This window comes from Ischnura elegans, chromosome 1, assembly GCF_921293095.1.
Source record: "Ischnura elegans chromosome 1, ioIscEleg1.1, whole genome shotgun sequence".
NCBI classification, from domain to species: domain Eukaryota; kingdom Metazoa; phylum Arthropoda; class Insecta; order Odonata; family Coenagrionidae; genus Ischnura; species Ischnura elegans.
This window is the reverse complement of record NC_060246.1, coordinates 39,724,043-39,796,131: the sequence shown is the minus strand read 5'-3', so window position 1 is coordinate 39,796,131 and position 72,089 is coordinate 39,724,043. Positions and strand designations below refer to the sequence as shown.

General features: G+C 37.5%; 2 protein-coding genes across 3 annotated transcripts in view; one reads left to right on the top strand and one right to left on the bottom strand.

Moving 5' to 3' along the window:
* The first annotated feature begins 13,590 nt into the window (after nt 1-13,590).
* On the top strand, nt 13,591-64,964 carry LOC124159252 (carbonic anhydrase 7-like). 2 transcript variants are annotated; one of them, XM_046534946.1, is made up of 8 exons: nt 13,591-13,722; nt 29,552-29,605; nt 50,509-50,673; nt 54,321-54,465; nt 60,881-60,986; nt 62,427-62,651; nt 64,481-64,632; nt 64,746-64,964. In XM_046534946.1, the coding sequence occupies exons 1-8, from the start codon at nt 13,647-13,649 to the stop codon at nt 64,765-64,767; spliced, it is 945 nt and encodes a 314-aa protein (XP_046390902.1). In that variant the 5' UTR covers nt 13,591-13,646; the 3' UTR covers nt 64,768-64,964. The 2 variants fall into 2 exon arrangements, with proteins under 2 accessions (XP_046390902.1, XP_046390892.1); XM_046534936.1 differs by having other exon boundaries at nt 64,481-64,964.
* Nucleotides 64,965-70,983: 6,019 nt separating this feature from the next.
* Nucleotides 70,984-72,089, bottom strand: part of LOC124159245 (coiled-coil domain-containing protein 12) — a 5,475-nt gene continuing 4,369 nt past the window's right edge. Inside the window, exon 3 of the mRNA XM_046534924.1 lies at nt 70,984-71,504. Coding sequence (XP_046390880.1) covers nt 71,271-71,504 — 234 coding nt within the window. The 3' untranslated portion in view covers nt 70,984-71,270. The remainder of the gene's footprint in view (nt 71,505-72,089) is intronic.

Below are 72,089 nucleotides of genomic sequence, written 5' to 3'. Positions count from 1 at the left end.
CCGGAAGAAAGTGCTCCAAATCTCTGCCAGCTTGGCGATGTTTTCTCCGAATCTGTCTTTAATGACATTTACCGTCTCGTCACAAGGAAAAATTTGTGAAGAGCGATAAGTTTACAACGGAGGTGGAGGAAGACGGAAAACTTCCATTCTTGGAAGTTCTCGTGGAAAATAAGACGGATTGAACATTAGGGCAAACAGTGTATCGAAAACCAACAGCAAAAATTCGGTACCTGCACGCTTTATCTCACCATCACCCAGCCCAAATAAATGGAGTGGTAAACCTTGATTCACCGCTCCTACACGGTAAGTGACCAGAAGTACTTTGCCGAAGAGAGACGGAAGCTAGAGGCCATTCTACAGGGAAATGGATTCGACGACAGAGTTATCTCTCGCACATTTAATAAAGTTATCAAAAAGAACGAAATCAAAAACAACACCGCGGACTCATCCACAAATGACCTCAGCGACCAGAAGAAAGTCTTCCTGCCATACATCAAGGGGACGACTGACGTAATAGGAAATATCCTACGAAAATTCCAGGTAAGGACAATCTTCTCGCCTCACATACAGATAAAGCATCTCCTAAACACCGTCAAGGATAGAACTCCACTACAAGTGGACGGGGTCTACCAAATTCCTTGCCAGACCTGCGGGAAGAACTACATCGGCGAAACAGGCAGATCAGTCAAAACACGCCTAGAAGAGCACGCGAGAGCGATTCGACTGGAGCAATCAGCAAAGTCCGCGGTAGCCGAACACGCAGCGCTTGGCCTCACCATCGACCTCAAGGAATCCAAAATCCTTGCCAAAGTTAAAGGTTTAAAACAGAGACTCGTCAGAGAAGCCAATGAAATATCCAAAGAAGAAAAGAATAATTTCAACAGAGACACCGGCATTAAAATTAGCCGTACTTGGCAACCCGTAGTGAGAAAAAACAAGCAGCAACCCACTCCTACAATCTCCCGCTCCCTTCCCCCCACCACCTGTCACAGATACCTATATAAAAGATTTTAAATTCCCAACTCTTCATAATCCCTTGAAAAAGCGACCATTGAATTGACGCGGCGACATAGCCCAAAAGTTTTTACTCATAAATTCATGAAAAGTTTACACGTCACTCATATTTCGAAACTCAAAGTAGTTAAAATGATTTTTGTGCTTCATTGGCTCGTTTATATTCATAATATACCTATTATAAATCTATCAGTCGGTAGTCCTGTATTCCATACTTTATATCACCCTAATTCCAAAATCGACTTTTTCCAAGTTTCAAACGAGGGCAGATATTGAGAAAGCAAGGGACGCTTCCGGTTGGTAAAATGCCCGTTGTCTTCTCGAATATTCTTCTTAAAAAAGCGGCGGCAACAAAGCATTTGCTTTTTTGTGCCTGCGAGCGGGCCAAGAGGAATTTTCCCCAGAATTGGCCTGTTTGGTGTGCGTGGTCTCCCCCTTAATAGAAAAAAATACCAAGTCCTAGATTTTAACGAGAGTTCGATAGTTATTGAAACACAAATCTGTTTTTCAACTTTGTGATTGGCGGTATAATCACTCTGTAGGTGAACAAATTACGACTGACACCATATAAAGAATTTTTCATCACTGAAAAATAAAAATTAAATGAAAAATATCATTCCCCGATGAACGTGCGCGTTTGGGGAGGCGTAACATTGGAAAAAATGGAGATCAAAAAACATTCTTAAACGTAATCTAATTCTATGAATCACCGAGTCTTACTATAATTAAGACTTCTCTTTCACTTTTATGTCAATTATAATGATTAACAAAAGGTATAAGATATAAGTAGAAGAATTATTAGTAGAAGAAAAGTATAATTGGAAGATATTGGTACTACTGAAACAAGTTTAATACAATAGGGTACGCAAAAAAAGGCAGTACCCAAGAGGAACAGTTTCTATTCTGAGCAGTTGGTAATCGATTGATTGTTTTAAGGAGACAGCTCTTGGAAGGAAATGATCTCTTGTTCATGGGAGACGACGACGATTATCTAATAAAGTTACTAAATCTTCATTATCCTTAAAAATGAATAAATCCTCAGTGCCTATGATTTGAAATGGATTGCATTCAATTTTATGTTTCAGGGTGGGTCATTGCGATACTGGAGAGAATTATTTTATGATATTTATACTGCGAGCATTATTATTATCAGGAATGAAGATGATCTTATGTTGAGGTTGATTCGCCATTATCGTTTTTAGTTGGCGGTGAGCAAATCTGAGTACCCTTATTAGAGCCAGTTACCGCGTTGAAAAATTGTAGTTTCTATATTTAAAAAAATCTAATCATTTTTCGCGACAGATTAATCAAAGAGGTCATCATGCTCTTTAATATGCGTCCACAGAATTCACCTCTGATGCGTATACAGGTGAGTCAATTATTGCAGGATAATATTATAAAATATTTCTTGCCATAAAAAGGTGAGTAGGTGCCTTGCCTTGTGTACTGCCTTGTGGCTTCGATCAGGAAGATGTGATATAAGTATATTAGTAGGTTATTTATTGCTCAATACAGGTAATGTCCTTTTTATTTGCATTATGTATTTGGAGCATACATTTCATCCATTCCTTTTCCTTATTTACCCCAATACAGTTGTACAGTTATACTTGTGTTGTGCTGGGGCAACACCATTTCCTGTATTGGACTTATTTGATATTATAATCATTGTCTTGAGTTTATGGAAGATTTAAACTGCAACAACCTTGCTTTCACTGGTAATTCAGTTTTATTTTACAGTAATTTTCATTCGCTATGAGGCCAGGGTATTTTAAAAATATTTCATTAAAATATAATAGAATTAAACTCATATTTGCCTTAAATGTATCTATTTCCTTAGTGCCCTGCCTGTAAGGGAAGATAGAGTAGTAAGAGATAAAAGGTTGATCATTAAGTGGCGTGCTAGTAATCTTTTTTATATTAATGCGACCAATATTTCATTTTAAAAACAAAATAAGTCAACGTTTCAGTTTGACAGAAAAGTGTATATTGCTGATGAATGAACGATTTTTCCTTATACTTCCTTATATTTGGATAGTATGCCTTCTCTTTAAGCATTTATGTTTTTGCTTTGCTTTTATTCATTTTAGACACAATTAAACTTGAATATTTGTTTCATTGTGTTTCGATTTGTTTTTGATAAAGACTGCTATATATTTGAGTCCATGACAAAACCTCCGCCTACGCTCCCTGGGCTTCATTCACTCTTTAATCGTTCCCTCTACTCCCCGAGCACTCCCCGCTCACTGCCCATTTACACTGGCTTTAATTTCCTTCTACTCCCGCGCGGGAGTCAAACTAACGTTCCATTGACGCTCCGCTAATGCTCAATCTACGCTCCGCTAATGCTCCATCTACGCTCCGCTAACACTCCAGGCGTACGCTTCGCTTACTCTTCGATGTTCCACTTTACGCTTCCCTGACTGTTCCTTTGCTCTCCGTTGGCGCTTGAAATACGCTTCGTTCACGCCCCGGTCGACTCTTCGTTGACGCTCCCATTACGCCATAGTTTCGCCAGGGATTGCACCACCTAGTTTAAATAATGCGGAGATCGGGTTGTTGTGTTGGCTTCCCACGCTGTGGGCTAGGGTTCAATCACTGGGGTGGCAGAGAATTTTTGAGAGACTACCCGATCCCTACTTGAATGTTGCATGGAGGACATTTCAAGCGCAACCCTCCGTCCGTCGAATGGGATGTTAAGCCGTGGTCCCCTTGGCGCCTTCCGTTAAGAGCAGGCTTATGCCGACGCCGGATTTCTCTCCCCCCATACCCTTCCCACATGGCGTAAATGACCTCAGCTGTCGGTCGTCTCCCCCAAATACCTTACCATAATTTTATGCTGTGTATTTGTTTATTGTGATATTGGCTTTATTTTGTGATGTATGACAGCATTAATATTGGAAAAAGTCATTAAGTGCTTAGAATACTAGGAGGCGTGAGATATGCTGTGCTGGATAGGATCAATTAGGGGCTTGCAGGTTGGACATATGACAGGGTCCCTTACTATTTCCCCATTCAAGAAACCGGCCTATTAAAATTCCGGCGTTGGCTTTTATCTCTGGCCTTCTGGCCACCCAAGAAGTGACGTCGCGACGCAAATATCTCCTCCAGCCCCTGCTGATGGTGTCACGAGGATATCCTGCAAAATATCTCCATGTGCTCAAAAGAGCTTCCGACAAGATTGCAAAGGAAGCTCATTTTTTCGGTGAACCATGGGCGATTCTCGGCCACCGCAGGAGCGGAAGCTCACCCGCAACAATCGGGGAAGTTATGCAGTTTCGTCTTCCCATTTGAGTCATCAACAGATTTTATCAGATTACACTTCTCAGCTCCCATGAGCCCTTAGCGCTCTTTTTTTCCTCAAAGAGCAGGTCATTTTTCCAACATGTTGAGAATAGTTTTGTGCAGTGAGCGAGGATAAGAATTGCACCGTAACTATTTCCTTACCTAGTAGTAAGGAATAGTTAGGCTACATGTACTATAAAGATGTGTGGGCAGAAAAGGTGTCCCGGATTTCTACTTAAAACTTTGGCCAATTTGAGAAATAATTATTCCCAACGGCATTTCTTGAGAGATACTCCTACATTTGGAAGAAAAACAATATTTTTAAACTGAGGATTTACTTATTTAGCTAGCCGTGTTATTATTCTTCGATAGGATTTAAAGGTACTGATAGCCCATATCATTATTATTAACCACTGTCAACATTTTATTTGGTCTAAGAGGGATGTATAAAAGCCATAGCTCATCAGTGTAAGTTCTAGAGATTTTCATATGACTGTAAGTAATTAATTACTCTTTGTAAGAATCCGGAAGTCTTAGCTGAGTGGTTGCCTGTAAGACCTGATAATTCTAATTCTCTTGGTTACTTGGAAAGAAGTGCATATTATCGACAGTTTTTTGCATTGTACCAATTCATCCTCTGCCTTAATGTTATAAAAATATTTTCACTGTGTTAAGTGAAACCGATCTTCAAAATACCTCACCCAACATGAGAAATACGGATTGTTATTTTTCCTCTAAATTTGTACATATAGATAAGTTTTCCTCAGAGAAATATACTTTTCACCTCGCGTTTAATTGTAAATATAACATCTCCTATTCAACTCCTCACTTGATGGAATAAAACATGATTACGAATCTATTACATGAAATTTATTTTACTTAACTTTCAAAAATGACGTGCTTTCTTTATTTTTGAGATTTTCTCATTTTTAAATATTTAGAGGGAGGTGATGAATCAATATTTTAATCGGACTAAATAAATGATACTTCAAAACTGGATGAAATAAGTATATATCTGGCAGGTGGAATGAAATTTTCCTTCATTACGTACTGAAATATATCTGACTCTCGCACTCGATACCGATATAATTCGTCGCTCCTCGGTGGGGGATAAATCGTAAGTAATTTAAAAACTAGTGCAATGAGCTTGAATCCTGTAACTGTTTGACACATCCTGCAGAAAACCGAAGCCTTATTATCAACACTAATGTGTGAGAATTGGAGAAACCATAGATAAGTTGCAGCTGTTGAGTCGCGAACAATATCCGCGATCCATGCGACAACTTCTCATAATGTATTCTCTTTTGGAAGTATTGAGTATCATAAGAACGAAGACTTATAAAGTAACTCATCATCAGATAACTGTTCACTCAAATAAATTATGAGAGCAGAAAAGACGAAAAAGTTATCCGAAATTCAATCTTAAAATATCATGTGATTAATTAGTTTTTTATTGTATGTGATACTTGGCTTTTTCTATTGAAGGACAGAATTCAAGATAAAACAGCCAATGACTTTCAGAGATAACAACGATCATAAGGTATCCATAATGAAAGTGTGATATTCTACATATCCCGCATTACAATATTTCTCTATGTGGGGCAAGTTGAACTGGATGAGATAAGTCTACAGAATCTGAGGCAATAATCACGCAGTATGAAATGCTTAGTCTAAATCTTTTGGGGAGAGAAACCACAAACGTCATGATAATGGTGTTTTAGTACTCTGTGTTATATGTAAATTAGTATTTTCCCACGAATATGTACGAAAAATATCAGGAAAAATAATTGTCGAAATATGTCAATAATAATGAATACTATTACGCATTGATGACTTCCAATTTTTCCGACAATCACTGCAACCTCTTCACAGCATTAAATTATCCATGGAAAATTTTCCCGAATACGGAGAAGCATATTCCGCATCACGAACGAAAGAAGTGCTATTTTTGGCGTTATTGAAGCAGGGTTTCGAAACTTTCAGGAGAGTCAATGCAAATCATATCGGGCATAATTGCTACGGACATAGCCTTAGGCCTATTTAAGGCGCAACCACATTTTTCTCAGCTAATCTGTGCAATAATCTCCTTCCCTCAAGCCATTTCTCACAAATCAATTTCACTCATATGTCACGCATTTTAAAAATGTGTTCCCCGGGATAGAGTGGGAGTAATTCAATGCCGTTAACGAAGCGGCGGACGCATGGAGCTCAGAAAATGTACAATCGTACGTAGATAATGGAAAGGACTGTCTATCTTACATGCATCCACCCACCTGCCGTCCTAGTTACAATTGCGGACAGCAGTACCTACTCCCGCTTCCGATGGAAGGTCTCTTGTTCGAAGCCTTTCCCGAGCAACGAAGGCGTTCCTTGTGAGGTGCGAGATCACCCTTAACTAACAGTGGCCACGCACTTTACACGGTCGTCATAACTCCGCATTCTGATCCACTCCATTTGAACAAAACGTTTTAAAAGGGGAGAATTAATTCATTCCGACGTGTGGGTGACATTATAAAGATAAGTAAGCCATGCGTCCTTGTGAAAAGACGTAGCCATTGACGTCCTCATTCGAAGTAAAATCAAAAATATTATCTAAACATGGAGTAAAAGTATGATTCATTGCAGTGATATAAAGCAAGAGGCCATGGGTTTTAGAAAAAGAGTAGGTACATAAGGAAAGAGGTGACCAAGTGAAGGCAAAATAATGAGCCACTTAACTAATATCGAAGTGTTTAAGATTCGGCATATTCGTTGTCCACCGTGGGTGAAATAGTATGAAAAGTAACTTAGAGGGAAATCATCTATTTATAAATAAGAAATTACCCAGCTCCACTATTTCAAAAAAGATGGTAACGCCTATCTAAGGCAAAATACACCAGGACAAACGCCTTTGTTGTAAACTCGGCTCTTGATATGAATGTGTCACGACAATTTCGATGCAGGAATTTAAAACAAATTCACCAAAAGAATTGTAGAAAATTTCAGGGAGCCCAAAAGTAGTTCGGCAATTTTTATCTTAACTTCATTTGCGAGCTATTAAGTTTTATAAAGCAATTTGAATGTATCAGAAATGTCAGTTTAAAGAAGTGATCAATCTAGCGTTTTTGTCTGAATTAAGAGAGGATGGAATCGTCGTAGTTTGTATTCCAGACGGTACTGGATTCGAGTCTGCGCCCACCTTCTCCCCTCCCTTACCTTACTTAATCTGTCCTCAATGGTTTCTTGACGCCCGCCTCACACCTTTGACTAATAGCCTTGCGGAAAATTTTAGCTCCAAATCATTACCGCGGAGGCCATCGATTGGTGGGAACTTCATGAAATAAATGACGGTACGACATCAAGCTCGCCGAAACTATTAAAGAAAATTTCGTTATGCCACATCAGGAACGACCATATCACACCAAATTGCAATATAATCTATCAAGTCGTCGACGATCTCCAGACAGAAGATCTTCTGACATGCTCTTTAGGAGCATACATTATAAATTAGTCCTTTAGCTTTTTACGCCTACATTAATAAGACGCGAATTCATGGCGGACAACCGCGACAATTGAAATATAAATGGAAATTCGCTCGATATCACCTTAAGTAGTCACTCGAATATTTTACTTACGCTTTCATGTCATATTTTCACTCACGCTTCCAAATTTCCGCTTTTTTCCCACTGGGAAAAATTTTCCGAGAACTTATTTGTTATAATGACTTCTTTGGAATAAGGTAAGAATTGGATGGCATGTCAATCCCTACTTATAACCATATTCTCACGATGTGTCTGGAAGAAAAAGAAAAGATTATCCAATATATCGGAGAGCTGTATGCATAAATTACCAGCATGGCTTCTCACGGAAAGCCTTGCATTATTTATCTCTTGGTGTTTGGCATTGGAAAATGAAAATAGAGCACCCTTTTTGAGGCCACGGAGACTGGCCGGTGACTCCCCCATCCCTCACGCATCGTAATGGTGATATACACAAATATTACTTGCTTTATGAGGATTTTGTGAGCGATGAATTCTATTAACCCATTATTACCCAATGTTACTTCTGAGTAAAATCAAAAATGTATAAATTTTCAGTTCTATTCAGAAAGGATTTAAACTACGTGTTCTCTTATGCGGTAAAGTTAAGTGGCAAAATATGTAGCCGCCACAGTAATTATGAATGAGTAGAGAGTTTTCATCATCATCATCATCATCATCATTGGTCAACAATCCTAGGATTGGTTTGACGCAGCTCTCCACTCTATTCTCCTTTCAGCTAATCTTTTCACACCTACGTATTTCTTCTCTTTCACATCTCTCTTCACTTGTTCCATATATTTTGTTCGAGGTCTTCCTTTTCCATTCTTACCTTCCACTTGTCCTTCGACGATTGTCTTCATCAGGCCATCATGTCTCAGGATGTGGCCTATAAGGTTGTTCCGTCTTCTTATTAAGGTTTTCATGAGGCTTCTCTTCTCTCCTACTCTTCTTAGGACTTCTTTGTTACTAGCTCTGTCGATCCATTTGATTTTCATCATTCTTCTGTAGCACCACATTTCAAAGGCCTCTATCCTTGCTTTCTCCGCTGCAGTCATTGTCCATGCCTCACTTCCGTATAGGAGCATACTCCAGATGTAGGATCTTATAAATTGTTTCTTTACTTCCATACTTAAGTTTCCTGCTGTAATCAGGTCTCTCTTTTGGTGGAATGCTCTCTTCGCCTGGGCTATTCTGCTGATAATTTCTTTCTTACTTCTCCCGTCACTAGTTATCTTGCTTCCCAAATAACAGAATTCATCCACCTCTATCAGTTTTTGCTTCCCTATTTTAATGTTAGTCTTGACTTCTTCTCTTCTGCTGCATACTAAGATCTTGGTTTTCTTTGTGCTTATTTTCAGTTGATATCTACCCATTACCCTACCCATATTAACTAGAATATTTTTCAAATCCGTCTCTGTTTCTGCTATAACGGCTATGTCATCGGCAAATCTTAGCATGCTAATTTTTTCTCCATGAATATTCACTCCCAATGCATTTTCTTTGATTTCATAGAGAGTTTTCACATTTTGAAAATGAGAAGTCTTGAAAATTAATTCCTCCCAGGAGCAGCTAATGGTTAGAAAGGATTAAGCATTAAATTTTGCTCGAGCATTAAATTTTGGGGCCAAAAAATTAAAATTATACGGGTCGTTTCACCAGAACGAACCATGGCGATGGTTTAATGGTCATTTGCATATGACCACTGGTCCACTATAGTGACAAAAGAATTTGAGGGAAGTGCGACGGCTGATCAGAATGGCACCAGAGTTGGGAAGAGTTGATTAAACAATTTAATTTGATAATCTTAATATTGCTACCTAGATATTTAACTGAGAAACATTTTAAGCCATCGGGTTTTAGAAAACTTATGCTAAACTTTAAGCTTTAATGCCATTGCTCACAGAATTAGAGATATATTTTATCGTCACTATAAAATTATAATTTTATTAAACCTTTAAAAACTTTTATCCATGAAGTCACATAAATAATTTTTCCGTATATATATCATGAGTAAGGCATTATATAGGTGTCATTCGACGTACGGTATAAATTATAATTGAAGTAGGACAGAAATTGAAATTCTTAAGTAATGAAATCAGGGTATTGAGGGGTTAATTGGAGTCAAAATCATCGTGATTATTATCGTGCCATCACAAACTAAACCAGCTGAAACAACTTGAATTCAATGCATTAGTTCCACAATGAACCCATTAGAAAATGCAATAATTAATATTATTTATTTGATTCACGTTATCCTGCACAGTTTTGGGTTCTATTCACGTCAGAATAACTGCTTAGTACTCAAAACTATTCCAAGAGTAGAATGATGATTTTCTTCTTACAAAGCCACGGTTATATTTTTAATTAGTATATTACTACTTTTCCTCTTCTATTCTTGACCTTGTTCAATTAACTTTTCATTATGTTTCTTGGAGGATGATTTTACATAAATCGAAACGTTGGCTATAACTTGGTTTCATTAGACCTAAACTCCATGTCAAAATTTTTTGTGTATTCTATTCTGTTCTTATACAAATATGTGTATAATTTAAATTATATTACTGTATAAAAAACGTGATCGTAACATTTTTATGCAAAAATATTGTATATCATTATTATCTTTGTATTTTATATTGTTCATGTTTTCACTTTCATAGCCCTTAGGATGATTTTACATAAATCGAAACGTAGGCTATAACTTGGTTTCATTAGACCTAAATTCCAAGAAACATCATAAAAAGAAAAAAAAAGGTTATATTTTTACATTGCTACTACCCACTATGTATTTAAGCCGTACTACCACTTGGCGATTATTATGGTTGTTCAAAGCTAAGAAGGTCGGGTAAAAAGATCTCTAATGTTCAAGAACTAAATGCAGATACAGTTAAATGCTATTATAACCGTTAGAAAGAGCTATTTGAAACAATACAACATGTTGCAAAATTTTCAAAATTCCTTATTGAATTGTTATTGGTAAATATCTAAGGAGGTACTGCGGATCACTGTGTACTTCCAATTTATCTGATACTTGTACAAATGCGGCTATAGACGTAAAATTCATTTTATATCCATTCAGACCCAATATTACTAAATGGAACGCCAAGTGGTAGTACGACTTAAATTTCTAGTGGGTAGTAGCAATGTAAAAAATATTTTATTAAAAATTCAGCAAATAAACACTCGAAAACGATATAACAATAGCTTTTTAAGATAAAAATCATCATTCTGCTCTTTGAATTTTGATACTTGATTAATTCAGGGCTGCCTAAATGGGGAATCCATGGCAGTGGCGCAGCGAGGGGGGAGCTCCAGGGGGCCCGGACACCCTCTCCCCCAAAAAAATATAAAAACACAATTACTTAGCTTCATAAAAGAAAATAAAATATTGAAAAATCATGAATTTACAAAAGTTTTCCTTGAAAAATTAAGTTTTTTTATTACGGAATGTACTACAACTAGTTTAAAATCCTCTACTTAGTACCCTGTTTTTAAAAAACTTCCACCCATGGTTTTTGACCCCCACCCCCCATAAAGAATTCCTGACTACCCCACTGATCCATGGTGACATTTGAATCGTTGAGAAGATTGTAGGGGATTTGGGGTAGAAATATAATTAATATTTTATTAACTAAATCATAGTTTTGCGGCCAATGAGCTGTTACCATTGGGGAAAGGGTACTCCTAGATTTAATCTCAAAGAATGTATGTATTTCAACTCACCGGGTAATCATGTTGCCAAGGAAAATCACAGCACGAGATAAGTAGAATTTTTAGTTTACAGGTCAGCGATTGTAGCTTAGCCAGAGGTAATCTCCTTTTTTGTCAAGGTACAGAAATAATCCGTCAGTTTAGTGCCTGCTGGCTCGTATCCCTTGGACTGTATAGCCAATTCCTTCGTACGAATCTTTGCTGAAGCCATCCACGTACCGTTTAGTTTCGGAGTAATAAAATAGTGCGCGCAAATATCACATGGGTAAAATTCAATTCAACTATTTCCTTGAAACCTAAGATGATCTTATTGTTAGTGCTTTTGACGAATAAATAGTTGTGCATATGGCATGTATGTGAGTAATATAAAATGATAAACTTTTAAATTTAGCCACAATGAGTTGGCAAAGAAAGCGCAGATCTATGATCCGAAATCCACCGTATATTTTCCAGCGTATTGTGCCTCGGTCCACCCCAATGTTTCTAATATGCCATGTAGTACATCTCCACCGGGAAGTGAATTTTCACTAAATATTTCCAAGAGCATATAACCGAGGCCTGGTCTCTTACTGAACACTGATGCTCTATTCATGCTGTATCCAGGTCCCCTTTTGGTGAACCACCTACCAATGATATTAGACCCTACTAGGTTTTTTCGCTTGATATATAAAACATAATATCCATAGAAGCCAAATTACCGATTAATATATATCAATGGCTAAGTTCTAACAACACGTATCTCAAAATTTGGCCGGTTAGAGATAGCTATCTTAAATACAGTGTAATGAAATTTTAAAAATAAAATTCAATCAAAAAACAACTATTTGTTTTCAAATGTATGCGTCTTTTTCAGCTTTATGAATTTTTAGTTTTTAATTTCAGTGAACAATGAAAAATATAAATCGTTTTTTTTGCTCTTCCCAAAAGTTGCTATTTTTTTACATCTTTTAGGACGTCGATAAAAAATTAAAGTACAGGTTTATTGAAAAATTTTTATCCACCTGTATTTTGATACTTTACTCTTAAATTTCGATTTAGCCATGGTCATTTTCTGAGATAATATCCTTTATTCTTATTTTTTAGCAATAACATTTTCGTACGATTAATTTGATGATTCGATTTTATCTATTGCCACAGCCATGTAAATGCTGTAAATAATGCCTGTTCTGCTTCTTTATAGCTGTACCAATTCATTTAGAACGATACCATACTCAGCAATCGATCAATAGGTACAGGCCCGGAACTAGGGCGGGGAAAAGGGGGCACTTGCCCCGGGCGGCAGATTTCAGGGGGCGACAAAATTTTAAAAGTTCATTTTAAAAAGTTATTTGATTTTTCTAATCAAATTATTTAACAATAATTATTAATTTATAAATGATTAAACAATGTTATTAATAAAACGTCTTAATTGCAAAGATACGGTGTGTCATTTTAACTACCGCATCTCAAAAAAATTGTTTACGGACTATTATATTATATTTTAGTGGATGGGGAGGGGGATTAGAGAAAGGGGGGCGGCAAACTGATCATTGCCACCCCTGACCAAACTCCTAGTTCTGTCCCTGAATATACCCCTCCACGGTTCCCATACGAAATTTTCATCCACACCGAATCTCCTGGGCCGAAAACGGATTTCTGCCCAAGTGCGAGAGGCATTTATCCGAACTCCACCTTCCTACCAAGGTCACAGCGGGCGGAGTTGCACATTCCTCCCCCCCCCCCCGAATATTATGGGTTTTATTGTCTTAATTGAGAACCCTCTCCATATGATCTCCGCGAAATCACCACCCGTCTCCCCCGAATTTTTTCCGGCACCGGCCTTGCTGCTTACGGACATTGGTCGACACACACACAGACATACATGCAGGCGCGCACAGGTGGTCGGGTGGGAGTGACACAGTGTTGAATAACTCCCGCCCCCACCCTTGGATGGTCTCCCACCCCACCCCCCGGCCTTCTTCCATTCGCCTTTGTCGCCTCCCCTCCCTCCTCCCCCTCCTCCCAATCCTTCGAGGACCCTCTCTCTCTCTGTTATAAATCCCCTGGAGTGAGGAGGGAGGAGGTTTGTGTTTTTCCGGCTCGCGCTCTATCCCCGCAGACAGTCGCCACCTCTCGTTCCGAATGGACGCTCTCGCACGGAAGCGCTCCCTCATAGGACACGTGGTTTCCGCCACGCTCGTCATCACACTCTTAAAAGGTAAGAAACGGAAAAGGAAAGAAGATTCCCTTTCAACGCAATCATCGCTAGTACATACTTTCGGTTTCGTCCTTTCCGCACCACTAAAACGGTCTTTCGGGAAGCTATCCGATTTAGGAGTGTTACAGCCTACAGGACGAAACCTGAAGTCTAAAATAATTAATTTTATGTGCTGGAAAAGTCGTGTATGTAATTTCGTTCCGAGTGTGCACGGCTGCAGATTATGATATAGTAAAAGGGATTTTCTTGGTGCTCCAGTAAACTTCTCTTCTATTCCATTTAATTATTGAGCTAATATACTACTGAATTCCGTTTTATTTTCGTGGATGATATCGAAGTAAATTAATTCTATACGCGGCTCGAAGGGTTCCCGAATCGAAAATAAAAACTTAAGTGAGGTGATTTCAACACGTTAGGTGATATGTGCCCCACCTCATTTTTCTGAAATAATATTTTTTATTCTTATTTTTTTAAATAATGGTTAGGTTCGATTACTTTGATGCTTTTTTATACAATCTATTACCAATGCCGAGCTGAAAAATACCAGTTTCGCGCCTTAATGGCTATGCCTATTGGTTTCGAATAATACCATCCTCTCCAGATTATCTTTACGAAATCACCGCACTCCGCCCCCGAATTTTATTTCTGGCACCGGCCTTCTTGCTAATGAATTCAATGAATTAAATTGCAATGAATGAATTGAATAAGCAATTGCCCACAATCATACTTTTATTTCGACGTGTTTCGACGCTTCATCGACATCATCAAGGTACCTTGATGTTGAACAACTCCGAAGATAACCTCCAATTCTTTGTTATTTAATGGTAGACAGCATTTTTTCTTCGTAGTGGGAGTCATAATTTTACCTTAAGTTTATTTTATTTTTTATCACATCCCCCGTTAACAGCACATAACGGCCTTTTACAACGAGGGTTTCCAATATGAACAAAGTACAATACAAACATTTATGCCCTGGATAGGGATCACCTACCCAGGCGGGATTTGAACCCACGGCCTACGGTTTGGCAGGCGAAGACTTTACCCCACCGCCACCGAGGCCGGCAAATAGACATATAAACGTGTAGGCTAATGAATTTTCAGCTTTCGTCATTCACTCAAATATCCTCCTAGGTTCTGCGGCGCTGTTTTCCATAGCAGAAAAAAGATCGATCGAAAGCATTTGTCCCTCATTTCTACAAGTCCCGAATCGCAAATGAAAGCTAGACTAATGTAATTTCTTTTTCAGATTTCTTCGTAGGGGTAACTAATTATGTTATTGTATATATACTCCACAGACTGAAATGAGTACAAATCCTTCTATCCACCGGCTGAGCTCCTAGGTTCAGTGACGCTGTTTTTCAAAGCAAAAAAAGTTGGATTGAGAATCTTTTTTTCCCCATTTTCTCGTGGGAGATCGGGATGGCATATTTCCAATTTAAATGATACTGCTCGAGATGCTGACTCAGGTATTTCCGTCCTCTGCTCCCATTTTCTGCCTTGTGATGCCTTTTTAACTTAATCATAATGTAAACTAGGTTAAAAAAAGTTTTTTGAAGGGATCAAAATAGATAGGTACCTTATTTCCGTTTGTTCACATTGGATTGGCGTCCCAAATGTTTGGGAATACCCACAAGAGTGAGGTATGGAACAGTGTATGATAAAGAGCTAACTTACAGACAGTGGTGGAGGGTTTAGAGACTATAAATAAATTTTGATGACGAGAAATCTATCTGAATCAGGAGTGTTACAGGACGAAACCTTTAGTGTAAAATCATTAGTTATATGCTGGGAAACAGTCATGTATACTATGTTGTTCTAAGCGCGCACGGATGCAGATTATGACATAATTAAAGGGATTTTCTTGAGCTTCTCTACTATGCCATTTAATTATTGAGCGAATATACTCGGTTCCGTTAATTTTTACGGATACTATCGAAGTGAACTCTTTGTGCGGTCCTTGAGGTGGTACTTTTAAATTGATGCGTATACATAGAAAAGCATGCATAATGGGAGTATTTGTTACCTGCACGAAATATCGAATGAAACCAATCACAGAGCGATGTCTCGAAGTTCATCGAAAATTCCGCGCTAAGGTGACAATGTTCGCGGACAAGAAAATGTAGTTCATCGAAAAACTTCGTAACTGCCTTTGACTTCGCACGCTATACATTCCTCAGACCATAACACTGAGCAATTTCGCGATTCAGCATAATAAGCAGTTGCCACACCTTTGAGAGAACTTATGTAATAGTAATATATCTAATAGGTGGAGTATTCGGCAACAAAGTCATCACCAGCATTCATTAAATAGGTTATTGGGTTGAAGCAGTAATTTTTATTTTGTCCATGTAAATACATGATTACTTTTTCCTTAAAGTTACTTACCATCTCTCAATTTAGTACTTGTTAAAACTTGTGTCTTTCTTGGTGTTCCTCTGCCAAGGTGCCTTTCTTATCAATATCGTTTCAATGAAGAATATTATACCCTAAAATTTGGCCTATCAGTGCCTCCGATTTTCAGTATTTCCAGAAATTACCATTTATATTTCTCGTTTGTTGTGATTCTCTCCGTTTGTTCAATCCATTAAATCTCCATTTCATTCTCACTAAAATCACTTTTAAATTTATCGGTTCAGTTATCCTTGTTTCTGGCTTAGAAAAGGGCGCCTACAATAAATTTTCGGTTGCAGCGGTGTCCAGCGCATTTTTAGCGGTGTGCGGCACGCGATGGCATCGTGGCCGATGGTCCCTACAGAGGGAATTAATCACTAAAGATTAAAGATGGAGTTCCAAGGATTAAGACATCCAAAACTTAGATTTAATGTTGAATATGTATTCCAGTTCCGATCAAATTCTGGGAGATATATTTTATTTCCAGCCGGGTCAGACCGCGGCTTAGTTTCGTTTTCGGCGTCAGCGGGACGGCGCTGCAGCGACTACCTCTATTTTGGATTCTAGCAATCGTTTTTACATTGTTTTAATAAATTTTTGATTAAAATCATCGGCATTGCGTCACACTCACGCATTTAATCGGCGAGGTACTTTATTCATTTATTTTATTTCCAGAAAATGGTAGTCGTTGCACTTAAAGATATCCCAAAAATCTCTTGCGCTCAACCTCTAATGACTCAGGAGCTGTACCAGATTCAGGTTAAAAACTCTGTATCTTGGCAAAACTCGGAACCACGACTCGGGGAATATCATTTGAGGCTGAGAGATATTTAACGATCCGATGTATGGGCTATGGATGGGTCTGGAGCATTAAGTGACGAATGTGATATATCCATCAAAAGGTGTACAACAAAATTCACGAAGGACTAGTAATTCAACAAAATTAACGAAAAATTCACGCAGCAAAATTCATTCTGACGAACTGAGAATAAAAAATCGGAAGTGCTTTTCGCATTACACGCTGGTAGGGATAAAGATTCCCCTTACTCCTCTACTCTTCAGCTTCCAAGAAATGCATCCGGGCCGTATCAATCAAAACCAATTACTATCCGGTATGCAAATCAACCTCCTCTCAAGGAAATAGTCTAATAATCCTGTTGGGAGAGAGTGCACTTTCTGATTGCAGGTTTCTGAGAAAAGCGTTCTCAATTCAATCAAAAAGTAAACTTTCACAGAGTCATTTTATTGGAACAGAAAACGTAACCATCCCTCAATTCACATGTCATTTTGTTATCCTGGAAAGGAAAAACAATGAGAAAGTGTTTCCAACAAATAATTATACGTTGGGGTTAGTCCAAGTCTGTGCTTCTGGATAAAACCGGTCAAATAATTAATCTGCCTGAGAGGACAATGCTCGATTTCTAAACCTCTCGCTACGTTTGCTCATTCTGTACGTTCCTTCACCGTTTTCGTATGCCATTGCAGATGATCTCTAGTTATACCAATAAACGAATTGTACAATGAACCTGACCTTCCAATGAGAACAAGGCTACCAAGAGGACTACCTGTCCTTCGCCACCAGCCAGAGGAGACGGGATAAACCTCCAGCACCGGGTAATCTAACGGCAGAGCATGGAAGAATCCAGAATTCGAAAAAATTTTTATGGAGACGATAAAGGGATTTTCATACCTCTGTAGATATCTATATATCCATGAGTGATTTTAACGGCCTATTGGAACCCTTTTCAAAAGTATTTAATACGCGACATTCCTAATCTTAATATTCTAGCGATATATTACTGAGTCTCACAGGAAAGAACGTTAAGGGACGGGGGTTAACTAAGAATTAGGTCTTATTTAAGGCTAGAAAAAGTCTGAAAACTACAAATTCCCGAGGTTATGCCCAGCTACGACAATATATTCCAAGCTTACTAGAATATTACCTATACAGTATTCCAAGCTTGCGCCACATTTTTGAAGCTGATAACTGTGAAAAACGTAAGCGATACACGTAATACAAAAAATGATGGGTAAAAAAAATTAATACTTAATGCTCAGACTGTGATGGGTTTCTATAAATCAGATATGTACATCATAAAATACTTTTACAATCGCTCTTTTACTTTGACGATATCTTTTTCTATCTCTTGCTTATTAAGAGGTGATAAGAATATCTGACGCATAATCTTGTAAATCCTGGAATATAAGGGTGTGATGGAGATGCACCAAGTGAATTGGTAATTTTTGCAATTTACCGTAGTTAGACCTTGAACCCAGACTATAAAGCGACTTTTTTATTTAAGGAATACGCCCACCAGCAGCATGTGAAAATGAACTTAACGTTTTTTTTGTCCCGAAAGACTGCCGTAGGATATTCTCTTTTTCTTTTCAAAAGTTAGACATAGAATCAAAGAGAGAAGTATAACGGGAAAAATTCTTGATTTAAACATCTCACCCATAGATTTTAAACCATTTCATCTTGATATATTCAGCCCGTTTTCCCTTTGCTGGGGCTCGAGTCTTAACGAGAAATCCGGATATATTCCGGAAAAAATGCTGTATATCACATTATTTTTCGCAGGAAAAGCAAACAAACGTAAAAATAATTAAGAAGTAGAGAAGTGGAGTTTAAACTCGAACCTCGGCCCAATGGCGTGCATAATTTGTTCTACCAGATATTTGTGGTTCATCAAGAATTTATGAATAACTTAGATTTTTCCACAAGTAAATTCCTTTTGTGAATCAAATATTTACCATATAGGTAGTGTCATAGTATTGTATATTTTTATATTATTATATAACTACTTTTTCTGTTGAGTGTGAATCAATAATGATTTCTTTCGTGAGGGTAGAACACAGATTGGGAAAATCCCACCCATTTACCTCAGGGGTGTTAGAGGATATCCTGCAAATGAGGTATACGCAATGTAAGTGCGGCATGTTTGCGGGAGCCATGTGGAAAACCACAGAGGCCACTCCACAGGAACATCTCGCCCGAGATAAGTCAAACCAGAATGCGGTTCCTTTTCTTTCTTTCGCCATGAGTGATAATGGATGTTGAAAATTCTATTCGGGAATCTCCAGTCGTAGATTACCAGAGCGCACCGATGAAACCCTTTGATAATATTTGCAAATTTGCACAAACAGATGCCAGAAAACTAACAAGTAATCTTGGGCAAAAATGCTGCATCCGCCAACGGCAAAGGAGTTTGATTTACATAAAAGCGATACAATCAATTTTATATCCCCTTTTCCAAGCTACTACAACCATATGTACTGCAGTCATGTGGTCTCTGGGACTTCGAAAGTCAGATTTGTGAAATGTAACTATGTCAAAAAGGTAAAAATCTAAAAGATGCGGCCTGAAATAGGCATGAGCGCTTGAGAGACGGTACAAAATTCTTTAACTTTAAGTTGATTAGAGCCAAAAAGTATGGGATCACATAATTATTATTTGAATAATATATTTTACAGCCTATTAACACAAAACATTCAATAAAAATAAATTATTTCACAAAATGAAGCGTTGACATGGGAAAGGGAGTAAGTCACTAAATGTGAATTTTACGGGAGACGAAATAAAGAGGTTTGCCAACTTAGAGAAGCTTATGTTAGTGCACAAACGTCGTCAAACGTAGCAACTGATATATTGTACCAATTGACTTTCTACCTTGTCCAAGCCATTAGCATGTGTATGTACTACCTTCTTGAGGAAAAAAATGAAATTTCGATTTTTTTCTGACTTACTACCTTTCCCATGTCAACGCTTCAATTCATTCCACTATTTAGTGCGAACAATCGTGATCATAAAAACTGTAGTCTTCACCTATATTCAGAGGCGGATCTAGGATTTTTTTCCTGAGGGGCACAAGGGTCTGACAGGCAAACGATCTTCTCATACTTGAGAGTAAAAACAACGTACAACAATTACTGTACGAAATGTTCTTTTTATTTTTACATGAAAGTTATTAATATGAAATGAAATGATTGAGGCTTCATAATATGCAAAACAAAACGGGCGTAATGATAACAGTATTAAAATTGTATCTATTTTTCTAATGTCTGGGGAGGGGACGCGTGCCCCCTCCTAAATCCGCCTATGCCTATTCAAAAAAGTGACCGCATTGAGAAAACGAACTCGAACGATAACGAGCTCACGTGGACGAGTGCGCTGACCAAAATTTGCTTTCTATCCGAGGAAATATTTTAATGGAGGTTGCGGTTTGATATAGATCTATAATTGTTCGGAGATAGCAGCCGGGAATTCCAATTGAATTTCATGATCCCATGTGACGGAGCATGCAGAGAGCTTCATTAATATTCCGTATCGGCCAATTTCACATCGCCCGAGTTACTTTAACTACAATGAGCCGTCTTGATGACTTTCTCGCTGTTTTTTTTGCTGCTTACCTAAACCAGCTAAAATATATTGAGTATAACTCAGAAGTAATGAGACTGTGACGTAGCCAGGGGGGATGCTCGGGGGTGCGGAACCCCCGAAATACAAAAACACAATTATTTTTCGTAATAAAAAAACAAAATATTGAGATATAACCATAGCTTTGTAAGATAAAAATCATCATTCTGCTCTTTGAATTTTGATACTTGATTAATTCAGGGCTGCCTAAATGGGGAATCCATGGCAGTAGCGCAGCGAGGGGGGAGCTCCAGGGGTTCCAGACACTCTTCCCCCCCCCTCCAAAATATAAAAACACAATTACTTTGCTTCATAAAAGAAAACAAAATATTGAAGAATCATGAATTTACAAAATATTTATTTAAAAATGAAGTTTTTTCGATTATGAAAAATGTTAAAATTAATTTAAAACCCATTACTTTGTACTTTGTTTTTCAAAACTTTTCCCCCCTGGTTATGGTTTGGTTTCCTTCCCTCCTGGCTACGCCACTGCAATGAGAACAATCTTTAATTTATTTCATCCGATATATTGTTTTGCTATAAATGTGAACATCTCAACGGTACTATAGATGCATCTGCGAAAACAAAGCGTTTCTCGGAAAATACCTCAGAAACAGTTGATTCTTTATTTCACAATGTCCAACAGTGTATTATTTGTTCAATGAATGGGTTAGAGATGGTATCGCAACAGTTCAGAAAAACCAAAACAGCTGTTTTATGTTCAGTGAGAGGAGGGATAAACTGCCCAAGCCGTTCCTTTCCATATCAATTAATGTCTCATTCAATCCTGACTGCAGCATTTTGAGAATGGTAATTTCTTGCAAATTCAACGAACCATCGATTTGTTACGAAAAAATAATATACACATATTACCCTCAACGACCAGGGAAGCACTCTACAGGCAAATGTCTTCATCGAATTCCAACAAAATTCATTTTCCGCCTATATTTGTTTCTAAAATTCTCTCGCTTTATTTAGTGACAAAAATGATAGACCTAGATGTATTTTCAACAACAATCTGGAATTCAAGCGAACTCCGCGACCGAAGCTTGCACATCGCATAGAATTTCTACGCGCCGCAACGAGCGACGTTTTCCGGACGTCCTGAGAGAAGACCACGAGGGTCAACCATCCGAAACCAGCCGAAAGCAACTTGTCAAGCCTGCCCAACTATTCGCCTGACGACGCGTGCCGAGCGTGGAAGATGATCATGAATGAAAGTGCCTCAAGGGCATGTTTAGGCTCCCACTCGCTGCCAAGACGAGGCTTTCTCCGCTCGCACCGAATTTTTTCAAGCACGTCACCTATTGCTCTCGATATACTTTCAAGTGATACCGCAATTTTGGATATAAGCGATGGTATTGATTGGGTAGTGGAGAAAACTATAGTATCTAATTGCGCTTTATTTAGGGATACAACCTTGCCACGGCTGAGAAACTAGTGCGTTCCGATATTCCCTAAATCCAGACAAGTGAAACGGTAATTGCTATCCGGAGGAAAATTATTTGAACTTCAGCATTTTAACACAAGCTACTGTACCTAACGCGGATGACCCAACCAAGTGCCATTTTTCCCTTGATCAGAAGTCTATTCGGAACGAGTAATTATGCATATCACTTAGTTTTACGCTAGAGGAATATGGTCGCTGGTATGGTGAAATTTAAAGAAGAAGAAGAGGCATCCAAATAGATAGAATTGACGAAGTTGATTAAACAAGGCGAAGAGTACTCACAGCGTAACCACTTAGGAATGACTGACCACCAGCTGAAAATAGAGAACTGAGGGGCGAGGGATGCTGAAGTTAGCGTTGTGCAATGCGCAAAAATTAGGAAAGTGGGGAAGGTACAGGAAAAGAACGGACTTTACGAATGGTACGAAGTAATGTATGAAATGCGGTACTTCGATTATTAAAAGAGTAGTATTTTTGAAGCGGAGATGTGAAGCAGTAGAGCAGCGGATGAGGCTTTCATTAAAAACCTACCGAAACCGGCAAATCGTGTCGATTTATTATTATTGTCACTTCACCAGAAAACTTTGCCCTTTCAGCTACAGAAGCAACATAAAGATGTAAGCAGTGAAAGTGACATTTCTGTGTAAGAATGTAGAATACAGGAATATTTACTCTCTTTTATCCGTCAAAATTGGTGGTAAACGACATAAGGTTTCGTGGATTTTATTTGTCAGAGAATACTGAACCCATTTAAATAGTGAAAGGATTGAGGACCAATGTACACATGAGGATACATATTTTTATTGTAACCCACGTAGAACGAAGTTATATCAAACATATTAATTTATTTCATAGTAAAATAGTTGTTAATATTTATAAAGTATCCGAACTTTGTTATCACAATTTTTCATGTACACTTTGCTGACATATAAGTTTATGTTTAAGTATTCATCATCACTGGTCAACAATCCTAGGACTGGTTTGACGCAGCTGTCCACTCAATTCTCCTATCAGCTAATCTTTTCTCACCTACGTATTTCTTCTCTTTCTTCTCTCCTTCTACATTTAAATATTACAATAACAATTTGAAACGTTTTTTAAATTCAACTTCGACAACTCTCATGCAAAGAACTTACTTAATTTCTTAAGTGAGCTCAGTCAGGTGGTGCTATCTTCCGCGGTGAATTGTGTTAAAATTTCAAACGTGTCTTTCTAAGTTTTTGGAAAAAGTCACGTAAAATATTCAAAGGAAATGTTTAGTCTTGATGGGAGAAAGGCATTTGTGAAAGCTTTGAGTATCTCATGCGGTGTATCCTCAGCATGTACCAACTCTCGTTAAATGTTCTGGGAATCGCAACTATTGAGCCAGTATGAAAGCTCTTGGAAGAGATGAAAAGCAATGACTACGTATATAATGTCAATAGTTCTAGGAAAGGTTGCAGGTCGGCTTTACATCAAATCTTGACTCGTGGATTGGTGGAAGGTTACTGTAATGATTTTTAATCCTAGAATGCAATGCCTTGCTATGTATTCAATGGAAAGTTACTCAGTCGGATTGAAAACACAGTGTAAACATGACAAAAGATAACCGTGCACGGCCATTTTCTCTTAATGAATATGAAATATCAATGAGGAGCAGGATCCTATTGATGACTTCCCAGGACTCCGTGATAACTTGTTCAAATAAGAGCAATGCGAAGATGTTCCAGCAAAAAAAACAAGGACCATGGTCTCGATGTAGTAATACGCTGCGTAGGACCATATGCGTTCTTTTTTTATCGCTAAAATTAGTTAATAACGGAAAAAGTCGATAAAATAGTTTTGCGTCTAGCTTGCATGAATTCTTAACCTACCGATGACGAACGAATGAGAAAAATGTAATGCTAGTTTAGAATAGCGATGGTATCCTCAGTAAGCGAGAAAATACAGATGTAGTAGATGTAGACACTTTCGGATATGGAGGGGGGGGGTGGTATATCCCATTATAAGAAATGGCCTGCATTTGAAAAGTTATGGATTCCGTTCAAATAATGTATTCAATAATAAAATATAGGGATGCAAAATCAAGGCAGCGACCGAAGTGTCAAAATCCTGACAATTACACGACCTAACGCAAGGCCTAAGAGACTTCGTGCTCCCTGTAGTCAAGCCAAGTCGAATCAGGAAAAAAAAATTTCACGCCTTTAGGCATCGATGACGTATTGAACACCTCGAAGGCTAAGGTAACATTTCACCATTGAAGATAGCCCAGACAAAAGTTACAACACAATGTAACACCCTCGTCAGGTAAAGGCTACAGAACAGTGACCTTCAAGTGTGGCCGTAAAGCGCCCGCTATCCAATTTGGCCTGTTTTTCACACCTTATTCATTTGTTCCGTTCTTTTTATGACCACAACCCACACATGGATCACGTATCATAAGCGTTGATGACCTACATGAAAGATATTTAAAAAAAAGAATTAGGGTCGATTGGTAGAATTCCCCAAATCAGAATATTTCTTTATATCTCCTCTCGCCTTCTCTTGTTCGAAATACACAGGAAGGAAACGCGTACGGTTTGAACGTAAAATTTCCAGGCTATTGACGTCCGCATGAAGATCGTTCAAAAATATAAGTTTTTAGGTGATTCTTGAACATTTCACTAATTTCCTGTTTATTGCTATACGGATGGGGATCTAACTTTGACATCGTCACGGAAAATCATGTTCGCAATAATATATATATTGTGAGATCGCGCTAATATATTCAAAATTGGCTTTCATTCTCGACGCTTACTGTGTCAGAATGCGTTACAATTTAGGAGCTAATATTTATGTAAGCAAAACGCCTATTCATGCAATAATCTTTTGATGGGAGTCGTGAGAGCGGAGATAAGCGATCTGCGGCCGCCTTCAGGCTTCGCGCCGAGATACCTTCCGCCTTGAACTTTTCCTTGCATTAATGATAACGGTAAACATTGGCGCGTATTTTAGGTGATGGAGAGATATAAATTTACGGCGCTGATGACAGGAAAAATATAAATGTGTTGGTATGTTGAATTTTCAATATTTTTATTTTCTTAACAAAATGTTACGGTTTGTTTTAGATTCGCACGATTACTAGCGAAAAATAATAACAGTAGTTTTTACCTAAATCCCAATAAATTATGTATTTTTATTTGTTTATTTCTCCATTTATCATACATAAATGTTACATACAGCAAAAACTGAAAAAATCAGCGATACGTGAGATACATTGAAAGCAACAGCATCCATTTGACGCTATAAAAAACTTACTTTCGGATAGTAGACTTTATGATAGAGGAGGTGAATAATCTAATGATAACTCCGTTAAATTTTGAATCCGTCTCTAGGAGTTAAAGTAGAAAGGAGAAATCCATAAAAAAATAAATCAACAGTCGAAAATCAGCTCATGTAAGTTTGCTTAAATTATGTTGGTTCGGGAACATTGGCTCAGCCATAATTATAGATCATACTCACTGAAGCCAAGAGGCGTTCCCTCCTGAAGATATATCTATCTCAAGCAAAGCAAGGCACAAAACCACCTTGACAATCACCGGAATCTGAAAGCGGATGAAGGTGATTATTTTTGCACGCGAGAAGCACTGTCTGAGGGATTCATTTCCATTTTTAATGGAAGTGGGAGACAGCAAAAATGTGCGTTCTCGTGCCTAATCAGCAGCTTAAGCTACGGGGCGAAATGTTGAGGGGTTATTCAAGCAGTAATGTGAGAACCAGGGAAAGAATAAACATGGAAAAGGCTAGGAATGAGTGGTGGAGAATAAAGAGTAAAAATTCACTAATCTATAGCTCCACTTTTCACATTCACTTGTGATAGTTTGACGTGTCTTGGCATCAAAATAACGCCTCGAGCTGATTTAGATGATATTATAATCGTTTTCTTGGAAGCGTTTTGCATTCCGAGACCCACTTTTCTTGTGGAATCAGACGTTAGGAATATGCAGCTCATGTAGAGCGAAAACTCAAATTGCTCACCAAAAGGAATATGAAATGACATATCTTTTTAACAGCATGCTAGTTTTAATGTGAAAGGAAAAGACCAAATATATTTCTTATACTCTCCTCGGGCGCCATAAGTATTACAACCTCTATTTCCATGAACATGCGTAGATGCCTAGAGAACCGTGGGCCGAAATAATCTATTGAGGAGTAATACCTCTGCTCATGAGCTATAGAGTCTAAATTTGAAAAATTATTTGTATACAGTATATTTAATGAACTCGATAAGATGACATTTCAAGAATTATACAGTAAGTGTATCTTGGATTATTTTCTTTACCCGAAATCTAAAATCTTGGCATGTGTGAATATTTTTGGTCCTTAGCAGGTATCTGGTTGACGGATATGTTCACGAGCAGCCTCTCGCAGCCTGTAGGATGCTGCAGTTCAACGGAACAATTTGCTTTTATTATCATTATTACGGTAAAACTCGTGAAATGAGGGCAAGTTCTCAACGCTCCCCAATTATTTTGCGTTCAATTCAAATTCCTCATTTGATTTCTCAAAGCGGCTTCCAAGAGTAGCTAGGGCTAGAGGTATCAAACGATGCTCACAAAATAGAGGGCATTAGTGACTCCAGGAAAGAAAGATCTCGGTCGAGACGCAATCATGGGTCTTCACTACGAACTCTTGATTCCAGAAATGCTTTCTCTGTCAATTACGTGACGCCATATTATTCCCAAGGAAAGCTAATAGTATTCCTTGCGCACCGTTGGAAAAGTGATTTCAAAGAACCGACGCAAAGCTGTAAAAGCTGGTAGGCGAAGCTCCTTGACCCATCTCCAAAGATAGAAAAGGGAAAATACTCCAGAAAAATATTTTTTTGACAGTCGAACAACGGGGAAAGATTCCCAGGAAAAACGCCCAATTAGCGTCTGAGGTGTAAATTACTGAGGTGTAATCCAGTCCTTGGAAATTCCCTTTTGCGTTACGTTAGATACAAGGGCGGCTTGTCATTGTTTCAGAATACAAACTTTCTATCTCTATTACGCAGACAAAGGTATTATTGCATTCATCGTATCACGACTTGAACTCTTTGACGTCAACGATGAATTATCGTCCTTAAAATAGCATTTATCTATACTTACATAACATCACTCCCCTGGTTTACTAGAAGGATGCCTACTCTTGAACTGAATAAATATTTATTTTTACCATGATTGGCGGGCAGATGAAATCAACATTAGGAATAGAAGTGGACATTTTCATTTAGAATTTTTTCTGTTGGTTACTCATTCCTATTATTAATCGCATTGTGATCTTCATCGAGTAAAGTGAACAAAGCTCTTCTTTTTCTTAATTTTTCCAATTAAATTATAAATGTTGTTTTTAAAGACCACATTTCTAGGGAAACCTGAAAGGTAAGCATTACGTACTTAGGAAAGGGTCATATAAGGGATACCAATTAAGTTAGTTAGTCTAATCGATTAAATTCACCTTCAAAGCCTCAACTGCCCTGTGGACGACGCTTAAAATTAGTGCGAAAGTATATTTGCAATGGGGCCCGAATAACGGATGGAGGCTGAATATTTATCTTGAATTTATCTCTTTCACTTCTGTTCTTTTCCAACAATATTAATGAAAATTCAGTCACTCCTCAGCGTTAACTTACTCATTACCAAACAGTTAATTACTAGTGAAGTAAAAATCTCTCTAAACGCTAGAAACTCCAGAAAAATACATTCCCGGTCACCGCTGAGACAAAAAAATGCTTAGAACTAAAGTGACGGTTCTTTTATTTGGAGGTTGATCTCTCATATCACTCTCTAGTAATGAAATTAAAAATTCGTGTATGTTATACAAAAATACCATTGACATGTATCTACCCAACGCAATCAATCGCACCTATTTAAGTGCATACAATCTTTTAATTTTGGTTATGCTTTTATCATTGGGAGAATAGTTACATTGTTACCTTGGAGATTGATAACAAATCGAATGGAAGCACTGCCAATCCTTTGATGATACGGTTACCACATGCTTACATAGGAACCGGGAATCGGAGTTTCTCGAACAATTGCTTCCAAGCCATCGCGCTTCACTGCAGACACAGTAATGGAAAAAAACGATATCCGGTGTAGGAAATGTTCGAAAACCTATTTACCAGCTGTCAGCTGGGAATGGCATTGGAAACACTTCAGCGAACGAGAAAATACGAGGGAAAATGCGTTCTTCAGTGACTTTGGTCGATTTACCGCCATTAATCATAACAAGAGGTCACAGGACAATGAGAATTGCGTTCAACTACTGACCGATAGTCTTCGTAATAGGATGGTGAACCCCTCCTAGAACACGGCAAATGATTTGCATAAGTCCTAGAGCCATCAGGAAAACCTCGGAATTAACGTGAAAGGAACTCTCCTCCAGCCATTACGTCAGAATATCACCACCCATTGGAATACGCGCTTACGGTTACATTTCACATGGACTGCGAGAACTAGCAAGAAAAAATAGCTATAACTATGCATATTCAACTCGACAGCCAGTGACCATGAATCACGCACACTGTTGCGAAGAAAGTGTTTAAAACGACTTGCGGTTTGTAATTAAGCAAGCAGTTAAAATGAAGGCCCATTCCAAATTATGGTGCAATTTTTGTCTTGGCAGAGAAAATAACTTTTTCTGACTCCTCTCCTGAAGCATGGAAGATTTTTAGCGACAAAGCCGTGATACAGCGTCTTGAAGTACACCCTATTGCTTTGGTAATATTACACATCAGTGAAAAAATTAGAAAATCACAACGAAAAGAGTAAAACTAGCCGGAACGCTTTCCTTTGTTCATTCATAGCTCCTTTCAATTCTAATAATTAATTAATGGGTAATGGCAACATCGGTGAACTTTGAAATAGATTATTTCAATTTATCTGGAAAAATGGATCAAATTTGTCACATTGAAATGATTTTAAACTCCTATTTCCATTAACGGATCAATTTTCGTTGAACCTTGCAAAAATTTGTTCTCTTACAACGGATTGCTATGTTCATTTACTTCATGCATGTTTCTATTTACGAATTAAAACGTGAAATATGCTCTCCACGACTCTTAAAATTTTCAGATATGTCGTGGAATAAAAATGAGAATGGGTAAATGGATATCTGCCCTAAAATAATTATTCATTATTAATAATATTTATGAATGGACAACTTCATGAATTTAAGATTGCTAAAAATATTTATTTAAACGGCAAGATTCACTAACTCTTGATTTACTTTGTGGTATTACATTATAAGTTTTCCTTACTTAAGGCAATTACTTATACCACTTACGTGGTATACTTACTTATGTGGCATAAGTAACTGTCTGATATCCAGGAAAACTTAAACGGCAAGGTTTAATGCATTCAACAGATATTTCATAATATCCAGCATTAGACGTTGTAATTAGACTCATATCAGCTTTTATCTATGCTCCCAATTTGGTTTTAAGGGCAAATGAATTTTTTTATTGTTATAAGTAATATTTGGAAATTATAATTTAAGAAATTTTAACCTTTATGAACCTTTTGGTATGCCGTAAATAGTGCTAATATTCTTCTTCCTCTTTCTTTCAGTTGGGCTTGTGGCTGGAGATGCACATCCTTTTGATTACTCAGCTGGTCCTTATGGTAAGCAATAAAACTCTCTATAAAAGAGATACGAAATACATATATAAGATATACATGAAATAGATAAGATATACATGCGATAAGAATAAATTTACCCGCAAGAACTGATATATTTTCCTATGACAAGCGAAAGTGTTGCCTTTCAATGTCTTCATCGATCCACCGCCTTCGAACTTCGCATAAATTTGCTAGACCAAATTAAGTGACGTTTAAAAAGAGCTTCCCATTGCTAAATTTCTCTTCGATTCGACACTAAAGCCTGAATCACACGATCATTTTTTTTCGTCGCGAAAGTGATCACTATCGCGATCACTAGAGTGATCACTCGCAAAATGATCGTCGCCGGTAATTTTTTTTCGCGTTCACGATCGCTGAGGATTCCCATCGCTATTTTTCATCACTCGTCTGGTCGCTTTTTCCGTCGCTAAAACCGTCCCTAAAACCCCACATCAGCCAATCAGAACGCATGACCTTATGGTGTGATTTCAGCGCAGCGTTTGACAATTGTGGGAACAACATAGATAAACAAACACGCTATATATTTCCGTGATGCGGGTCCTATGACAACGAGTTGTGATATCGGAGATGATGCGAAAAGCGACGGCGGGAGTGACCGTGTGATTCAGAAAAATGATCACTGGAGCGATCGCTTTTCGCGACGGGAAAAGTGATCGCGATAGTGATACTTTTGCGACGAAAAAAAAATGATCGTGTGAGGAACCTCCGATGGCTTTTTCATTTATTTCACAATGTGGCTCATAAAATTTACGTGTTTAAAATTGCATGGAATTTCTGCGAAAATCCCGATCCACGGATTGATTGAGCCTTTGTCCCGGCATACATAACCTTTTCCTGAAAGAGCTGGATTATCGTCCTTCCTCTGTCGAAAAATCGCAGGGAGCATTCCGATTTGTCAGGGGAAAGTTCATGCGTCACGATCTGACGCGAAGGGTTTAACTGAGATCGACATATTTTTTGACAGAGCACTCACTGTTCTTCATCCGTGAAATATAGCAGCGACTCCGCTTCCTTTCTCGCGTCGCTGGTGATCACGAGAAGAGCTTTCGTGATCCCGATTGCGTGATTGGAAAGGTGCCCCGAGTTCGCATCGCTCGTGACGAGTCTCCAGTCGCTCGCATGTCTGCTCCTTCTTTGTACCCTGGTGGCTGATTCGTGCCTCGCCCCCCGCCAATCAGGTTAATTAGCCTCATCAAAAGGATTTTTAGTTTCACATCACCGCCTTCCCTATCCTGATTGTTATGCGGTCCAAGCTGTACTACAGCTCTTTTTCCGAAATATAACTCAATCACGTTCCTGGAACTGAGGCATCCTCACAAATAAAGCCGTGGCTGATTATTTTTCAGATAATGTATATAAGTCCTTCATAAGCTTAATCTTGGACACGTCACTTCATATTTTGTCAGTAAAAGAAATAGTTATCTGGGTTCAAGTTTTTACACATATATGTCATGTTTTATTCTCAATTAATTGAGCAACGAAATTACCTGATATCTGACAATATGTGTCGGTGACTATGAACCAAAAGACTATTTATAATAAAAGGAAGAGCAGCCAAATCTCGAGATCGGAAATGTTTTAAATTTAATGCTGTTTCAGAGATAAGTAATAAAAAGGGAAAACCTTCTCATCGAGGCCGAAATAAGCGAAGCAACTAAAATTTCTTTTCGAAAAACTCACATCTCAGTGAAGAGGAAGCATCGCTCTTCGTTGGGAAAGCACAAAATACCTAGCAGCGTTTATAGTCAGTGGTGTAGGGTAGGGAAAAGGGACGAGGGCCCTTGAAATACTTCACAGTTCTGTGGATGCAGAACAAATGCGAATGAAACACAAAAAGTGACCTTTTGACCATGAATTCTGTGAGTCATCCTCGATAATATGACTTCGTAAAAAATGAGAGGCTGAGAGGCTTTTGGTTTAGTTCTCTTTTTTTCTCCGTTGACCGTATCTCGTTCCGTAATTACTTTCGAGTCATGAGTAAGTGCGTAAACAATCCACCCCACCCGCAGGTCCTGCGATCTCCCCTTTCCAGTATCTTTTTCGCCCATTCAATTATTACATTGCGACCTGCAAACTGTATATTCTTTCGTGTTTCACTACTCTTTGGCTTATTAAACTGTCATGAAAGAAAAAACATATTCTAATGCTGGAAACGGTGTTGTACTAGATACACTCAGAACTTCTCTACTCGCGTGAATTTGGCAGGAATATCGGCCATTTCCTTCCATTTTCATTGCACTTTTCAACTGTGCCATTTCTTGTTTTCGCTTACTCTGTTTATTCTATATTCACGTAATTCCATATGAAGTATATTGCAGACTTAAATTCTCGCACATTGTTCATTGGATCTCTCCATAATTTTTAGCCTCTGCTTTCTGTTCATCTTCTTATACAGTAAAATTGTTACTCAATAGGGATCATGCTTATCAAGGATCATCAAGCTTAACACGAATTTTTATGTACGGGTTTTGTATTTCATATGAAATGCAATACTTTTTACCTATTTCTCAAAAATGAAATAGGATGTTTTTCAAACGTTAAAAATGGCTATTCTCTGGAGTTCCATAATTGTGGGACTTTAATTTTATCCCTTTCAAAAGCACATTATTTTTCAGTTGCATCCATTTCATACATTTCTAAGTGAATGACACGCAAAACGAAGGGCACATTGTTATTTGTAAAACAAATGCCAATAACAATGTATTTATACTTTATTGGAGAAACAAACATCGAGATGAATCACTTTCTCATCATGCAGGTAAACGTTTCAACAAAACATTGCGTAAATAAAGGCGTATGAAATACATTCAGTTTCACAGTATCTTCGGACAATTACCTCGAACATACTAATATCTTTTTTATAGAATATTCAAGGATATTTTCAATGACATGAAAACGCAATTGATAGTGACGGACAAGAACAACATTGCAAGCTCTGCAGTAGGCGATGCCATACCGTAAACGCTGTTTTAGGATATATTGAAAGTCAATCCTTTGAAGAGACTGTTCCTTTGGGAATATTCGTTTTTTTGTAAAAAAAAAAAAAAGGGAGGGAAAATAATTTACTACAAGGAAATATAGAGGCAGAGCTCTCAGCTGGACTTAAAATCAGCGGTAGCTGTGTCGGGTGCGGAAGAACAGAGAGCGTCAAGGTTAATAGCCGCGAACCGCAGGAGCATAAATCAGTGAAGCATTAAGTCGCTTGAACCCATGGGATCATTCGGGAAAAAGACCTGATATTTCTGCTTTGACGACGTATTCCATGGAATTTCCCATTCTTGGAGCTAGATGCAATAAGGATGGGCGGCCAGAGCCATTCACGGAGATGAGGATTGCAAGGGTTAGGCGTAAAACGATGCAAACTTCCTGGGCAAAAGGAAAAAGGAAATGGGGATCGTGAATGACGCCATTGAATCCGGACACAATGCATAGGCTTAGGTCGGCACATTCTGGAAATAAATATACTTTCAACAACTGAGATCCCAACTCAGCTTGTTTCAAAGCGTGGCAAAGAGCACGTCATTTGACAAAAAGTGTTCGGTGACAATCCATTGTATACTTCGTAGTTTAAGGAAAGTAAGCGTTTTACTGTATCAGGAGATGTGTGTACACGTGAATCAGTACAACGATGAAATAGAAAATGTCACCTCATAAGATCAAAAAGGCAGCAATCCAACTTTAACATTATTATCAATTATGGAGAAAAAGTTATATTCCACAACCTGTGAAGTGTAAGCATCCTCCAAGCAAGCGTGCGTAAACGTTTACCCCAACTATTCGCAAATCACGCTGGCAATATATATTCTACTGATCAATGAAAGAATTTGAAGCGAATTTTCGCCGAGCTTTAATGAGTTATTCATACTTTATTGAAGTAATATACCACAGTATCCTTCTATGTAAATCATCCTAATGGATTACAATTCTCGCAACATTTTTTCTGAATATTTGAATTTCTCTGAAAAAACAATTTCTCACCATCAATATTTTTTTCAGCTTTTACATATACCTTTATCACTTTGCAAATCTCGAGAGGACGACTCGAAAATCTTACTTGCCTCGCATCTTTTTAATGAGTGGCGATATATTACCAAAAACCCAAAATTCTAAACGATACCGAGTTCAAATTGTTGCAGTTAGGCCTGGTAGGCATCACATACACAGCGGGAGTGGAAAAAATGCTTGGCATAATTCCACAGCAGTTTAATTAGCAAATGGATTTCTAGCCTCGCAGTGTCATTACCAAGATACGTGTCGCACTAGTAAAATCAACTCAAATCACTGGTTTTATTGTGCTTCCGGTTACAGAAGAGAGGGGAGAGGATTGTGTGCCTGGCTTTGGGAAAGAGACTAAGGAAGGGGTCATTCGAGGAGTAATTGACTAGGGAGCTCACGCGAGGGAGACTATGAGGTTGATGGGATTGATCATATGAGATTGATTAAATCATATGAGAATTGGTAAAGTCAGTTAAGTTAGTATTCTTAAAGTTGCATGAGAGGTGGTTATATCAAAAATTTCTGATAAATTTTAATTACATTTCATATGAATACGATAAGAATGAAGCAATAAAAGCACACAATTTGAAGTACCCGAGTGAATTTTACATGTCCATTTCACGTCTCTTAATTGTGTGATTAATTAACTTATTCAGAAACACGGAGGACTACGAATTCTGGATCCCACTTACGGCTAGTTTCTCCTATTTGTTCAGGGGCTACATTGTGAATTCTTCTAGATCTTATTCTATCGCCCTTGAACCTCAGATTGGCACCAGTTTAAACTGCCGAGAGGGAAAGTGGGCCAGGGGATCAGGAAAAAACGCACCTTCAACCCAGAAAACTAATGAAGGAAAGAGGACAAAAAAAACAATTTTCACTACCGGAACAAATATATTGCCATCGATCGACAGACGTGACGTTAACCCTCAGCATAATATTTCCGTCACGTATCCATGGAACTTAATGGATATGGACTCCAAGCGGTCACAATTGAGTTGCCACCACGGTCGAAAAAGACCACCCGCTTAAACACCGTGCTTAAAATTGGATAATTACTGAACGATTGTCATTGATCTAGGTGCGCGGCGATGCGTTCACCAGGTCGACGATCGTATGCAACCCCGTCACGTAGGCAGTCCACACAATGAACCACCTTGGCAAGGTCACTTTGCAGAAATGTTTGCCGGAAAACTGAAATCCAACGCGAGCGTCACAAAAGGAGAGTGGCCGTAAGGTGGGGGCAATTGCAAGCAGTCTCATAATGACGATCGCACCGCGCTGAGGGGTTAATTACCCTCGTCATGTTGGGAAGGAATGAAACAGGAAGGAATCATGTGCTCTGGTACTGGAGGCAGGAAGGGGTTAATGATATCAACGTTTCATCACGTAAAGTAAATTTATTTTAACCTTCCTTATCTCGGAGGTCCACAGCCAGGGAAAGCGGCTAAACTAACCCCAATCGAGGAGAACTACATGCGCAATCAATTCATCAATGCCCTCTTTCAAGAACTTGTCAAAGTTATGATTTTAATGGTGGCATTTATGGCAGGCCTGAATAGATTCTGACGCAGAGTTGAGTCCTCTTCCCATCGAAATCATCTCCCAATGGAAGAGCAAGTAGCCGAGACAACAGGCCCTTTATTTAAAAAATATACCATCGCTACACGTTATCATCAGCATTATCATGGAATAATTTTGTTATCTCAATTCACCGCCGTTTTTCATAGAGCCGACTGACGTGAATTCCAAAGTTCATTTTTCATTCATATTGTTACATGTGATCGATAATTATCGAGCGAAATGATAATAATCGTTTATAAATTGTTCTCCCTCGTCAATAATTATTTACTTTAAAATTGGATGAAATTCTTTGATTAGATAGCACCGACTACGTCAGATTGCTATTTTCATTTTTCTCTACGCTTCCCTCATCGCATTGTCCGTGTCTTACGCTCTCTTCCCATTTAACTTCAATGGTTTATCAAGACTCCAAATATTACGCATATAAAGCGGCCTTGAAAATTAGATGGTTTTAAGATTAAGAGCTATGATTTTTTACATGCTTATGCTTCAGGCATGCTTCAAGCTTCAAGTGGTAAAGATAGAGACTAAGCCGGTAGATACCGTAGTGGTACAGGTCTACATGCCTACGACAGACTACGAGGATGAAGGAGTTGAAGACGTCTACGATGATATCAAGGAAGTAATCAAACAGGTAAGGGGAGAAGAAAACCTTATTGTTTTAGGTGATTGGAACGCTGTCGTCGGCGAAGGTCAGGATGGAAGAATAACAGGAAAATATGGATTAGGAAATAGAAATGAAAGAGGAGAAAGGCTCCTGGAATTCTGCACAGAACACAAATTAGTGGTTGCCAACACACTATTTAAGAATCACGTGCGAAGAAGATACACATGGAAAATGCCAGGAGACAAAATACGATATCAACTAGACTATATTTTAGTGAAGCAGAGGTTTTGGAACCAGATAAAGGACTGTAAAAGCTACCCGGGGGCAGATATCGACAGTGATCATATTCTAGTGATGATGAAATGCCATCTGAAATTCAAGAAATTGAAGAAATCAGCAAAGAACCCCTGGCAATTAGAGAAACTAAAGGAGCCAAAAAATCAACAGGCCTTTCAAGAAGTAATGGAGCGCAAGATAGGATTAGATCAGTCTGAAAAATAAGTTGAGAATAACTGGACTAACATAAAAAGTGGGTTTCAGAAGGCCGCTAGAGAAGTTCTAGGGAGAAGAAAATGTGTTAAGAAAAAGCCGTGGATCACGTATGAAGTCCTAGACCTCATTGAAGAACGGAGAAAGTATTAAAATACGAATACTGAGGAAGGGCAGGCTTGCTACAAGAGAATAAAGAACGAGATTTGCCGCAAAGCGAGGAAAGCCAGAGATGCGTGGATGAGGAACATATGTGAGGACGTACAAAATAACCTCGTACAAGGGAAAGTGGAAGCGGCCTATAGAATATTGAGGAACCATTTCAAGGAACGAAACGCAAAATGTAATACCATAAGGAAGAATGGAAACATGCTAATTGAAAACGAATACAAAGCCGGAAGATTGAAGGAATACCTGGAGGAATTATACAACGGAAGCAAGCTTAGCTCAAAAGTTATCGAAGAGGAAAGTGAAGTTGAAAAGGATGGCTTTGGAGCAAGCATCTTAAGATCGGAATTTGACGCTGCAATTAGAGACCTGCGAAAGAATAAGGCCCCAGGAATAGATGACATTCCAGCAGAGCAAATAAAAAATGCAGGAGAGAAGATCTTAACTCAACTGTATAAAACTATCTGCGATATGTACTCAACAGGAGATTTACCTAGTGACTTCGAGGAGAACATCATCATCCCCATACCCAAAAAGAAGAGAGCTGAGAAGTGCGAAGAATTTAGGACCATAAGCCTGACGACACATGCGTCAAAGATTCTGACAAGAATCATTTACAGGAGAATAGAACGAAGAGCAGAGGAATTCCTGGATGAGAACCAATTCGGATTTAGGAAAAGCAGGGGCACAAGGGAAGCAATTTTGGCTCTTAGGATGCTCATAGAGAAGAGATTGGAGAAAAACAAACCGACTTTCATAGCATTTGTCGATTTAGAGAAGGCATTTGATAACGTGGAATGGAATTCAATGCTTAGAATTCTGAAAGAAATCGGTGTACTCTACAATTATCGTAGAATTATTCATAGTTTGTATAAAAACCAAGTAGCTGTGATCAAATGTGGAACAAACGGTGCAGAAGCGATAATAAGAAAAGGGGTGAGACAAGGTTGTGCGCTTTCCCCCTTAATTTTTAATGTTTACATAGAGAAAGCCATCAATGAAATCAAGGAAAAAGCTTCGGGTGTCAATATCCACGGAGAAAAAATTATCATGCTGCGATTTGCTGACGACATAGCAGTCATAGCCGAGACAGAGAAGGATTTAAAGAAGATGTTGACAAAGATGGAAAGGACGATGGCCAGATATCAGCTGAAAATCAACAAAAATAAGACTAAGATATTAGTTTGCAGCAAAAGAGAGGAGGCTAAAACAAACATCAACCTAGGAAAGATAAACTTGAAGAGGTGGACGAGTTTTCTTACCTGGGAAGCCGAATTACCAGCGATGGACGGAGCAAGAAAGAAATACACAGTAGAATAGCGCAGTCGAAGAGGGCTTTCTACAAAAAGAAGAATCTTCTTACAGCTGAAAATACCAGCATAGAAGTAAGGAAACAATTCATCAGATGCTACATATGGAGTATGTTTCTCTATGGAAGCGAGGCTTGGACGTTGACAGCAGCAGAGAAGTCAAGAGTGGAAGCATTCGAAATGTGGTGCTACCGAAGAATGATGAAGATAAAATGGATTGACCGTGTGAGTAACGAGGAAGTGCTAAGAAGAGTGGGAGAAAAGAGAAACCTCCTAAAAACCTTATGCAGAAGAAGGGAAAACTTAGTTGGCCACATTTTGAGGCACGATGGTCTGATGAAGACAATCGTTGAAGGACTAGTGGAAGAGAAAAAGGGCAAGGGACGGCCCCGAATGAGTTATATAGGACAGGTCATAAAGGATGTAAAAGAGAAGAGATATGTAGCTACGAAAAGATTAGCGGATAGGAGAGAGAAATGGAGAGGTGCGTCAAACCAATCTCAGGATTGTTGACTAATGATGATGATGCTTCAAGTTTATATTTCTAATATTTAATTAATCATTCGCATTTTTCATCCAATAAAACCTCTTTCAAGCATTAAAAATAACGCAATAAACACAAAGAATTATGAAAACTACGAAAATTCTCTTAGTCATCGGCAGTTTTCCATTCCTGCACTCAAGATAATTTTCATGTATCTATTATTAGACATCATTATCACTGGTAAAGAGCTTTTTAAAATGATTTACGATGAGTTACTGTGTTGACTTGAATGCTATTCGTCTACAACGGTCACGTATCGTAAATTAGCTCACTCTACCTTGAAACCCGAAATGAGTTCGATCACATCGCACAATCAGCGGCACTTCCCTTAAGTTTTGAAATACAATAATAAAAATACTAATGAGAGATTATATGTGTTATACTACGTATAGAATATCAATTACCTGTTGATAATGCTGGACTACTGTAGTTGCTTATTGAAGATTTGCCCCGCATGTACCAATGGGGACACGAAGGACTGGGCGAGATGCGACGTCTACAAATTATAAAGAGAGTAGGATGTTACAGGGATGAGTTTTCCTGGAATGTTTTTTTACGTAAAAGCGAAGACAGTGATAATGGAAACACAGGTATTCTTAAAAACTTTGGAGGCCTCTCACATTTGATTTGATGACTTTGTGGTCACCACTCTCAATCAGACTCTGAAAGTGGGCGCAAGATTGCCGATACCGGGAGTCAAAAGGCGTTCTTGAATGTGGAGCGGCAGCATTCGACCACGGTTTCTCAAGTATGGAACCTTGAATTGAAGCATGGCCCTGACTCCATTGCACCATAGACAAAGCAATTAATTCAGTACCCTCCATGTTAGACGGCGGAAAGGACAGATTGCTTCTCATTCGCGCAGACTCTTATCTTAATAATCCACGCTCGGTAAGTGCTTTCCTATATGGAGACCATTTAACACTTGCATTTCCATTTACTTCATTTCCAACCTTCCAAGCTCTTTCAAAGTCAGCAGAGAAGCAGCTAATGAACCTGTTTTTTTTTTCTTTTTTCTTTTGTCTTATTTTTTTCGATTGTGTCACGATATTACACTCCACCGCCGCACCTTTATTACATGTTTATATGAATTCCAAGGAGACAGCGTAATTTTTTACGTAATCGTCGATGACAACAACAAAACAGAAAATTTCACGTAGGAACTCTTAAGTAAAATAACAATGCAAGGTTATCCCAGAATTATTCAGCATCGAAGAAAAATGCTCATCACTAAACGCATTGAGAATACGGTTGCATTAAGAAGACATTGATGTATTTATGGTGTGTAGTTGAAATTCGAATCATAAAAATGAACAAAGCATCAAGTCATAGACTTCTGTTATTATGCTATAACCAAAAGTAGAATTAATTCCAATAATTATTGTTCCCTGGTGAAGCGTCCACATAGAGCAATTGACAATTCTATCCTTCATTACGGTTTTGCGTAGCATAAAATGTCCCGTTAGCGCTCATGAAATTTCATTGTACATATTTTATCCCGAAACGCAAATTATCCAGCACGCCTCTATGACGATAGTGAAAAAGGTCCCCATGAACTCTGCCTACACCCAGTTTATGAGTCCAACTTGTATCACGCTAGAAAAAATACAACTACCGGAAGAAAGTCTTTAAAAAAAGGAATAAGAAACTTATTGATAGCAGCCGATTCATTTCCTAATAAGTATATCCATAATAATGACGTTTGAGTAAGAATTTCTCTCAGATTTGCTTTTGCCCATTCAATGAAAAGAAGGCTTTTAGGTAAATTTCTTGACAAAAAGACTTTATTTCACCGTTTAGCCAAGTTGCGTCCATAAATTCTGTCTTCATGTTTTATTTAAGGTCAATACTGTTTTTTGTTCAATGCCAGTCGCCCGTAAAGCGCGTTGCTCGGAAAATCAACAATGGGAATAGTGAATCTAGTAGGCTAAATAAATTCGAAAGTTTACTCGTGGAAAAGTCCCATTCGAGCACTGCATGACTTGATTTAATCTCTGTCGAACGTCTAACCAGTCCCTTTCTGTAAGCATAATAACTGACAAACCGTGGGAATATAGTTCGTGAGAAAATGGGCGTGAAGGGGTAAATACGAAACAAAGACTGAGATACGATTAAACGTTGGTGAAATAAGTAAAGTGAAGGCGCTCGCACCGTTGGGGAGTTTTCAATGTCATTGCGTCCCATATCACTCCACATCGATCGTTGGCATCAATAAGAAGGAATTATTCAAATAGGGACGAAAAAAGATTAGATTAAGGCTTCTCGCCACAAGAATGAAGGAACACAGACGCGCACTTAATAAAATTACTGTTCAAATATTTCCTCTATGTAAACAAGAAGAAGCGAAACAAACAATTTCATATGAATGCAAAAGCGATTTGCGTCACTGCCTGATCAAATAACGCCTTACTGAACTTATACTGTGGCCACATATCATTTAATATTTAAAAATTTTACGCAATTTATTTTCTCTAGGCTTTACGATGGAGACTATACATGTATACTTTTGGAAAAAAGTGCAGCCATTATATTCATTGTCATTCTCATCATGCTAGAAAATTTTTATATCTATCACTTAAATAAGAATGGAATATTGAAATATTGCTTCAGTAGTTTAAATAGACAAATTTATCTCCGCGTCGATTACGCATGGTTAGATTTTTAATAAAGGAGCATCTATTGTAGTATGTGAAGGAAAATATCATGGTCGCAAGGAAAAATGAGAATAGAGGAAAACTCACGATTTTGGTGCTCACATATTTTTTGTAATAAATACATCACAATAACGAAATAAAATTACAAAGATTTCCTCTTGGCAGTATCTTTAATTCGACCCGTGTTGAGGTAAGTTAAGGAGTAATTATGAAAAGGTAAATAAGGAAGATAAATGTGCACAAAATATGCCGCTGTGCTGAAATAATGTATTCCAAAAATATGAGGAAATGTTCCTGCGGTGTTCTGGCAATCAAAAATTTGTTAACAATGTGTGACGAGAATGCGATGCTTTAGGTAATTTTTGTGGATATTATGGCTTATGATCATGAATGTGTGTCCAACAACGTCCAACAAGCCACAGGGATTTGGAATGCCTGTAATAAAATCCGCAACGCACATCTTTAAAAATATTTCAATTAAGGTTATATTGCCCATTCAAACTTTTTGGGCCAATCAAATTCGAACGAGCAGGCGCCAAGGTAAAATCGTCTGTGGTAAATATTTTAATAAAATTCATTTGATAAATCAATAGAGAATTCCTGAACATTCTAAGGACTTCTTTCGCATTTGTATTTTAACTCCAAAATATTAATATCGTGTTTAATGTGGTCTTTTGATAGGATTTCAATAATTAATGCCTGTCAAATATTCTCTTTGCAGCAATTATTTTCTTTCTTATATCGGGAAACGATACACGAATCATTTTCCTCGAATTCTTAAAGCTTACTATGATTTCGAGCGTAGAAGAAATGAAAAACTTCTATCTTCTATTTCTGTAATATTTAAGTGAACGATACAGGAAAAGCGTTTTCCTTCAACTGCACCTAACATTTTAGGCGTAAAAAATCACGAAACTAGTCGTAATGGCTTTTGTAAAGCTGTCATAGCTCCCACCAGGGCCCACAATATCTCCGGGTGCGAGGTGAGCAACTGCTGGATACTGGTGGAGACAATTGCGGAAGGTCAAGCGATGCTCCAAGGTGAGGCGCTACCGAGCACATAATGGGGTTTTTCGATGGTATAATCAATCGATAACATAGCCAATTGATTCTACCGTTGACAATGAGTTTCTATATCGATGGGAGTTGCTGATCACTTTATTTTCGGTCAATTACCAGATGGCTATCGATCGTTGTAGGCACTGAGTATTGGGAGTTCATGTAACTCATGATCAAAAACGATTAATTGCCGTGTTTAATTTTTGCCCATAAGAGTAGCTAGTGCCCAAAATGAAAAATATTTAATCTCATGTAAGTGGTAGAAATAAAATTTAATGCTTCAAGTTGCGTGTTTTTGCGACTCTGGAGCATTGCTTGTCATTAAGCTGCTTCCGATTTCATCCGATATAATCTTATTTTCACCTTGGGATTCATTTTCCCTTACTATCTCAAGTGCAGTACCTAGCTTACGGTCCCTATATTCGAAATGATTCGTTGAGAACCCTCGAGTAGTTTCGAGTAGTTATATCTCTTAAGAGTATTATCAAATGAGTACAAATAATAAGTTACAATAACACCTTCTAATTACGGTTTAAAGCCATAGATACTATGCCCTAGAGCGAAACGACAATTCTCGACAGTTAATGGCTATTGAGTGCCAATGACCATTAAAAATAGTGAGCTATTGGCATTCGTTGACCAAATAAAATCACTGATTCGATACTCGAATTTTCAAAGCCCACCATGCTCATCTTAGCCCATCATGTAATTTTAAGTCGTGTACTTCGATGAAAAAATGTTTTGATCGAGCACGTCTGCACGTAAACATTCGAAATCTACCAAGATTCATTCTGATTGGAGAAGCGAAGGAGAGATTTGCCAAGGGAGGAACAGGAAGGCTATGTTCTTTCCGTCATCTAAGTAGATAAAAAATAGGACGGTTTTTAAATCCCCCACCGTGGACACCCTTAGGCTTCATCTAGACCACGTTTTCCATTTTAAATTTTCCATTTTTTTTGCAGAAAACTTTTGGAGCTATTTATCGATCGATATGCATTATATCTAGTTTAAGTTTAAGGAAAGGTTGGCAGAAAAATATCAGAATAAAGAAATGAGTGTGGCATCGTCACTCCCGCAGCGCCACTTCGTGTTCAGCCACTGACTACGTAAACATCCTTCCAACGTGTATCTTCATGGCAATACTCTTACGAATTCAATCGCATTTAAGTGGTGGAAAAAAATAACCAGAGCCCTAGTCACGCGATTTTGCATTTATAGGGCACCGTCTTTAAGCTGCTGTCGGTTGGACGCACGTAATGTGTTTTTTCTCTCTCCTCTTTGGTGTCTACGAAGATAAAGTAAAATGCGTGGGCCATAGGTGAAAGATGTGAGCTCAACGAATCTCGAAGAGAGGCAGGTGAGGTGCGAAAGATGTAGACAGTGGGATAGAGAGGAAGGGAAGGGTTTGGGGCGTCGAGAAGGGGGGCGAGAGCAAGGCCACGGACTTTGTGTATTTCGATGAATGGCGTGAGAATACAAAGGTTAAGAAATCGAATTTCACCATTGCTACTGGGCGCGTGAGACGACGAACAGATGACGCACGCTTTAGCACGCGCACTCAATCCTTATTTTTCACTGCCGTTACCACCTAGTGTGATTCAAAGATCTTCCAACCGCTTTGAAACGATTGCCATAAAAAGGAACGCACTAGTTCGTCCGATCAGGAGGAATTAATGCCTTTGTACCTTTGTGGAGAAGACGAAGGAAGTATCATTACATGTCAAAAAAACTGACAGTAATGCCATAAAATATAGTCCGTTGATGTTTACATAGCTCACGGAGTTCTGCTCCGCTAGGTTTAAGACAAAACAGATCGATATTTCGATTGCGTGACATAGTTGTCATCGAATGACTCAGAAAGCAATCCAGATAGGTAAACAGAGAGAAAGCTCCGTTACTAATTCCAAGTAATATTTACGGGAAACAGTAGCGGACACAGAAAAAACTCAGGGGGGGGGCGCAAAAGATATCTTCAGCTACCTTTACTTTTGTCGTAATAAAAAAAAATTCAGTAACATGCAAAGTTTAAGAAAGTTTTATTAAAACTGATAATACGCTTATACAAAACAATGCCATCCTATGATATAAAAAAGTTACAATTGTAGTTCTGCAATGTTAAGCAATGCGGGCGGCCCCGCAAGGGGGAGGCGCCCCTCATATGCATCCGCCACTGACGGGAAAGAAATGTTATTTATCTGTACCCTTATAATTATTACACTAGGACTGTGCATATTGCTGAAATGGTTGGAAGTATGAAGGAATAAGCTAAAATATGCACCAAAATCTTAAATTTTATCTATATTTTTAATTGGGTATTTAAAAATATAGAACCTAATAAAAACACTATATATTTTCATATTTTGATCCTCTTCCATCACAACGCTTATTTCCTAACTATCCTTATTGTAATTGCAATTACATTTTCGATGCAATCAAAACCTAACTTTCCTCATCAAGAAACAATTTACTGCGACCATTGACTTATGAAAACCAATACAGTTTCCTTATTTTTCATAGAAATTCAAACGCAGAACTTGAAAAAAAGCTGTAAAAAATAAATGTAGGTCCACTAAGAGAAAAAATAAGACGGAAGTTTTGTTCCCAGTGCGGCATTTCCTTTGCTCCTCACGGTAAACAACATATTTATTGATTACAAAAAGCACACGTTGACGGATCTACACTTAGCGTTAGGTAGGCAGGAACCTACAACGTAATAATAAGCCAAGTTATGGCTTACAAATCTAAGCAATAGTTTGTGTGATTAGTCATAGTTTAAACTTTGAAATAACAAGTGAAGTAGAAATACTACGCCATTAAAAATAAAATATGAATTACTAGTGAATCTTCTTTCTCATGATTAGAATAGGAAATGTATCGCGTCTTGGATGTAGTGGCACGTGAGCACGGTCACAAGAAATGGATTTTAATTTAGCAAACTGTTGATTAAAATTCCTACTTTAATGTCGGATAAACACCGACACATTTTCATTCCGAAAGATTTCTTACATTTACTTTGGAGTTAGTTTCTTCAGAAGGCTTATCCTTCAACCCTAAAAAATGACAGAAGACTCGTCGAGAGATAACAATACGCGGGAAAAACGAGGGCAATGCAACCGGGAGTGCCTGCCAAGACTAGGTTAATCCACGAAAGCGTTTTTCTGTGACTCAATGACACGACCACGACACTTTTCAAGGCTTTTTGGGAAAGAAGGCGACACTGTTCTTACTGTTTTACATAGAAGTGAATAAAAAAGAAAGGAAATTAATACATTAGAATGATTATAAATAGGAGATGGCGAATAGAAATGGGTGTTCATAATATTTGTGACGATGGAGAAAAGAATGAATATATTTATAAAAAATATCTAATATTAATACCAATGAGAGCGATAGAATCATGTATCCTTTTTTCCTACTCATTGCTGCGATATTTTAGGGCTGATACGTTTGAATGGATTTAAAAGAGTGTAAACCAGAAAACGCGAAAGAGAACGGAATATTAGCTATTCTACAGAAAATACGAGTAATCTTGAACATCCATTGATTTCGTATTGTGTGTGTTATCTTTTAACCATCTATTCCTCGAATCTACTCCCCACTCTCGCTTCGCACTGGTGACTATTGAATTTGCTGAATTTAAGGCAACATCTATCGCTCAGGTAGATTTAACCTTTAATCCACCCTGCCAACACCTTATGCGACCGAAGTAATGGAGTAATCCACCCTTATAAGAAAAATTCGTCCTGCTGCTACATTAGCATGAACATTTATTTGGTAGTCAAATCCGATACCATCAATAACATTTCGAGATTTCATGACACAAGAAGGTAAATAGAGCGAGGGATTCCATACTAATCCCAAGCAATGTTGATGTGGACAGAATATCTGTTCACTGACTTTTCACTAGACAAGACCTGTTCCGTTCCATAGGCTTTCCTTATTGAAACTAAATGGTAGGGAATGAATAAATAAATAAGCTCGTATTTCACTGCCGATTCTTTAATCCATAACAAGCATTCCAACTTCGATGAAGTGCTAAAAAAATCAACTAACGTGAATATTTGAAGAACATCCAAGTGTGAGGTGAATTTATTTGCGGAGCGGATGAACGGAACCTTTTGGGCCACATCAAACAATGAGAGCGGCTGCTAAAATTAATTTTAGTTGCCTTTAAAAAGCTTTTTACTCCAAAATACGAAATCGTAATAATTCTTTGAGTGTCAAAAATTGGGAGTATAAAACTAGGCAGTTGCAAAAATAATGACCCGCGAATACATTCATAACGGGGCAAACATCACCCTATAATCAGATATCGCGACATGGTAATGCGTATTTTGCTCTGTCGCTCTTTCTTCAGCCCTCTCCCACGCACGCGCATTGGGTTCCTTCTCCTGGCATGGTCCCGGCTAAGCTCTGCTCGCTCGCCCCGCTTGACAACCGGTTCGGAATCTCGCTCGTGCCGAAGCGGGAGCTCGATCCAGCGACCACTCCGGAGGGAGGCTGAGCGGATATATATTATATCGCTCTCCCCTTCACCGCCCTTCGGCCGAGCGAGCCGGTAGGAAGTGAAGTGAGTATACCCACATGGCCTTGCTCCGCAGACTTTTGAAGTCACGCCTCGGTGGACACGATCGCTTCCATAAGCCGCACGACTTTTCGTAAAATTTCCGCGACGGTAAAAGAACGGTAAAATTATATCACTCCCTTTTCAAATGAAACAAAAAAAAAATCTTCTGTGATCGCCTCGACGGCCTTTTTCCTTTAAATTGCGAGTCGTATAAAATGGTTACGCTTAGGTGCCAACGAACTCGCTCCCTTTCCTTCTTGTTATTTTTTTCACGTCGCCACACCGTGTCGCTTTGAAAACTTCAAGAGACCGTGATCTCCTTAAGAGATGGAATGACAAAAAAAATTGTTCGAAAATTACGACGCTCTTTTCTTGTCTGACAGGCAATTTGCTGAATACGTGTGGACAAGGCTTGGAAAACACGTTATGCATTTTTTAGAGACGCCCAAGTCAATATGTTTATCTTAGTGCTTCAAAATACATCATCCACCAGAATGAGCCATGTAAGTAGGCGGTATGATTTAGAGAAGGCATCATGTCGATACACGATGCGAATTTTAAGCGCCAAAATCTAAATCGACTCATACTGCTACTTTAGCTTTTTTGACGGCCGGTTTTAAAATGTCTAATGAATATTTTGCTGAGTATGAAAATCACAGTTAACGAATTCTTCCGTTTAATTCACTAATTCAACTAATCTTTATTCTGAAAAACTTCGCTTTACTTCAATTGTCAAATATGCTAAAATATTATGGTCACGACTGTACCAAGTTCCGGTTATCGCTGACTAGGCATTATAATTCCGGCTCAAAGTAAACTACATCAATGCGTTAAAAATCAATTTATTTAGCCAAGCTCAAACAATGTGAAGATCCCCTTTTATTTTGAACATCCAAGTTAAGATTGGTGGGGAACTCATAAAATTATATGCAATGAGTTTTACGTATACTGGGTCAATGCCATAGAATAAAAAATGAAGGATAATGCGGAACAAGTGGCCATTCTGAAATTTCATTTCAAGCGCCATCGGAGTTCCATGACCGAGTAATTCTCATTCAAAAAAGAGACACACCCACACCTAATATTTATGTCCGTTGTCTGCTGGGAAAGAGGGCCAAAGTAGCACCTTTTCCATAGCTCTGATACACCGAAGCTTCTCAAATATAGATAGCCATGGAACATAGGAGCATTTCATACAACTTGTTATTTTTAAGCTAAGATGGTTTGGAAAAAGGAATTCCCCTCTAACCTAGCAACATCTTTTAAAATATGTGTAAATATCTTAAACAAAATTCACCAACTTAAAAATACAAATAATATTTGAATTGATATTTTACGAGCGTTATACGTTATAAATACGTTATTTTTATACAACTAACTAGGCCAGTTACCGAAAAATCGATGAATCTTTTAGCAAAGAAGAAAAATAATTTTCCAACCGTCGGAAATTATATTTTTTTTGTTAATTCTAGAGCATTATTCAGTCTTATTAACGCCGTAAATAAGTCAAGTCACTTGCATGAGCTGCCATCTTATGTAACTTCATATTAATCCACCATTAAGTTTGTTCTGTTGGCAATCTTCTTTCGTTTAATTTCAACTAACCATCATTATAAATTACCATTCTAAAAACTTTTCCATAGGAATGGTATGCAAAAAATAAACTTTATTTTAAGAAAAAACATATTTTAAGTCTCTGGGTTTTGTCGATATTTGAATTACCGCGAATCTTTTTTTTTTTGGCTGTTCGTTTTTCAATAATTCCTTGTTAACATGTTAAGCTACGAAATTCTTGTGTAAAACTATAAATTTGCGATTTTAGTACTCGAATTTTGTATTAGGTAATCAGTTTCACCTGATTGATGCAATTGACGTAAATTGAATGGTTGAAATTTCGTTCAACGTGCTCTACAGCGAATCCAACGCAGAGGTGTAGCCAACAAAATGAATGGCTTTCATATACCAGCAGAAGATACGCTTATTTAAGAATGAAAAGAATTATTGGCTTTTTTCAGCCGCAAACGTTGTATAAGTATGTAAAATGCGTCGAAAAAGCCATGGCCACGCAAGATATAGTTTAAGCATTTAGTTTTCTATTTGCTTATTTCTGGCCTTTTCTATATCTTCTATTGCGTAAGGATGATATGATAATTCACGATGTACTATCGCAAAATGCTTTCAGCAAACTAATGAATATGTGATCAAAATTTCCTGTTGTGGTTAACAAGGTCCTCCAAGCGCCTACTGACCGATTTCTACTTCGATAACTCAAAACCGCTACATGTCCACTGTACGCAACCTTGAGCATTAATAAAAAAATTCATCGCATTAGAGGTTAAAGACCTCTACGGCCTCGAATTCAAAACTTATTTTCAGGCTCCTGAAGTCGGGGTCCATAGTATTTGAAGTTAATACTACATCCACCAACACATTCGGATGGAAAAACTTTAAAGTAGGTGACGCGACTGTCCCATACGAAGACTAGTAATATAATCAATTAAGGGACTAAGTAAGTCAATTATCGAGTATTGACGGTCAAATAATTCCTTTTGCATTACTCTAGCCGTAAAAAAAATTGTTATCAGTTTTATTTCTCTTCATGTCAGTTTTTAATCGAAAACTTATGCAAACACAAACAAGTAAGCTCTGCAGCTGCATGGGAAAGTTATCGGATATGCATTTAAGTGTATTATATCTATACTTCATCATTTTCAGCTAATTAAATGAGATGAAAAATAAAAAATGCCGTAATAGGCATTAATATCAGTTTTATCTTTAGCTTTCTAATGGCTGACATAATGGTCATGGGAATTACTTCTCAGCCATTTTCATACTCCTATTTTTCCATATCCATGTCCACATGAAGCATATAAAATTACCTAAAATACCTTTGGACATTAAATTGCTATTAATATGACCACTATTTAAGTGGAATATTCAGTTAAAAAGATGCATTTATAAAGTAGCATGAGACCATAAGAAGTATGAGTCATGTATGGGAGTGAACTAACTATGGAAGTTGAGCTGAAAAGCGGAGCGCAAAAACAGCGAGACGGACGATAAGTTGGCGTTTATACATTGTTTCCATTAAATAATGCGATACGCATCACTGACTACCTTCGCTACTACCTGAGGGTGCTACTTCAGCAGTTGTGGAGAATCAAAGTTAAGGCCATGACGCCAGCTTGTGAGAAAATTGACTTCGACATGTATTTGTAAAAAAGTAACTTTTATCGTGCAGCTAAAAAAATGTTCCCCAAAAAATATGCTTTCAGTAAAAAATGTGGAATCAAAAGGCATTAGCGACGATTGGCATCGGTTATAGAAAAATTTCACCCCTATATTTTATGTTGTAATTCGTCTTAAACCGTCAACACATATCACATGTTGTCATATATTTTCATGGACATCGAAGAAATACATGCCACGTATTTTCTAAGAATATGAATTCCAATAAGGTGTGAAGTTGCATAGTATACGTAATAATGGACGAGTAAATGAGCTTCCTCGAATCAAAAACCAGTGAAATATGGAGAAAAAATGTTCAAAATTACCAATTAACGATTTTGTTGAACGAGGAGGAAATAATAGCTACATGATAGCGTTTTAACGGCGGATGATATTTTACCCAGTGTTTTTGTCGGGTTGGGACGAACTCAAATCCGGTAAAAACTCAAGAATGTCCATCCATAAAATAACAACCTGATTCAAGGGAAAATTCCAATGTATTATTTCAAAGAAGGTCGTTTCACTTCCCATCATCATGATATGTATATTTTTCGCGAGGTCAGCAGTGAATGAAATTTAAGTAATCAAAAGATTGGAAAAAACCTCAAGACCCGAAGTGCGATAGTTTACAGAAAACATCTGCATTTTCCTAAATAAGAGTCTCATTTCTCTCCTGCAGGTCCTGACAACTGGGGAAAATATTACAAAACATGCTCTGGGAAGTTCCAGTCGCCGATCAACATTGACCAGCACGACGTCCTGCAGGTCAAATTCCCATCCCTTCGTTTCCACGGATTCCAAGAGGAGCTAAATGATGTCACCATCGTCAACAACGGCCACACAGGTAAGATTGAACAGGGTTGAATGATCGACTTATTACGTCCAGTGGATGGACCAGCACGCTGTACCACACCAAAAGCAAATGCACTAGTTAGACCTCTACCGTCATCATATTCGGCGGAAAAAAGCAACGAGGTTCCAAAGGATCGCCATGGAGAGGTTCTGTAATAGGGAGGATGGTGTTATTGGTTTTAGATAAAAGTAAACGATTAATGTCAGTGACGACTAATAACCTAACTATTCATTACGCAATAGGACAATGCTTAGGATGAAGTAGAAAACCTTTATGGGATATACTATAAGTATGAGATCCCTTCAATTGACCCAATTTTAGAAAAGGCTTGCCGCACAGGAATTTTAGGTCAGTAATTTGAAGATAAGGCTGCAGTACAATCATATATATGAGTTAGCACAGGAAATATTGCAGTAATAAACATGAATGGGTGAATCGGCGAAATTGTCACTTACATCGACGACATTGAAAGAGGGTGGAGGAGTGTCAGCATGAAACTACTCTGCGTAATATCAAAGCAAAGAGACACTCAGCAGGCTGAAGATGGTTCAATATCCAGTTCCAGGAGTTTCCTTGGAATCTAGAAGCTTCTGGTAACAATAAAAATAAAGTCCGAAAGCCAACGCTGCATCCGATGCTCTCAACCTATTCTTAAAATGGCACTTTTGAAGACCTTTCGACGACGTCGAGAAGATCTTAAATTTTCATTTTTTGGAGGTAGTATGAAATATCAAAATCGCCCCCTTGCGTGGAGATCTATAGTTGTCCTCGGTAAAACATTAAATGCATTCAGCTGATATGCTTGCAGCTTATCCACTGGTCCTTTAAAACTGGGAATTGTACTTGAATTTTCAGAGCCTTGAAATTTCCGTGAATTTATGATGAAGTTCTTTTGTTGAGGCTTCCTTATTTTATAATCTAAATCAATCGCGCAAGGCGAAGACGCAATAAATAATGTCCAGAACAAGGAAGACGCTTTTAGGAGGATACGGAATTTTATTTACAGGAATGAATATCTGTTACTGTAGTGCCTATATAACGCCTATTTTGGTTACCAATTTTAATTTTGGTCTCGAACAAGTACCTTTCAATATTGTTTTGCGTATGTATTACTTCTCTTGTACTGTATCAATCCTAATTATAAATAACGTGAGTACATAAACCCACTTCTGGTTCTTTTCTTAAAAAAATCTACGTATCAGTTGATGCCAATGAAACCTCAAGCCTATTGCTGTGTTAGCTTTTATTTCTTTTATATTGCTCCTAATCACCAAATTACTTTAATGAGTTTACTTATTAAGCTAGAAAATCTAAAATATTCATAAAATCGTAAAATCTCATTGATTCATAGAAATACCAAGATGAAATAACGTGGATATGTTCATAAATGTATCTTTGAAAACCTTGACCTACGCTTGAATTTTATAATTTGACTGTTGTAGATACACTAGGTGGGAAATTCGGATTGAGGATGATCAATGTGAGTTGATAAAAGTTCTTCTGTTTCACGTCGTCCTCAAAGAAAATACCAAATTGATATTATTTATTTCAGGCGTCTCTATAAGGTATTTTCTCGAAGTTTTTAGAACTGCGTTGATTCGCCTCTCATTATATGAGAGCTATATAACGAAATTATAATTTATCATCAAATCCATGCATTCATTTCATTTTAATACCTTTTCTTTTCAAATATATCAATAGTTCGTGTTGAGTATCAACAGGAGATCGCTAGCAAAAATTTTGAAGGTGGACGGACGTAATAATTTCCATCCTTAAAGATATGTGGTAAGCTTTGGCTCTCTCTCTCTCGATAGAGAGGAAAATTCGCGGCTCCAACGTTTTCAAGGTAGTGCGTTCCATGGTACATTTGCAGCCAATATTGACGGGATTGAATGGCTAAATAGCCAAAAGGCTATTCGAAGATGAGATTACCTCGGATAAAACTGCCCATCGATGAACTTCACGGCTATTACTTCATCTCTCACACAACATAACGACGCGCAACTCCTTGGGATTCATTGGCGAGGAGATTCAAAAAGAATAATGGACCTCAAACTATAATTTGATTGCTAATTAAAGACGAGGTAATGGCGAGTGGAGAATACCTAATTGTCACCGGTACAAGGCGGTGACAACTGTCACCCGCTAATAGGAGGGCCTTGAAGGCGGAGATGTGGCCGATGAAACTCAGGGATCCTTCCAGCTACAAGTACGCGCGACGCTACATTGGAGATGTTCCGAGCTGAATACGATTTCAAATTTATGATGAAACGCCAATGTGTTCTGTATAAATCACTAATGCCAAATTAATTAAGTTTTCAATTCAAGCCTCGACTGTTCACCGGTATAAATCTCCTTATCTGCTTTCTTCGGCAATTTTTTATCATAACTGGATCAGCTACCGCGTAAAAACACTATAAAGACGTAAACGAAAAGATATTTTGAGCAAAAATACTTAATTTTATACTATCTAACCCGAATGAAGAATTAAAGTTTGGTACTTCCCGGAAATCCAACAGATTAACATACGATTCATATTTTACAATTAAATTTCAGTGACACAAAGAGACTAAAATTACTTGATAAATGATTGAGAACATTCAATGATTGCATCGTTCGATCTATTTTTCTAAAGCATACCTCATGGGATACTTATTAATTTTTTTGACTTCAAACTATCTTTGCGGATCGAGCGAAACATCCTTTTTTCCTTGATTCAGTTCACTCACACAGGAAAAAGCGGCACTTCCATTCACTCACTGTCCGCTTTCACTCCAAACCCAAGGGCAAGGTATCTTTAACCGCATAAAACCGCTTCCATCGGTACGAATGTAGCCCGCATTTAAGAAGATGTCTACATCTCCTTCGCGCCGTTTCTCACCGTTTTTCAATCGAACAGAAATGTGGGAATTGGGCTACGGCATTACTGCTCTCGCAGATGGAAATTGAATTTCTGGCCCCCAATTCCTCATAGGTATTGAACCTGAAGAAACCGATATCGAAAAACATGCGTGATCTCTGGAAGCAACCAAATGTTTGCGGGGATGAAATTCATAAAATGGAGAACAACGGTCCATACAGCGTGATCTCAAAGGATAAAGACTTAAGAAGAAATGGACTTGGTTTGAGAACAAATTTTCATGGGAAGGTTTTTCACTTTCCTGCATGTTATATGAAAATTTAAATATTCAATTTAAATAATAATCAATTATGAGCAGAAATAGCTCAGAATAAATGCAATTTTTGGATTTCATAAGATAGCGACGTTTTTAATGCCAATCAGGTAACTTCTTTTTGCCAATTTTACACTTTGCCTCGACTTCAACCGGCTTATAACTTCAACGCGGTCCAAGGAATGGTTTTAAACATTTAAATATTAAAAATCACAATATTAAAATATTTTTTTAAATTTAACGGATTATTGCATACGCCAAATCAGATTTTTTCAAACGGGGACCAAATAGCTAACCAGAAGAATAAAATAGATTTAGTATACTAATATAGTGTTCATTCAAATTCTATCCATATTTAAAAGAATTGATAACTAATGGTAAATAAGGACTGGACTTTGGTAACTAATGTTCACTGGAGGCGAGAATCACAGATCGCCGCTTTTAACGGAGAATTTTCTTTGGTAGTGATGCTGTCGCTCTCGGAGGAGGATTCATCCCGTATCAAAGTGAGCGGAGGACCCCTGAAGGGGAAATACGTCTTCACGCAGCTGCATTTCCATTGGGGTTCCAACGATTCCATGGGCAGCGAGGACAGCATTAACAACCAAAGGTAAGCCTGCGGTTGGTAACATTGACAATCAGCTCAAGAATTGGAGGCAGGATGGATGATTCTCCTACGGTAAGAGTTTATCTAGTGTGAGAATAAAAAAATTATACCTACCGAGTTCGAGCAGAATGTGCCTGTATCAATGAAACTGGACGGATTCTACCGCAATCCCTAATGGAAAATGCGACAGCTTTGAGAAAAAAGAACTCCTTTGTTGCAGCGTAAACATAGTTATCAAATTTTTCACGGGCCTCAGGCCACTAATGACAACGGTCCGCTAACAATTTATCTACTAAATGAAACACGGTTGAATTTTATCAGCATCAGAAGTATTATAATTTATCGGAAACCCATGGTTATTTTAGTTTGTGGCTTGTGGCGCTTAATGAGGGAACCGAGAAAGTGAGATTTTTCTCAATATTTTTTCTTTTGCCTAGCATAGAAAAGAGTTTATAAGCTATTTCAGGCGCAATTTAGATGCCTCACAAGGTCGCACTACTCGTAGCTAGCTCATAGAAACACACCAATAACAAGGGATTGGATTGCGCCAGGTATTGGAATGAATAAGGGAAGCAAGCGCTGTTATTACAAAGTATTGCAGACTTCGTATTGCAAAAACAAGACTCTCCGCACGGAGTTATTTCATATGATAGCATGCTTATGACTATGCCCAGGTGGTCATAACTGAGAGAGCATTGTTTTCAACCGATTTTAATCCTCAAGAATCATTACCTTAAAACAAATGAATTTAGAGAAAAATAAAACTTATCATGGTTATAAATACGATATCTTCGACGGTCAGAGGTGGCTCAGTTAGCAACTTCCCACCAATAGGAAGTGTTATGCCGGAAAACAGGATTTTTCAAATATGAATATTTACTGTATGTAAATAATAATGGTTCAATGGATAATGTAGCTCTTGGCTTGTAGCAATTGGAAAAATGCCGTAAAATATGGGAATGAATTAATATTATTCCCGGGAAAATGTATGAAAACTGAAAGGTATAAGAAAAGCTAATCTCTTTTTCTCTAGGTACTTACTGGAGAAAAGGTACCGTATCAAATCCGACTAGTTAAAATACGATCGTTCGTTGAACGTTGTCCTTTAAACAAATTAATGCGGATGAAGATGCGCTTTTTAAATGCACATACAATTTGGAAATATAATGAAATGGATAAATAATCCTATCAAGGTGTGCAAATTAAAGAAAATTAGAGAAAAAAGATTTTTAAAAGTGGTTAATAAAAAGGAAGTATATATTCACAGCTGATTAACTTAGAAACTATTGACAAATATTTGCTTGTTGCAATATAACTGCGGGGGCAAGTTTCGTCGTATCGGCGTATCTTGAACCGCACTGCACACGAGTGACTTTTTGTGTATGCCTTACATCCTCCCACAATGATTATCGAATATTTTACGTGGAAAGAAGACCCCAATCACAAGCTATGCATGTAAATGCAAGTACAAAACGTCTATCCGACTTATAGGAACGATAGGAATACGTTAAATCCACACAATTTCACTCTCTTTTAATCTGTACAGCGTTATTTATTGGGGAAACGGTCTTTACAAAACTATCAATAGTCAGCTGAGCTTGTGGAAGAGCCCGATCTCCTCTCAAATGAGGAACATTGATGAGAGACAAGTGGAGGTCACGACTGTTTTTCATTTCCTGACAGCTAGCGGTCGTAATTAAGTCCATTCACTGAGGAGCCTGTCTCCCTCCGCGGTGTTCCATTTTTCCGACTTCTTCCTCACTCATGAGGACATCCGCGCACGTGCCGTTTGACTTTTCCGAACATAACAAAGGTGCTTCGGTTGAAAAAGGAAAAACATCTCCTGTTTGGAACGGCGTGAGATGTTTCAAACGAGACAGGGGAGGTCTCTCCCTGTCGTCAGGTTGTTGCTCCACCTTAAGCTGGTTATCATATCTCCGATGCGGTCAGCATTGAATATTTCCAGGGCTACTTGTTCAAAACGATCATTGGCCCCAAGTAAGGACATACTTATCAATGCTATATAATCAGATTGCGGATGACTCAGGAGTTTCCTCGTGTCACCTACCATATTCTTGCGATTATAAGCCGCATCCGGTTTTTTTATGGGTGGGGGGCCTCAAACTGGCAAAGAAGTTGACGCGCGAATTAAATATGATTCCTTTCATTTGCAACCCGTCATACAAGGGAAGTCCCTCAAGCGTCACCGACAGATCTCGCTCAAATTTTGCTGGGTGATAGGAAATGGATACCAATGAGGTGTAGTTTTTATTTCAGCCGCCAAAAGTCAATACTTTTCGAGATATTTGCGACGGAAATTAACAGGAAATCCCTAAATTTTTGCAGCTCAGAGCACAAAAATACACCGTCTGTATTCTTTATTCTAGCTACTGAGTATAAGGGCCCATCGTTGTGCTGCGGGTTACATGAATTTAGGCATTTTCAGTTAATTTCCGTTGCAAATATCGCGAAAACTATTGAGCTTTGACTGCTGAAACAAAAACTACCCCTCGGTATCCATTTCCTATCGCCTAGCAAAATGTGAACGAGATCTGGTGGTGACACTGGAGGGGCTTTCTTTGTTAGTGTAAAACAAACAACCTCGGAACGATCAGTGGGTCTTTTCTTGTTTAGTTATTGTTGAGCATTGTTAACAGCCACTCGGATGGCGCCGCGAGTTATATTGTACTGCGTTCCACATTAAGTTCAGAGTATGGGCTCTTATGGAGATTCGTTTCCCATTTTAATCTCTGTAAGGCCGAGACCGCGATGTTGCCAATAACAGCATGAAAACTAATATTGTGCTATCCACAAGTTAACAATGTATTCTAATGTAGAAATAAACGCTGTATTCATTGGTGTCAACAGTTTTAGTCAACAAAATTTATAGCAAAGGCAATTTAAAAAACCTTTCCTTAAATATACGTTGCAAACGTGTATTTTTTACATTATGTTAATATCGCAATTGTCGCCTTACGGTTTATTATATAGGATTGAATCTTTTTCACAAAATTCTTCATACTATTTTCTCTTCGAAAGCCTTCCCCAATTTTATAGATATGCCTACCACACACTGCTACTTTTTCCCCTCCTGTTCGTCTACATCCACTCTCTATAGACCTGCACCGACACCCTTCAATATATATTGTGCGCCAGTTTTAATTTTTAATAATTTTTGCTTCAATTTTATTCTTTATCAGCGTTATTTTCTTCTTTCCCCGCGGCTTAGGCGAGTTTAGCTGGCGCCTGTGTGAATCTGATTGTTTGGCTTTTTTCAAATGCGTCATTTTTAAGATATATAAGCTGCACCCAAATTTTAAACCAGCGAGTAGCAAAACTTGAGCAGCCTGCGTATTCACAATAATGATATCCTGCATCATTTTCAAAATTTACACAGTCTTAAGCGTCACGTATTATCATATCTGTTATAATAGTCAGCCACGAAAAATTACGTTCCCAGCGCTTCATTTATTCAATGTTCCTAGGAAGTTTCTCTCAAACCCCTGTTTCGTCGAGAGGAATGCATACTCTCCGGGCGCACAGCGAAAAAATTAACGGAAGAGCCGAAAACATCGATGTCACTGTGCGACCCTGAGAGACGGTCATCGGAAGTTTTCAAATTTGAGTAATCGTATGAGGTGAAATTCTTAATTTAAGAGGGATTCGGCAGTTTCCAAGACAAAACACGAAACCCCATGCATGAAACCGATACACCTGAAGCACCAAACGAGGCATGTAATGATAAATCTTTCGCACGGCCGATATTAAATATTTTAATAGGTATTGGCACGGCTACAGCGACAGCCCTGGCGCAGCAACTTGGGGACCGAGAAACGCGTTACAGAATCTACCCGGTGCCGCCTTTTGTAGGACTACATTGCCTAGTTAAGGGAAAAAATAGTAAGATTTATTGATTTTCCCAATACAACACGAGTAATAGTAAAATGAATCGCCGTGAAGCACGATGATTGCAGTAAATCATTGCGAAAACCACTCTAACGTAGATGAAATAGATCTGCGCTTGGCTTCACTTATTTACGGCACTCGACTGTGGCCATTGAACCAGAGAATTAAATGGTTGAACTTTGCAGTACCACTGGATGCATCCCGGGTCGGGAATTAGCCTTCCACCTAGATGACTCACATTGAGTTCTGAAGTGAACGACCGCCTGGGTTAACAGGAGGGTCAGACGGGCCACTCGCAAAACCCTGTTGACCACATCGGCGCCTGAGTAAGGTGAGGTCAATGTAAAGCGTCCGTCTCCATTACTACCATTACGCCAGGGACGCAATGCCTGCAATCCGGATATAACGGGAAACAGCGACAGACGGAGAGGCGAGAGAAAGTGATTACGGGTGGGGGGAGCGCGAGAGAGAAAGAGAAAGAAGGATAGCTCGCGGTCGGCGAAAGCGATTGGATTAAGCCTATTCTCCCGCGGCCTCAATAAAAAGGGATGGTGGTATATTCCGTAGTCAGCCACGCAATTTCAAAATAATCTATCCTCGTTTACATCACTCCGAAGAATGATTTTCTACTGCTCTTTTCACCAATTTCCTCTGACGCACTTCACATTGACACCATTGTAATTTACGTCATAAATATGCACTGCGTTTGCCATTACATTTTCTCCTCATTGGTATTTGATGACTTTTCTAATAAATATTGTAAGTATTAGCGCTAGATTACTTGCGACAAAAATATAATGTAGGGAAAATAGAAAAAGAAGTCCACTGAGAAGGCCGAGAGGAAAGAACTTTAGGCAGGTTAATAAGGACACCAGGAGGAAATAGTCCAAGGAGATGGTGAAATCAAGGGCTGCGTTAAATCCATCTTTGGGTTGAATTGGGTTGGGTATGATTGAATGAGCCTATTTAAAACCAAAATTGAAACAGAATTATCCTTTTGCGTGATTTTATCAGTGAGAATCAATGGGAAGTTGACATTTCTCCTCCCCCACAGTGCAGGAAATAAATATTTCCCTGAGGCTGATAATTTAACCAAAACATCACTAACATATTTAAATCCAAGATCAATATGCATTAGGGAACAGATTTTTATTATCATAGGTACTCTACCGGTAATTTTAGGTTTGCATTGAGTGAACCAATTCACCCTTCCCACTTTTTATTTCCATTATTCCTTTCAGCCATTTATTCCTCACTCTATCCATGAAACCCTACCCTTTTCCTTCCCATCCCTAGAGTAATTTATATACCTCCCGCTGTCACAGGTTTCAACACCCACTCTCCTCTATGTACTAGCTCCATGCACCTCTACTTCGTCACTTCTACAAGTTTCCTCCTCAGGAAACAAAAAAAATGTCACCAATAGAACCTAAAAATCTTCACCTTTATCATCTACAACTCACTTTGACTTGTATAATATACATTTTCAAAAACTTGTTCATCCAGGGTTAAATTTGCAAGCCTCAGTGGCGACCGGGTAAAGTCCTCGCCTGCCAAAAAAGAGGTAGTGGGTTCGGGTCCCACCTGGGTTGGGTTTCCCCTATCCAGGGTGTGGTTGTTCGTGTATGTGTAATTGTTAAATTTGTTGGACACCCCAATGTAAAATGGCCAATATGTGCGGTAGTCAATGGTATGAGAATACATTTTTAAAGACTAAAATAAAAAATAAATAATGTCTGGATCCAGCATTGATTTTTTTCTAATTGTCATACATGAGCATTTCAGGTTTTTCATTTTCTATCATTATGTATAATTAATTGAAAGTAGTATTATTTAGAGTAAATATGCTTAATGCTGATGAATATCAAATTTTAAAATCAGCAGATTAATTTTTATGCAGCAATCATGAGTTGGGTGCCATCCCTAAAAAAAAAGACATTTGCCCTTGCACTTGAGATATAAAAGCTAAAAGAGTTATTAGATATGTTTCTATTTCATTAAATATTTTTTTCTGAAATAGATATTAGATGCAATAAATAGGAAAACTTCTAACATTCCTCCTCCCTGAATAAGTACTGACTCTAAAGTAGGAGTTTCATGTGACTATTTTCCACATTATGGCTACTTGACCCAACACTCACAAGAAATTAAACTTGCCTAATAAGTGACACTCCAGTTTGTATGTAAGCCATATGAGTTACACCCACTCATCTTTGCATTTATTCAACACTATATTCAATTACTGATTTGGAATATTATAAGAACAGGAGTCAAGAAGCTTTCATAGGAAAATGTGGGACAGAATTTTGGCTGAGATTGATTTATAAAAGAATCAAGTCTATCCAGAGTTTAAGTGAAGGAAATGAGTACATGTGATGATATTGTCAAAATATATTTTGGGAGTATGGATACAACTAACTATAAACTGGCATATTTCTAAGTTTTTATAGTGAGGGAAGTATGTATGTATTCTTAGCAAAAATTAACTCTTATATTGTTCCTAATAATTCAGTTTTCCAATGGAATTACACATGGTATTCTGGAAAGAAAGCTACGGCTCATACAAAAAAGCACTTGACCATCATGATGGACTGACAGTTCTAGCCTTCTTCTATGAGGTAAGCTTATATTAGACATCATATGTACTGAAAACTATATATGACTGAAATTCTATGCTTAAATTATATTTTAAATACTGCACAATGATTTAAGCTATTGATGACATAGCTGTGAAACATAACCATTGAAATTAAATAGTGATGGGTAAAATTAAGAATTCAATCAAATCCTTAATTCTCCCTCTCATCTCTAATTACAATAGGTGGGATGAATATTCCAAATCCCACTCCATCTCAGAAAATACTGATACTTTTATCTAGACAGTTAATAAAGATTAAATTGTGACATATGTAAATCTGATTCAAGGCAACACAATCTTAGATAGAATTGTTGTATGATCTTAGGTTTTCCCGGCATATCAGGTGCAGAAAAGTTTCTCAGGTTTTCCATGTCTCCCGATGTTTTGAGCGGCGACCTGCTATTCATCTTCTGAAGATCCCCTGAGGATGAACAGCAAGTCGCTGCTCAATACGTCGGGAAACGTGGAAAACATCAACCGGTGGAAAACCCATGAAACTTTTCTGCAATAGATAGAATTGTTACGGAGACTTCTGCAGTGATTAAATTGATAATTGTTTTTCGGGTTAATGCCACATGGGCTCATTTTTGATGGACGACAGTTTCAGGTGCATTCCAGCTCCTATCTTCAGATCCAAAACAATACCCAAAGATGGGAGCTGGAACGTGCCTGAAACTGGCGCATCCACCAAAAATGAGACGACAGAGCATTAACCCAAAAAATAATTAGCAAGTTTACTTAAAGTTTTCTTCAGATTATGAGCGCACAGAAAATGTAAATCTATCTTGTATGAATAAGAAATTCTTGTTAAATAAAAAGGAATATAGAATATGATCACTTACCTACCGACTTATCCACTACAAAACTTTTATATTTATTATCATAATAATACTTCTAATTATGATGTCCTAATTTGAATTATTTAACACATCTATTTGACATGTCACAGTCAATAATGACGTAATATATGGTTTAATGATGGAAAAGCCCTTACCAATCTAGTTTTGATGACTTCATAGTTTGCTGCATTCTCTTTGTTCAAGTCAAGAACGATGTATATGTTTAAAAGAGTACGGTACTTTACTGTTATGATGATTCTAGCCTTACATTCAAACACATTTGGTGGTTCTTTCATGTTCTTTCAATGAGGAGAATATCATTTTGATGTAAATCATAGCTCCTGGCTGCGATGTTAATACACTTAGATACCTGAGGATGACACATAATTTAAGTAAGTTAATGCACACACAAGAGCATCTATGTGGCTCTAATTTTCAGTCATAATTTTTGAGGAAAGATTAGGCATTTGAGCTTCAAACTAAAGAAGGTGTTTCATGCATCAGAAATCTCACCTGTATGCATTTCAGAGTTTGATTACACAAGAAACATATTTTAATTATTACTGACACTTTCTTTTCAGATTGTTGCATTTCCAAATCACTCTTACAAGCATCTAATCAATGTGCTACACAAAATGGAGTCGAATGGTAGCAGGATAACCACCTCAGCCCCATCCTTGGACTCCATGCTATCACATGATCGAATCCATTACTTCACTTATCATGGGTCTTTGACAACACCACCCTGTAATGAAATTGTCATTTGGATTGATTTCATTGATCCTATACCTCTCTCTCATGCTCAGGTGAGTAAATTTTGAGAATGTTAAAAAAAATTTAAAGTCACTTTGAAACGAACATGGATGAAATAATATGAATATGAAACATGAGTAATGATTTGGTGATGTTCTTTCCATAACACTAGCAAAGTTTAGCAGAATTGGTATTCCATTGCATCAGAAAAATAGCTGCCAACATTTCCGTACCATAATCTTTCATTGTACGTCTTCTGTCTCTTAAGATTTTTTTCTTTCCTGAACAATCCTGGTAGTTCATCTAATCCCGAGGTTTATTTCCAAGTTTCTCTTGGGGGAAAACACCAAAAGGTTACAAAAAGCCTGAATTGAAAAAGACTCCTGCAGGACTCGAATCTGAGACTCTGGGATAGCAGACAAGGCAGGCAACTGCGTAACATATTTATTGAGTCATTAAAAAGTCATGATGTAGGCCAAAATTCATGGCAAAAGTTGACCTCAATAAGTTATAAATATTATTATGTTCACTATTGAGGTAATTTTATGCAGCCACCAAGGTTACTTAAGGGAAAAGAATAAAATTAAGGCTGATTATTGGATTCATGGTTCAGAATATGTATAGTGATGTGTTAATTCCGATTATGGAAAATTTTCCCAAATCCATAATAAAAATGAGCAAATTCATTTTAGGATGATAAAAAATATTGTTTTGCTTGTGGAGGAACTTCTTTTTATAGTGAAGATGAGAGTATGATTACAGGCAATTTGATATAGCTAAATATTGAGTATGCTCATGTAATTGCCATTAATTTGATAAAGGCCCTTTAAATCATTTCTGATATAGGTATTATTTAAACACAGGGTTCAATAAATGTGGACTACCTTCAACCAAGTGAAATTTTTAATGCAATTAATCTACTTTTGCACCACTTAATGTTCTGATGCAAATGGAAATCATACAGGATTTGATAGTTTTAGTGGAGAAAAAATATGCAGAAGTCAAATTTTAGCCACAAGTTGATCATTCTCCTAGTGATTCATACTTAAAATTAATATTCCCAACTTTTTCCACAGGCCGCCTCTTTTGAATAGATAGCTTCCCATCATTGAATAATTGATGGGATGTTGTGAGCAGTTAAATATGATTTCCACTGCTGATATTATAAAATGGTATTCAGGGCAAAATGTGAGGAGTTCACTCCAGCACAGTGCTCGCTATACCAAGTTAATATATGCTATTTGCTGTTCACAACACAGACGGATACCAAGGACCTACCCTGTAGCGTAATCATAAAACAAAAAGTTGCAAAACCAAATGGGTGGAAGGCTTACATTTCCTGCATTCAATCATTTCTCTCAAGTGATAAAAAAGAATATAGAAGCATGAAAACATTTTATACAACATAGTATTTTTGGCCGGACCAATTATCCAACTTTAACCATATTAAGGTTCCAACCGATGTAGCCTTAACCTTGGCATAAATATTTAAAATACACATCCATTGTATTTATCAAAATGTGCATCATTCAAGATAACTCACCCTGAAAGATTTTAGCAGTTTCAGATTTGAAAGAAAAAGTAGCAAAGAGTTTCAAATTATGCATCTTTTTTTCAACCTTTCCAGGCGAATAATTTAAAATTGAAACTAGCAATGACAAATTAAAATGTTTGAATGCTTCTGTATGAAGTAGTATGAACCTATGACTTGTGAAAAATAGTGGAATAATATGATCTTCTCCTCTAATTAAGTATGATGAATGCAAGTATTCACTAACATCGGGGCTGCAGGTTTTACAGCTTTCATTCCTTTGCTAAGTAGATAATTCAAATTAAATGGAAATGCTAGCGGGCTAGTAATTTTTTTCCTCACTTTTTCAAGGTGGAGAAGTTCCGGAAGCTGATAGATCAAAATCACCGACCAACTCAGCCACTTGGTGACCGTACGATACATTTCAACCTTGGCCCCGGGGAACATCTAGTCTCTGAAGCACTTAGCGAATCTTATCCACTTGAACCCACCTCACTATTTATGTACTTATTCATTTCCATTTTTCACCTTATTCTAAATACCCTAAGATGAGTTTCTTTGAGCTGTATTCCGTGCTCATTCTTGATGTAAATATCAGTCATCCATTTTTTTACAGATACTTTCCTCCACTCTTTTAAAAGCAGCAATGCGAAATCATTTTTCTTAGTGAAACTACCACACCGATTTTCTTTGAGAGAGTAAACTGAGGTGGGAATAAGAAGACTTGACTCAGTTTGCAAGCATTATTTGGCATCAACCAGTTACTTTGGACTGAAATTTTATATTTTGTTACTATGTGCATAACTTATTATACGTTATATTTATATCAAACCAATACTTTCTATGACTTTTCAATTATCTTGTTACACTTCCATTGGACAAAAAAGTATTCTTATTGGAAAGAGGCACAAAATCAAAAGACGGAGAGCAGAGAAACCAGGAAGCGATAACAATGGGCCTATGGAAGAGGGTAAGATAAAAATAGAGGTAGCCACCCAAAAATTAATATTGTTGAAAAATATCACTCTGTATCAACTGGATAAGGCTTCATTCAAGGGTACAGCCCATCACAGGTAACTTGGTTTGAATCCTAGCTACCTCATTTTATCTCATCTTAATAAAATACAGGAAATAGTAAAATATCAAATCCATAGAAATACATAGTCAGGTACTTCTTCTCTCTTCAGGTTCTTCTACGTTCTTGTAGTTGTCCTAGAAGAAAATTTTAAGTCCAATGAAAAGTTCAAGATTCCATGTCACACCTTTCAGAATTGATAGTTTAACCACCAACCTAACCAAATCCTCAGCATTTCAACTTATCCACATACTTTCACTATTAAATCTGACACATTTAACACACAATTTCAAAAAAAGAATTATTATCAAATATGGAGCTTGTTGGTTAGCGTAACAACAGAAACTCTTTCATGAAAGGAGAGAATAATTAAGTAATCCAGCTTATTATAAGACTGAGGCACCGTAATCAATTTATGCATGAACTGATTACAATTATTGAAGGCAAAACGAAATATGCTCATATCCATAATGGAGGAAGAGAAGAAAGAATTTTTGCCTGAATAACAAAATCACGAAAATAATTCAATAATCTAAACAATTTTTCTCCTGTGAGGAGTGAAAATAGTATGATATTGGAGATCCAAAAAAATAGATGAGTAATCCACCCTAGAGATACTCAAGGTGAACAGTTGAAATATAATTGCTCAAAGTCAATTGAAGCCATTCATTCATCCACATTTTCATCTACCACACATTTGGTAGAACATGAAAGGAATTCTCTCTTCCCCACCCAATTCATTCAAAACATTTCCACGTTATTGTGAGAGTAAACAACTCAACAATACATACAGGCAAATGGACAGTCAGGAGTGGTAGTGTAATTGCTTTGTGGGAAATGGAAATTTTTTATACTATTTTCCCTCATTGAATGAACACAATTAAGCATTAAATTCAAGCTTAGAACTAGAAATGGATCACTGTTGGAGGGCAGAAAATTAATTTGGCTTAACTACTGACCAGGTGTTTATAGGCTAACTATCAGGAAAGTTAGCTCACAACTAGCCATGCATTAAGGAAATGGAGTACAAATGGAGAAAATAACATTTGAAGTAATTTTATTGTTAAAAACATAAAACATATCCCCACGAATAGATCACAGTCACACCTGTAAGGTGTTTAACTGCAGGAAGATTGTAGGAAAATGAAAATATGCAAAGGTTGTTAATATTGGATCATGATATAGATCCAGCATTTTTTAATTTTTGCTCAAGGAGAGAGCTTATTATGAGTTTGCCTTTGTAAGGAAAAGGATGGCAAACATCACAGGATCAATAGGTAAAGCACACTCCTAAGAAAGAAGGAAAGATAGGTCACTGGCATTACATACAGATTTGAAAGCGGATAAGAAGTACATAAGAGAAAAAATCAAAAAGGAAGAATAATTGTGATAGAAAAGGCCAGACAAAGTAGATGAGGAAGGAATAATATTGGATTGCCAGCTGGCATGAGGGAGATGATGATTTTGATGGTGTTACAAACCAATACTCGAGGGATAAATAATGGTCAATAGAGAGGATGTTTAGTGACCAGAAAAAGAAGATCTATACGCACATAATACACTCCAGTCAAGAAAGATAGAAGAGCATAGGGCAAAATGAAGAATTGAACTGTAAAAAAGATAGGGATTTGTGGGTGTTTAAAATATTGATAAGATATGACTTCCTGCATTCATTCAAACCCACCTTAACCAACAAATTAGTAAGATCAAAGCAATCGTAAACTTACTCCAGCTGTAAGCAACATGATTTAACTCAAAATATATCAGACCCAAAAAAATCATGGCCCAAAACATCTACAAAATATCGATACTTGCACTGCACAAACGCTCAACAATCGCCCATGGAATCAAATCCACTCATGCAGTACTACTAGGGATACTAGATGAGCGAATTTGATTTGGTGGGAGATTGTTGAGCATTTGTGCAGTGGAGGTATCGATATACATCCTTCAAAGAAACATAAAAAGGAGTGCTCAATGGAAAAAGATATTTTTTAAACTCATGCTTAAACAAAAAATATCCAGGATATCATAATTTAAAAAAAAACATCAAATATTAGAATAGAATAAAAGTATTGATGGTAAATAATATCACCATCATCAATAAGATTATTCAGCTGTTAGGGTATAATTTAATAGAAAAACAACTAAACTTAAAAGCACCATATTTTCCACACATCATATGTACATCATGCAGGGCAGTGGCGTAACTATGAGGGATGAGGGGGATAGATCCCCCACCCCCCAAAGCCTCAGAGAAAATTAAATTATTATAAAACTATCATCTAGTTTTGATATATAATAACTGCATCTACTTAAGTTAAATTTTGAGTACCAAAATGATGTAATATGTATATCCAGGAATAATAAGTTCTCAAAAATATTCTCGGACCCCGATTGCTTGGGGGAGGAGGTCGCCCCCTAGGCCCCTCATCCCCCTAAAGCATATTCCTAGTTACGCCACTGATACAGGGTGGCTTAGAGTCGAGTCACCCAGAGTTGTCCGATTACAGAAGAAATTGGTTCGAGAACTCAGGCCACTACATATGTTGCTTATTAAACCACTCTCCTCCATTTATAGTCCACACTTTCACCATACTACATATATATGTATGTAACAGTGATGTGAATCATAAGTAATACCAGGAAATATTCTTTCTCTCACCATCTCTCTTATTTACATTCCACCCCCTTTTTCCTTGGAGCCTTTTATTGGCCATGAGTAGGAGATCTTCTTTCTGAGCAGGCAACATTGCCATATCACAATCAACCCTTGAACCATTCACAGGATAACACTGCAGTTTGACAGTACATCACAGATTTTTAGACAGCATTCAACCACCCACCAGATCTGAGATTTTTCATGAATGGTTCTAGTGGTTCAATGGAAAACTGGTTAACTACTCCTGCAATTGCATTAAAATTATGCAGTTGAATTCCTCATGTGGCACAGAGAGAAGATAGGAAGGTAATAGGTCATTGCACATGTTTATGATTACGAATTGGATAATAATGATGGTGGTGAGAAGAAAAAAAGAATGATTCATGAAGAAAGAATATCATTTGACTGTCTGGAAGAATGAGGCAGTCAATGAGTCTAGAATTTTTTGAGATGTAACTAATGTTTCACATGAAGCATGGCTCACGCATCATGAGAATACCATTATGGTGAAAGATTATAGAAGCCCACAGTATTTTATGCTGAAATGACCCAAATTTTTGTTAAACAATGACCCAAATTTTTGTTATCAAAAGTCAGATTGTGAAGTGAATGCCTATCAAGATGCTGTTAAACTATAGTTAAGTTAACACAGCCTAATTCAGTGTTTATATTACACTATAAATTTAAAAAGGTCAAAGGGAGTGTTCTATAATATATTCAAGGAAGGGGATTGGAGTCCAGAATAAATGTGATTTATCATAATATGGTGTTGAAGTACAAACAAAAAAGGCTATTAATTATTCTCAACTGCCTTCCATAACAAAAGAGCAGTCAATGGAAGTATGATGAATTCCTGTAATTAAGAGGCAAACCTCAAGAAAAATGGCATCGAGGAATTGCTAAGGCTAGCCAGGTTAGGCTGAACTATCAAAAAATGACTGGATTAGAAGTATAAAAGATTTCAAAAAGAGTAGAAGAAAGTTAGTTAAGCACGATAAAAAGCATTTGCAATATGTAGCACTCCAAACCAAGATGATGGAATAAATACGGATGAATCTAAAAATGAGAATTGTGGGTCTTACAACAGCATATTTAAGTAAGCATACAAGTAGAACAAGATATTGAAAACATGTATGTTATGCTGGAAAATTACTCATAAACCAGAAGAAATTAAAGACACAAATAGAAATCTCTCGTGGACAACTTCAAAGAATGAATATCTGGCTTCTTTGTAAAAATTTTAGCTCTCTTATTTAATCAAAAATTATCATTTAGAGAAGAGTAATGCTGTGTAGGTGGGGAAGGGGGGAAAATGAGAACAGATTAATAGTATATGGATGAAGAAAAGAGAAAAGGTCTTTTGCATATTATCTATGGAAGTTAAATGTGGAAGTCATGACAAGCTCCACTAATTTCAACAAGATCCATGTAAATTAACCCTCAGGGGCAGATCATCCTCCATAACACAAGAACTCGGATAACAGAAATTACTGAAGTAAGCTGGTATATTCTAGATAATAATCATAGATTTTCTAAGATAATCCTTATAAGTTTGTCAGCCGAAGAAAAGCCTTAATAAAATAATTGAAAATTTTTGGAATAATATAATATTTATAACGGAGAGAGATTTAAACAATCATACACCATAGAAAAACGAGGCAGCAAAATTTTTCCACATTTTTGCCCTTTGAGTGAACTTTGAATTATACTTCTATAGAACTCAATTCAGGTTTAAAAAAATCACAATAACAGAATAATTTTCAAGTCAAGGGGAAGTGATAACAAACTTAGGGGAAGAAAAAGGTAGGGAAGTGAGAAAATGCAGTACTTTTAAGGTATTTTTCCCATTAAATGTTCTAAAATAGTAATCCATTCCATTTCCACTAGTTTGAGCCACTCTGACCACAAATGGTGATATGCCACTGATCTGAACATCCTGGTCTCAAAAAAAGCGACCAGCATTGGTCAGGAAACATTGGGGCCACCTGAAAAATTGTAGCGGTGACATAACCCAAAAGTTTTTATTTAACATGACGAGTACCCGCAAAAGTTTTAACAAAGAATCCTGGTCTCAAATCCAGGCGACGATTTTATGAACACTTGCTCATAAAATCCTTGGGTTAGTATGTTATCAACAACAGAACGTTGCAAGAAACTGTCTTAGATCTAAGAAAAGGAAATATGTAGCTTCTGAAACAAAATGCACAAATTTCAATTTGCAATGGCTTAATTAAAGACAGATCTCCCCCTATCAGTTTGACAAATTGAGTGAGTAAATTACAAGTTTCCTTGAGCAATAACATTGCTAAATAGCCTTTACTTTTCTTTTGTAGAACCCAATTCCAGTTTGAGTAGAGCTATTGAGTAAAATATAATAACTGGGTGAAAAAATATGATAAAACCACTGCAGAGAGTATCCATGTCCCTGCATTTTTCAATTCCAGTGAAAAAGGCTCTCATATTGTGGCCCATATTTAGGAACATTGATATATGTTGTCAACAAAATTAAATGACATGTATAACACATTGTTAGTCTCATGGGCTAATCAAAAAAGAATAATAGTTACAATTATGTCCCAGACTATAATATTACAATTTACAAACTTAAAATTTATTGAATTTTTATCCAGAGATTGCATACACAATACATACAACTTTCTGAACACATGAAAAACCTGTTTAAAAGCAATTATATGAGATAATGGGAGTTTTTATTAGAGATAGGTTTTAAAAGGTATTCAGGTACTAGTACCTTCAATTAAATATGGGTATATCACCACATCAACGGGAATACCGAGCCTTTACACATGTAAAATAACTAGAAGGTTGAACATTTGACTACTAACCAATGCATCCCGAGTTCAAATCTTGGGTTAAGCCTTTGGGCAACCTTGTCCAAAAATTCTCGCATAGCAACGTAATCCCCCAACCCTGATTACGTGACGGTCCTTTGCTTGTTCTTTAGTATGAGGTGAGCTCCTCTCCCACCAATTCTTTACATTAATTGGAGCAGGGAAGAAGTTGATAATCAAGTAAATAATACCTCCAATTAGTAGATTGAATGACACCTCCGATGATTAAATATTACAGAACATAAAATCACAAACAAACTCTAAATTAATTTTTCAACAAGGTTTATTGAGAACAAATGAGACAAGGATAGAAAAGTTCCACAAAATAACGTAAATAGCCAAGTAGAATGCACTAATTGTCTCTTTGGAGGCAGAGATGTCAACCACTCATCTCACTCTCCCACAGTCAATCTACACAGATGACTTCTATGAAATGAAATTTTTTTAATGATTATCACAAGCAGAATTTTTCATCATGAATGATCCAAACCTTTTCCCCAGAGACCATGAAATGGGATAGCATGGTACTCCAATGTTCCAACACATGGCAACCTATTCATCATCAGGCATCTGATTGACCTTGGCACCAGCTTCCACACTTGCTGCTAGGTCTTGTGACTGAGGCATCCTAGAGTTTCCAACACTCCCCCCTTGCCCCTCTTTCAGTCTATCCCTAATTAACTCTGCTATTGCTTTCTGTGTTCTCCTTTCAAGACGCTCTAACTTTTTGGCAACATCTCTCTTAAGGTCCCAATCTGGTTTCCTTGGAGCTAAGTTGGAGAGGTCCTGAAAAAGTATTGAGACACAATTAAACACACACTACATAATTACTTGCATACCTACTCACACTCATGAAATGATCACATCCTACAATCATGAATTAATTCATCAATTACAAGATACTATCAAGTTCATTGAAGAAATTCTGAATAGCCAAGGCTTGCAAAAACTATGATTTAATAAGTTGTTTTCCGTGCACACATAATTCCAAATTAGTTAAACATTAACATGCTTTTCTTAAAAATGGTAAAGCCAGCACCCAAAAGTAAAATCTCCAAAAATTCAAAAGAATATCATTCTAATGCTGTTATTCTTCGAAGCTTTAACGAAAATTTTCAAATTTTGTTATCAGTATGGATTTGGCAGTAATTTTCAGTAATCATTTTTAAACATTGGGACATAGGCTTTTGATGAGACAAAAAACACAAATGTTTTATGTGCATGCATTGAAATAAAGTTCTGATAATTAATAATTAATGTCATGCATGGCTGAAATATAGATTTTTAGTTAAAAATATGAAAGAATTTTTTGATGGTGTTAAATAATTTTTCAGAATAATTGATTAACCTGAGCGACCAACATTCTTCAAT

Coding starts and splice junctions, on each gene's coding strand:
- LOC124159252 (XM_046534936.1), top strand. CDS start 13,647: ATGGACGCTCTCGCACGGAAGCGCTCCCTCATAGGACACGTGGTTTCC. Junction 54,466..60,880: donor GACAGCATTAACAACCAAAG/GTAAGCCTGCGG, acceptor CTAATAATTCAG/TTTTCCAATGGAATTACACA. Junction 60,987..62,426: donor TTCTAGCCTTCTTCTATGAG/GTAAGCTTATAT, acceptor CTTTCTTTTCAG/ATTGTTGCATTTCCAAATCA.